The sequence below is a fragment of the Arachis hypogaea genome, chromosome 12, assembly GCF_003086295.3.
Source record: "Arachis hypogaea cultivar Tifrunner chromosome 12, arahy.Tifrunner.gnm2.J5K5, whole genome shotgun sequence".
Classification (NCBI taxonomy): Eukaryota; Viridiplantae; Streptophyta; class Magnoliopsida; order Fabales; family Fabaceae; genus Arachis; species Arachis hypogaea.
In genome coordinates, this window is record NC_092047.1 from 97,709,746 (window position 1) to 97,781,834 (window position 72,089).

At 34.3% G+C, this 72,089-nt stretch overlaps 3 long non-coding RNA genes across 3 annotated transcripts; all 3 read right to left on the reverse strand.

The window, feature by feature from the left end:
• Positions 1 to 45,624: 45,624 nt before the first annotated feature.
• On the reverse strand, positions 45,625 to 50,917 carry LOC112727807 (uncharacterized). The gene is made up of 2 exons (XR_003165996.3): positions 50,464 to 50,917; positions 45,625 to 45,969 (listed from the first exon to the last, which is right to left on the reverse strand). It is a non-coding gene; the product is annotated as an uncharacterized lncRNA (long non-coding RNA).
• Positions 47,373 to 48,982, reverse strand: LOC114924872 (uncharacterized). Its single transcript, XR_003812736.2, has 3 exons — positions 48,046 to 48,982; positions 47,900 to 47,954; positions 47,373 to 47,812 (listed from the first exon to the last, which is right to left on the reverse strand). It is a non-coding gene; the product is annotated as an uncharacterized lncRNA (long non-coding RNA).
• A 1,258-nt stretch (positions 50,918 to 52,175) lies between the features above and the next one.
• LOC112727808 (uncharacterized) lies at positions 52,176 to 52,900 on the reverse strand. Its single transcript, XR_003165997.3, has 2 exons — positions 52,770 to 52,900; positions 52,176 to 52,651 (listed from the first exon to the last, which is right to left on the reverse strand). It is a non-coding gene; the product is annotated as an uncharacterized lncRNA (long non-coding RNA).
• Between the last annotated feature and the right edge of the window lie 19,189 nt (positions 52,901 to 72,089).

The following is a 72,089-nucleotide window of genomic DNA, read 5'->3' on the forward strand; positions in this document are numbered from 1 at the left end:
CATAATAGTGTATTTTATGTAGAGACATCAAAACAAATTGAATTTGCCGGACCAATATACCAAAACAGTTAAAAAAGGTGAATTGAACTGAAATTTTGAATCTGCCGAATAAAAAATCTATAGACCCACTCGTCGAACCTACGAACAATGACAGAGCAAGGCGGGATAGCGCACTATTTTTTAAGGTCTTTTATTTTTATTTTTTTATTAAAAATCTGATAATTGAAATTGGAAACTAGCCACTATTGTTCACGTTCCTCGCTTTCTCTTCTCCAAACGGTAGGACTCAAGTCTTCAACTTCAACCCACACTCTCTTTTCTTCTCTCCAACGGTAAAATTTTTTCCGTCTTCCCTCACCGTTAGTCACCGTCATTGCAAAAATATTGATGAACCTTTACTTCGTTCTGAGTATGGATTTTATAGTAATTGTATAATTATTTTTATTTTTAAAAAAATTAGGAGGATAGTCGACCTGCTCTTAGACACTTTTTAATTTTCTTATGCAATGGAGTTCGAAATGGTATAGAACGGGGATATGAGGTGCATAGGTGCTATACATGAGTGTGGTGTCAGGATCATTGAAATCGGACGGTCCGAGTTTAGGGTAGGTAATTGAACGATCCGATTAGAGGGACACAAATCGGACCATCCGATTTGAGTCTTCAAGATCACGTGTCGAGCATGCATCTAGAACGGGGATATAGGTTGCATGGGTGCTATACATGAGTGTGGTGTCAGGATCATTGAAATCGGACGGTCCGAGTTTAGGGTAGGTAATCGGACGATCCGATTAGAGGGACACAAATCGGACCATCCGATTTGAGTCTTCCAGACCACGTGTCGAGCATGCATCCTCCCCAGTAACGGTTCTCCTCCATAGGTTCAATCCCCACTCTCTCTCCGAAGTCACTATCTGCAACTCACAATACACCATTTTCTCTCTTCTTCATCTTTATTATCATAATTTCTTCTTCTTCTATTGTGAAAAAAAAAATTACAACGCCAAAAAACGAAAATATAAAGATGTTAATTGTCCTTAATTTCATATTATTAATTATCTTTGCTATTCTAATTATGTAAGTTTATTTTTTAATTTTTTTTGTATTTCAAAATTATTATTATTATTTTTAGAAATTTCAAAATATATATTTAAATGATACATATATTTATAGAATTATTGTTATTATTGTTAGAAATATTACAAATTAATTGTTATTATTAGAAATTTAAGAATATATATTTAAGAATAGTTAGAAATATATATATTTAGATTTAGTTAGTTGTAATCAATAATAATGTTTGAATTAGATTAACATGATTGGTTAGTCAAAAATATATGTTTAGAATCTTGTTGTAATAATTTTTAAGATTATATGTTTAGAGTTACGTTATGTATAATTATTTGTAATAATTTTGGGAATTATGGTTAATAATTAGGTTTTGTATAATATATATGATATATATTATTTTGCTACGGTAATAGTTAGTTATTCATTGTTAGATATTTAAATTGATACAAATATATTATTGTAGTTGAGGATTTAATAAGTGAAACATTATTAGTTAAATAAGAATTGAATTTATTTAGTTATTAGTTATTATTAATAGTTAGTTATTAGTAATTATAATTATTGGTTATCTAGGAATTATTATTATCCGTTGAACTATGAATATATAAATAAATAATTATGTAACAAAAATTTGATGAAAATTTACGTAACAGTTGAATTATTAATATGTTGGAGTTAAATTAAATAATTAGTATTATTAATAATTATTAATACTCTGGATGTAAATAGTTGAATTAGCATTATTATAATAAATTAATTAGTTACTACTATTAGGAATTAGTTCGAAATGTTTTTAATAATGATAGTTAAATAATTGGTAAGTTAGTTGTATTTATATGCATGCATGTTAATTACTAAATTAGCATTAGTCTAATAAATTAGTTATTATTATTAGAGAATTATAAACTTTTAGTAGTGAATTAGTAATTATTATTAATTTACTAATAGTTTGTTATATTTTTGTAGAATTCACAAAATTTGACAGAAAATCACCTATTGCCTCCAAATAGATTCATGTTGTAGAGGAGCATTTACGATTTACTGATTTTTATCATGTTTCTAAAATTGGAATAGTTCAATGCCAGAAATCACTGGTAAATACTCTTGTCGAGAGGTGGCATCCAGATACACACATATTTCACTTTTCGGTTGGTGAGCGTGCTGTGAGTGTAATACCCGGTCTAACCGAAATTAATTAAATAATAAGTTAAATAGGAGCGAATATGGTTGGAAGATTTGGCAATTGGAATTTGATAATTTAAATATGATATTTGGATTCAGTGAATTTTTCCCAGTTGGAAAACATAGTTTTCTGCGTAAAAGCATGTAGTGGAATTTTGACCGGCAGTACCGGCTGAGATCTGTCTGGTACTACAACTGAGGAAATTGATTATGAGTAAATGAGATTAAGAAATGAGGACTTATAATTAGGGAAGGTAAAAATATTTAAAATGCGATTTAGAGCGCTAATCTTAAAGGTTTTGGCCCAAAATTGGGCCAACGGACAAAAATAAGTGAACCGGGCCTAAGTGGGCCCAAGACCCAACCTATATAAACATTAGTTATGAGCATTTCAGCTCATTTTACCCTAAAGAGAAGGGTTGGGGCGCTGAAATTGAGAAGAGAGAAGAGAAGAGAGAAAACCTAACTCTCTTTGATCTTCAAACCACCATAACTTGAGCTACGGAACTCCGATTGATGAGCCGTTTGCAGCCACGCATCGCTCTTCTCATCCTCTACAATTCTATCTAAGTTTTGTGGTGAGTATTCCAATCATCTTTGCCCAGTTTTCAAAATTCTCCACTGTTACACGTTTTAGTTAGTGTTGAAATCTTGTGATTTTGGGTATTTAGGGATACTCCAACATGGATTCTAAGTGGGTTCTATCCCTACTTCATATGGACTGAGGTAAGAAGTGCTCAAACCCTTGTGATTTGTCATTTTTATGAGCCCTAGGTTGATGTATGTATGTGATATTGGTTATGTTAGTGTATTTGGTGATGTTGGTGCACAATTGGGAGATTGGTATTGCTTGAGGAGCTTTGGTGAGGTTTGGAGCTAAGTTTGGTGAAGACTTCCATAGAAGAGGCTCAATTGGTTTGGCTACAAGAGGTACGGTTTAAGTTTCATTTAAGTACCGTGTGTTGTGATGAGAATTCCTAGGCTAGATGCCCCTAGGATTAAGTTTGAATTGTGTAAATGGTTGGTGCTAATATGCATAGTTGGTATGTAATGTGAATTAATGATTGGGTTGAGAATTGTGTAGCCTTGTATGTTTGGTGTATTGAGAATTTGATGTACTGGGTAATGAGTACTGATTTGTGGTTTATGCATTTAAATTGTGAAATTGGGCCGGAGGCCGTGAATTTTGGGCCGGAGGCCGGAAGAAGGTAAGAAAGGTAAGTGATGTGTGCATTGTATAATGACACAAGTGATTGGATGAATTTACGATAATGAATATATGAATGATTGGGTTGGTTATTGAATAATAAGGTTTGAGGAGTTGAAGTGTGGAATTTGGTAAATTTGGGTGAAATTATATAGATGAGGTATGTTTGGTTTTGGTTGAGACATATTATGTAGTCATATATGTGATTATGACTATTGATGCCTTGATGGTATGATGATGCATTAGAGATATGTATGTTGTGATATATGCTTGAGGAATGATTAAGGTTGATTTGTGGGTGAAACCACGTGATAGTGAGTATGATATTGATTATGTATAATGATAGTTGATTGGAAATAGTGTTGTTGAAATTTGGCATGAGGAAGAGTATATGATATGTAAATGTGTTTGAGTTTGAGAAAGTGTCAATGTGTGAGTTGAGGAGGCTTGATGTTGATTTTAGTATATTTTGATTGATTTCAAAGAAAGGGACGAAATTGGCATGTTTTGGTTGATTTTGAAAAGAGTTGAAAATGGCTTGTTTTGAAAATGGCACCTTGTGGTTTTGTATGAAAATATGGTTTTTGGGCATACTTTGACGGGACATAACTTGGACTGCGGATTTCCATTTTGTGCCAAACTTATTTAAAAATGAAATTGGATCCGGGATGTCCATGCCGTTCGAAGAACGGGTGAAAAATGATTTAAAATGAGAAAGTTATGACCGTCGGAAGATTGGGAGTTGAATCTGTAAATTCTGCAGCTTTTAACTTAGAAAATTTTTAGCAGAACGACCCTACGCGCGTAGGCGCACTTGGCGCATGCGCGCCGTTCTTCCAGAAAGCACCATCCACGCGTGCGCGTGGTGTGCGCGGGCGCGTCGATGCGCTGCACCATATGCCCAGCTATTTTCCAGAGAGTTGTGCCAGAGTTGTGCCAGTTTTGTGCCTGGGCGCAAGAGCACCCACGCGTACGCGTGGCTGACGCTTGCGCGCCGTTTGGATATTTTTCAACCCACGCGTTCGCGCTTATGACGCTTGCGCGTCGATGAGTTTTTGGCCATCCGCGCGTGCGCGTGGAGTGCGCGTACGCGTGGCCCTGTTTTCATGCCAAAGTTGATTTTTGAGTTTTAAAAGCCAAATCTCTTACTTCTAAGCCTCCGATCTCACCCCTTATGTATTAAATCATTATGATATGCCTAGCAATGAGAAAGGAGCTAGGGGATGTGGTAACTTGCGAGTGAAGCAAGGGGAAAGGTTATGATCAACGATGATCAAAGATGATTATATGAGATATGGAGGATGACGGTGGAAGTACCGTGTATGCCATGAGCCGAAGGGCTATATTTATTGATCAATGGCCGGTTCTTGATTGAACCATGAGCCGAATGGCTGAGTTATTGCCAGGTTACGGCAAAGCCATTATTGTTTATGGCTGAGTATAATGCATATATATATATGATAAATGAATGATTGTGTTAAATGGATAATAATGAAAAATGCTGAAATATGATGTGTGACCCCGGGTAGTAGGCAGTGGCGTTGTCCACTTGCTCCGGATATGAGACGGGAAAGGATGTTTATGATAAATGATTTTAATTGTGGAGTTTTGAATACATGTGTATTTGTGATACCTGGGTAGTAGTAAGGTGGTGGTTCGTCCCGCTTGCTCCAGGTTAATGTTTGAGATTTGATAACAGTGATGATTGCTTCTAAACTGAACGAATGTATGTTTTGAGATCCTGGGTAGTAGCAAGGGTTGTGGTTCGTCCACTTGCTCCAGGACATAGATTGAGACCCTGGGTAGTAGCAAGGGTTGTGGTTCGTCCCACTTGCTCCAGGTCAGAGATTGTGACGCCTGGGTAGTAGCGGCAGTAGTGGTGAATCCACTCGCTCCAGGTTGAGCTTTTAAACACCCGCCTGGGTAGTAGCCGTAGTAGTGGTTATTCCATTGGCTCTGGGTTGAGCGGGTAGTAGCAAGGGGGTTGTAGCTCAAACCTACTTGCTCCGCAATGGGTGTTTCTATCCATGGTTAGCTACCAGGACGTGTCGGGTTGGCTATATAACCGACAGATGATATCATCAGTCATAGGGCAGGCATTCATCATTTGCATATGTTTGAATTGTTTGGGTTTGCCATTTGTTTTGGATTTCTACATCATATATGCCATGTTACCTGACTATATGCTACTTGTTCTATTTGTACCATATTTGTGTATTACTTGTCTGTATTGCTTGTGTTTGTACAACTGAGAGGCCCCTCATGCTGGTGTCGGTGGGTGTTGAGGGCTGTTCTTGATGAGATGATTTGATGATGCGATTGCATGATGATGATGATCATTGAATGAGATAATTGGAGCTCCCTGGGCAGACGCAGTGATGAGGTTTCACTAACTCCAGGCGAGGGTATGATGTATTGATATAGAACTGCTGAGGCAGAACAACTGGTGATGGTTTTGCTTATGATTCTGAGTCTGATTCGTGGAAGAGTCAGCGAGTTGGGAAACATGTGAAACATGAATTGAATTTAGCACTCCCTTATGACAGTTGCCTATTCATGGATTAGCGAGAACCTAGGATGAATAATTGGTGAAGAAGTTTAGGATGCTTAGTGAGTTTTTATTGCGGTGCATTGTATTTATTTGGCACTTTTACTGTACTGGGAACCCATGGGCCCGGGGTTCTCATTCCGTATATATCTCTTGTTTTTCATATACAGGTCCAGGTGCTCAGAAGTGAGTTGTGGGTCGTCTGAGGGACGGCGAAGATCTTTATTTTCTCTACTTTGTGTTTTGCTTAGAATCTCTCCACCTTTATTTTGGAAAGGTTATATTATGTATTGAACTTTTTGAATTTGCCTATAGAGGCTCTCATGTTTCCTTCGGGAGAGATTAGGACATACTGTTGTCAACTACTTTCATATTGTACCCTAGCCGGCCTAAACTTCGCGGGTCGCGACTAGTGGCTATTTACTTATGTTATATATATCTATCTGTTATCTATCTCTTAATCTCCTCTACGCCTTATCCGTATATCGTTTTCGGCTTCATGGTTTATCTTTTGTTGTCAAAACGTGAGTGATACGTCTTTGCGATTTTTATTTCTACTCTTTTCAAGCTTCTCGATTAATACTTCTTTCAAAATTACTTATATTTATTTATTAAAAATCCTCCTGAGAGTTGTACCACCGTAATATCATTGACTTATGACTCGAGCATAAGGATTTGAATATTAGGGTGTTACATTATGGTATCAGAGCAGTTCGTCCTCGTGAGCCTGAGGGATGGAACTGCTTATGCTTCAATACATACTCTGAGTCTGTGCCTGTGCTAGTTAGGGTATCTAACCGATACATCTAGCATGAAGTCCATGAGTGTACCTTTGGTACTTTGAAGCACTATACTTCCGATATTGAGACTGATCAACTTGATATCGATTGTTTGGTGTGTATAGGAACCAGATGGCACCTCGTGGGCCCGGTCGGGGATGTGAAAGAGGTCGTACTAATACGCAGGAACCGGAAATCAACGCGAATATCCCGGTAAACCTTATGGCGGCGTTGGAGATTATGGCTGCTGCTGTGCAGGTCACTGCGGAGGCTCTTGGGCAACAGATAAACAATAATGACAATGGCGGAAGGGAAGCTCAGGGCCCAAAGACACTGGCAACCTTCTTAAAGGTTAATCCACCTAAGTTCAAGGGAACCACCAATCCGACTGAAGCTGATACTTGGTTTCAGGCCATGGAGCGAGCACTGCAAGCGCAGTTGGTGCCTGAAGAGCAGTGTGTTGAATTTGCTACCTATCTGCTCACGAGGGAAGCATCGCATTGGTGGCAAGGGGCTCGACGTCTCCTGCAACAGGGGGATGATCTTATCACTTGGGATGCCTTCCAGGTGGAATTCTATAAGAAGTATTTTCCGAATTCCGCCAGGACAGCCAAGGAATTGGAGTTACTGCAGCTGAAGCAAGGTGCTATGTCCGTATCTGAGTATACAGACAAATTTGAGGAGCTATTCAGGTTTTCCCGCATGTGTCAAGGAGCTCCGGGAGACTTCGAGGGATGGAAATGCATTAAGTATGAAGGAGGCTCCGGAGCGACATCTTAAGTTCAGTGGGACCAATGGAGATCCGAACTTTTTCAGAGTTGGTGAATAAGAGCAGAATTACTGAAGAGTGTGTGAAAAGGAGGGTTGCAGAGAAAGGAAGTCATAGAGAACACAACCAAAGATTCACACCAAGGGGTCGAGAGTTTAAAGAGAGAGGATACGTACAACACTTTCCTCAAGGATAGACTAACTTTGCGACGAGTGAGGAGTCCCAAAGGAATGGTACGGAAAAACGGGCAGCGACTGTTTCTGATGTTTCGAGCTGTCAGAGATGTGGGAGTCATCACCCAAATAGGCCGTGCCGATTGGGGTTAGGTGTATGTTACAAGTGCGGGTTACCAGGGCATGTATCAAGAAATTGCCAACAAGGAGAGAGTCAGGATGCGGGCCGATTGCGACAGTAAGATTGAGGTAATTGCAATAATCAGGCTTAAAGGATAGTGCATGATTTTATAATACCGCCTGTACAGTAAAAACTGGGAATGTTGAGTTTAATATTAGACTGAGGAGCAAACCGGATGGTCCGAGTAAGGATTTGCCTTAATACAAATGGATAAATGCCTGTGATGTAAACAATTTTTTTGTTGAAGATGATGTGTTGTGTTTGTTATGTAGTTGGTTGATTTCTGGATTTTTCGTGAAACGGATTGAACCTGTGACTTTTAGTTCCTTTGATTTAAATAGATAAGGAATGGTCCTAAATGAGGGATTTGGAAACGTTGATTTGAAATGTCAGTTATGCTAAGTTGTGGTTGAGTACTTGAGAAAGTAAGTGATAGAGCTCGTACTAGACGAGAGATCAGAATAAAGCAGCAGAAGCTTGCGGAAGCAGTAACACAGGATAGCTACGAATAGGAGCTGTGAAAGTTTACTATAATATCTTAAGTTCGAATACTAGAAGGGGTAAGTGGGTTACTGCAAGTAATGATCCCCAATAGTTGGAATTGATTGTGGCTGCGAGCTTTGATGGTATGAAAGCGGATGAGGAAATTATCATTGATGCATAATTGGATTTAGATGATGAGAGAGTGCAAGTTGTTGTGTTTGAGCGATGAGTACCATGATGTTTGGTCATAGTGACCTTGGAATTAGATTGAGATCTATAATGATTGGTTTTGAAAGACGAATGTGAGAACCATTAAATTGAAATGCTGATGCGGTACTGAGATTGGTTTGAGGGAACCCGTGACGGGTGGTAAACTCCAATTTTTGGGGAGGTACTGTTGAAAAGTTTTTCCCAAGAATTTGAAAGAGTGTCGGTTATGGTTTTGAGGATGATTTTTTTTATATGAGTAACTTTAACAAAAGAGATGTGTCTCGAATGCTTTTATAGATTATCAAAGGAAAGCGGATTCTTATGATTTTGTTAAATTGTTATTTCAAACTCATTTGCTTTCTAGAAATGAAAGGGGTTTTTGATTGATGAGTCAGAGACTTTATAACAGCAAGTCATGTAGAAATTCGAGGGTTTGAGAATAAGAAAGTAAGTTTGGAGGTTATGCTTGGAGTTGAGCTGTGATTAGTGGTAATTGGCTTGGCAGAGAGAGAGGATAGTGATGGAGTATCATTAAGTTGTGGTGATGATCTTTGATTGATTATAGTGATGTGGGACATTAACGACGATGGTAATATTATTGATGACATGATTTGAGATTTAATAGGGTGTGAGTTGATGAGACGATAAAAGTAAGGAACGTGGCTATTGGTCGGCGTTGGACGAATGACCAAGAACCTCGGACATAGAGAAATCAGAGCGCGGCAACGGAAGCGAACAGAGTAAAAGGACCTTGGAACTGTTATGCGTTGGATACAAAGGCAGACTACACTCGCAATGACGGATGGAATTTTTGAGGGCGAAAATTTCTGTTAGGGGGTAGAATGTAATACCCGGTCTAACCAAAATTAATTAAATAATAAGTTAAATAGGAGAGAATATGGTTGGAAGATTTGGCAATTGGAATTTGATAATTTAAATATGATATTTGGATTCAGTGAATTTTTCCGAGTCGGAAAACATAGTTTTCTGCGTAAAAGCATGTAGTGGAATTTTGACCGGCAGTACCGGCTGAGATCTGTCTGGTACTACAGCTGAGGAAATTGATTATGAGTAAATGAGATTAAGAAATGAGGAATTATAATTAGGGAAAGTAGAAATATTTAAAATGCGATTTAGAGCGCTAATCTTAAAGGTTTTGGCCCAAAATTGGGCCAACGGACAAAAATAAGTGAACCGGGCCTAAGTGGGCCCAAGACCCAACCTATATAAACATTAGTTATGAGCATTTCAGCTCATTTTACCCTAAAGAGAAGGGTTGGGGCGCTGAAATTGAGAAGAGAGAAAACCTAACTCTCTTTGATCTTCAAACCACCATAACTTGAGCTACGGAGCTCCGATTGACGAGCCGTTTGTGGCCACGCATCGCTCTTCTCATCCTCTACAATTATATCTAAGTTTTGTGGTGACTATTCCATTCATCTTTGTCCAGTTTTCGAAATTCTCCATTGTTACACGTTTTTGGGTAGTTAGTGTTGAAATCTTGTGATTTTGGGTATTTAGGGATACTCCAACATGGATTCTAAGTGGGTTCTATCCCTACTTTATATGGGCTGAGGTAAGAAGTGCTCAAACCCTTGTGATTTGTCATTTTTATGAGCCCTAGGTTGATGTATGTATGTGATATTGGTTATGTTAGTGTATTTGGTGATGTTGGTGCACAATTGGGAGATTGGTATTGCTTGAGGAGCTTTGGTGAGGCTTGGAGCTAAGTTTGGTGAAGACTTCCATAGAAGAGGCTCAATTGGTTTGGCTACAAGAGGTACGGTTTAAGTTTCATTTAAGTACCGTGTGTTGTGATGAGAATTCCTAGGCTAGATGCCCCTAGGATTAAGTTTGAATTGTGTAAATGGTTGGTGCTAATATGCATAGTTGGTATGTAATGTGAATTAATGATTGGGTTGAGAATTGTGTAGCCTTGTATGTTTGGTGTATTGAGAATTTGATGTACTGGGTAATGAGTACTGATTTGTGGTTTATGCATTTAAATTGTGAAATTGGGCCGGAGGCCGTGAATTTTGGGCCGGAGGCCGGAAGAAGGTAAGAAAGGTAAGTGATGTGTGCATTGTATAATGACACAAGTGATTGGATGAATTTACGATAATGAATATATGAATGATTGGGTTGGTTATTGAATAATAAGGTTTGAGGAGTTGAAGTGTGGAATTTGGTAAATTTGGGTGAAATTATATAGATGAGGTATGTTTGGTTTTGGTTGAGACATATTATGTAGTCATATATGTGATTATGACTATTGATGCCTTGATGGTATGATGATGCATTAGAGATATGTATGTTGTGATATATGCTTGAGGAATGATTAAGGTTGATTTGTGGGTGAAACCACGTGATAGTGAGTATGATATTGATTATGTATAATGATGGTTGATTGGAAATAGTGTTGTTGAAATTTGGCATGAGGAAGAGTATATGATATGTAAATGTGTTTGAGTTTGAGAAAGTGTCAATGTGTGAGTTGAGGAGGCTTGATGTTGATTTTAGTATATTTTGATTGATTTCAAAGAAAGGGACGAAATTGGCATGTTTTGGTTGATTTTGAAAAGAGTTGAAAATGGCTTGTTTTGAAAATGGCACCTTGTGGTTTTGTATGAAAATATGGTTTTTGGGCATACTTTGACGGGACATAACTTGGACTGCGGATTTCCATTTTGTGCCAAACTTATTCAAAAATGAAATTGGATCCGGGATGTCCATGCCGTTCGAAGAACGGGTGAAAAATGATTTAAAATGAGAAAGTTATGACCGTCGGAAGATTGGGAGTTGAATCTGTAAATTCTGCAGCTTTTAACTTAGAAAATTTTTAGCAGAACGACCCTACGCGCGTAGGCGCACTTGGCGCATGCGCGCCGTTCTTCCAGAAAGCACCATCCACGCGTGCGCGTGGTGTGCGCGGGCGCGTCGATGCGCTGCACCATATGCCCAGCTATTTTCCAGAGAGTTGTGCCAGAGTTGTGCCAGTTTTGTGCCTGGGCGCAAGAGCACCCACGCGTACGCGTGGCTGACGCTTGCGCGCCGTTTGGATATTTTTCAACCCACGCGTTCGCGCTTATGACGCTTGCGCGTCGATGAGTTTTTGGCCATCCGCGCGTGCGCGTGGAGTGCGCGTACGCGTGGCCCTGTTTTCATGCCAAAGTTGATTTTTGAGTTTTAAAAGCCAAATCTCTTACTTCTAAGCCTCCGATCTCACCCCTTATGTATTAAATCATTATGATATGCCTAGCAATGAGAAAGGAGCTAGGGGATGTGGTAACTTGCGAGTGAAGCAAGGGGAAAGGTTATGATCAACGATGATCAAAGATGATTATATGAGATATGGAGGATGACGGTGGAAGTACCGTGTATGCCATGAGCCGAAGGGCTATATTTATTGATCAATGGCCGGTTCTTGATTGAACCATGAGCCGAATGGCTGAGTTATTGCCAGGTTACGGCAAAGCCATTATTGTTTATGGCTGAGTATAATGCATATATGATAAATGAATGATTGTGTTAAATGGATAATAATGAAAAATGCTGAAATATGATGTGTGACCCCGGGTAGTAGGCAGTGGCGTTGTCCACTTGCTCCGGATATGAGACGGGAAAGGATGTTTATGATAAATGATTTTAATTGTGGAGTTTTGAATACATGTGTATTTGTGATACCTGGGTAGTAGTAAGGTGGTGGTTCGTCCCGCTTGCTCCAGGTTAATGTTTGAGATTTGATAACAGTGATGATTGCTTCTAAACTGAACGAATGTATGTTTTGAGATCCTGGGTAGTAGCAAGGGTTGTGGTTCGTCCCACTTGCTCCAGGACATAGATTGAGACCCTGGGTAGTAGCAAGGGTTGTGGTTCGTCCCACTTGCTCCAGGTCAGAGATTGTGATGCCTGGGTAGTAGCGGCAGTAGTGGTGAATCCACTCGCTCCAGGTTGAGCTTTTAAACACCCGCCTGGGTAGTAGCCGTAGTAGTGGTTATTCCATTGGCTCTGGGTTGAGCGGGTAGTAGCAAGGGGGTTGTAGCTCAAACCTACTTGCTCCGCAATGGGTGTTTCTATCCATGGTTAGCTACCAGGACGTGTCGGGTTGGCTATATAACCGACAGATGATATCATCAGTCATAGGGCAGGCATTCATCATTTGCATATGTTTGAATTGTTTGGGTTTGCCATTTGTTTTGGATTTCTACATCATATATGCCATGTTACCTGACTATATGCTACTTGTTCTATTTGTACCATATTTGTGTATTACTTGCCTGTATTGCTTGTGTTTGTACAACTGAGAGGCCCCTCATGCTGGTGTCGGTGGGTGTTGAGGGCTGTTCTTGATGAGATGATTTGATGATGTGATTGCATGATGATGATGATCATTGAATGAGATAATTGGAGCTCCCTGGGTAGACGCAGTGATGAGGTTTCACTAACTCCAGGCGAGGGTATGATGTATTGATATAGAACTGTTGAGGCAGAACAACTGGTGATGGTTTTGCTTATGATTCTGAGTCTGATTCGTGGAAGAGTCAGCGAGTTGGGAAACATGTGAAACATGAATTGAATTTAGCACTCCCTTATGACAGTTGCCTATTCATGGATTAGCGAGAACCTAGGATGAATAATTGGTGAAGAAGTTTAGGATGCTTAGTGAGTTTTTATTGCGGTGCATTGTATTTATTTGGCACTTTTACCGTACTGGGAACCCATGGGCCCGGGGTTCTCATTCCGTATATATCTCTTGTTTTTCATATACAGGTCCAGGTGCTCAGAAGTGAGTTGTGGGTCGTCTGAGGGACGGCGAAGATCTTTATTTTCTCTACTTTGTGTTTTGCTTAGAATCTCTCCACCTTTATTTTGGAAAGGTTATATTATGTATTGAACTTTTTGAATTTGCCTATAGAGGCTCTCATGTTTCCTTCGGGAGAGATTAGGACATACTGTTGTCAACTACTTTCATACTGTACCCTAGCCGGCCTAAACTTCGCGGGTCGCGACTAGTGGCTATTTACTTATGTTATATATATCTATCTGTTATCTATCTCTTAATCTCCTCTACGCCTTATCCGTATATCATTTTCGGCTTCATGGTTTATCTTTTGTTGTCGAAACGTGAGTGATACGTCTTCGCGATTTTTATTTCTACTCTTTTCAGGCTTCTCGATTAATACTCCTTTCAAAATTACTTATATTTATTTATTAAAATCCTCCTGAGAGTTGTACCACCGTAATATCATTGACTTATGACTCGAGCATAAGGATTTGAATATTAGGGTGTTACAGTGAGACTAGAAGATGTGGCTTTGATTCTTGGTCTTTCGACAAACGGTCTGCCAGTGACAGGAGTGATTGTGAGTAGTCAGGAAGCCTTAGAGGCTGAGTGTTTGCACCATTTTGGAGTTGCACTGAGAAAGTCAGACTACTGTACAAGAAGCTTCATAAAATTGGTATGACTTCGGGATTTAAAGGAGCGTTACAGTGCGTTGATAAAGACAGTATTCAGAGGTACATGAAGTGCCACATTATGTTGTTATTTGGTACGATCTTGTTTCGAGACAAGTCTGGGGCACCTGTGCACTGGAAGTTTCTGCCTTTGCTTCGTGATTTTGGCAGTATCGGATAGTATAGTTAGGGATCAGCATGCCTAGCACACATGGAACTCACCACAGTCACATCGGTGTCGACGGAGGTCGACGGCATACTCCATTCCACTTGGCATCTCACGCACTTCAAAGACCTCATTCTGTCTATCGAAACAGTTAACCTGGATGTTTCCTGATGCAAGTTGATTTGCATGCAATTTGGAGGTCACAAGCTCAGAAAAAACATGTCTAGCATTAATCCGAGCCTCCGCCTCGGCTCGTTTTCGGGTGAACAACTCATTAAGCCTGTAGAATGTTGCTTTGACAAGTGCAATGATAGGAAGATTGCGTGCACCCTTCAAGACTGAGTTGATGCATTCCACTAGGTTCGTGGTCATATGACCCATCGGTAACCACCGTCAAATGCCAATGCATACTATTCGCGGGGGATATGGCTTAACCAGTTAGTGTAAGCCTCGCCCCATTCCCGTAAACGTTGGTAACACAACTTGTACTCGCGGACTGTCCTCGAATATCATGCGCAATAAGAAAAAACAAAGAAAAAAATAAATGAGAAACACTGTATGAAGATAACTCTGTTAATTATGAACTTCAAATTACTAGATATTACCTATATTGATGACAAATTTCTGCAGGTACGGTGCCTTAAACTTTCTCAAAAAATTCGACTCTATATGCCTGATGCAAAACATGTGGAAGGCTCTAGGAGGCGATCAAGCTCCGTTACTGCGGGCCACAGCTACATTGATGGATTCGTGTCGGTCAGAGATCAGTCCCACACCATCCCGAGTCACTACATGTTGTCGCAGGTTACTAAGGAAAAAGTGCCATGCATCAGAAGTCTCTCCCTCCACAATAGCATATGCAATTAGGACGATATGGTTGTTACCATCTTGTGAAACTGCAACCAACAGACAACTTTTATACTTTTCGTACATGTGGGTCCCATCTATCTGGACAACTGGTTTACAATGTCTGAATGCTATAATACATGGCTAATAACTCCAGAAGACTCGATGTAACACCCGGTTATCAGTAACCAATTCATCGCCTTAATATGCAGGCATAGTCTCAAAATGGACGACTGCTGATGGCTTCTTATGACACATGGCCTCAAACCATATGGGCAAAGCTTCGTACGATGCTTCCCAACCTCCAAAAATTTTTTTCACTGACTTTTGCTTAGCCAATCATGATTTCCGATAGCTGATGGTGTAATTAAACTTTGACTGTACTTCCGCAATAACTGATTTCACCTTTATCGAGGGGTCAACCTCAACCAACGGCTTTATCACTTCTGCAATTGTGTTTGAATCCAGCTTCGAATGATTCTGAGAAATTGTTGCTCTGGTATAAGTGTGACTACCATTATACCTCCTTATAACCCAATAGTACTTTCTGCTGATCATGCTAACTCTGATAAGTCAATCACAACCTGATCCATACTGCAGACACTTGGCATAAAATGTCAGCGGCTCCGACTCATACACCTTGTAGTCTACACCTCTTCGGATAGTATAATCTTTCATCGCCATAATAACAGCTTCCCTGAAACTAAATTCCATTCCCACGGCAAATTCACCATCTGCGACAATAAAAATTTCTAGTTTTCTACCACGACGATAGCCGTACCATAAATATTTAATAAACAAATATTTAATAACTGAAATTAAAAGTAAAATCTATATATAACTTATAAATCAATCATACCAAAAAATTTGATACTAACATAAATAAATATTCATATGTCAAAGCAATATTTACCGTATTAATTTATAGTTTAATATTAATATAAAAAATCAATACTCACTTCATTATATTAATATAAATAAATTTTACATCAAGTAATTATCTCAATTTTACATCACGTACTTGCATTCATATATTCAGGAAACTCCGGAGCATACATGGCTTCCAAATCCAAAGTTTGCATGAAAGATGGCTCCTCAAACGGATGGTCGTTTTCCAATGCATTTGCCACGTCTGTCACATTTGCCTCCATAGTGCCATCACCTTGAAATTCGTCTCCCTCTGAACCAACAACTTCGTAATTGCTTTCAAACTCTTCTTCACTGTCACTATTGTAATCTTCCCGTTCAATATTTTGGTCGGCCTCAGATTGTTCAAACTCTATATACAACTCAATGAACGGTATCTGAGTGCGACTTTCAATATACATTGAAAACATCTCTTGCATGATATTTTTCTTGACATCTCAGAATCTATCTTCTCACAAATCACACATTTTAGTTCTTCGAATGAGATTGTGAATGGAATAACAATATCTAACGGATTTTTACAGATAAATTTCACTCCTTCAGATGTTTGTAATAAAATCTGACAAAAATAATATATTTTTAACAGGACTCTATCATCCATATTTCTCACTCACATAAATATAAACTCCACTCTCAATTTTTTTTGCACTCAAACGAAACAATGGAGATACAGCTGAGGGAAGAAGAAGAACCGTACGAAGGAGAAGAAGAGATTTACAAACTCGTAACACACACACACATATAAACATAAGGAATCGTATCATCCAATTTCTATTTGTCCGTTGAAATAATATATATTATACTGAAATTGGATAGTCCGATTTACATTTCTCGAAATAAAAAAAAATCTAAATTCTACTGAAATCAGACGGTCCAATTACAATAGTCAAAATTTAAATTTTTTTCTACACACAAATTAGACCGTTCGATTTGTACCCATATCCATAACCAAGCACAACACACACGGTTTCAATATAAAAAAAAAATGAGCCGCTTTTAAATAGGACAATTTAAATATCCTATTCTGTTTAATTTTGGTGAGTTAATTTATCCGGTTTTTAGACGGATAGATAAAACGAACCGACAAAGAGCCCGTTTGGGAACGCACAAAAGTTACTTTTTTGACTTTTGAATTATGAAAAATTATGATAAGCGTATTTGGCACTATTTTTAAGAAGAACTTTTAACTTCCCGAAAAGTTAATTTATAACTTTTGGAAGAAGTAAAAATAGGTGACTTTCTCCTTTTTGATAAGTCATTTTATCACTTCCGTGAAAAAAAATTGATTTCAAAACAAAAAAATTTATTTTCGTTCTTGATTCTGTGGAAAAATGTTTCCTGTTTCTGCTAGAAGCACTGGCCTTCCACCATCATCCTCACGCAATGTTTCATCTACTGGAAGTGTTGGCCTTCCATCACTATTTTTACGTAATGATTCATCTGCTGGAAGTATTGACCATTCACCACCATCTTCTGTTCCATCTGAACCAGCATATATTTCTTCCAGGTATTTTTTTTATCATTTTATCATTCTATTTTTATTATTAAATTTGTATTGAATATTTTGTATGCTATGAAATCTCAGTTTTAATTTTATTTTTTTATATGTGATTTTAATTTTATTTTTTTTATATGTGATTTTATTTTTATATAACTTGCTATTATTTTTATACTTAGTTTTATAATTTTTTTTTTTATGTTCTTCCCCAACAAATTCATGAAAGTGGCAAGTCCGGAAGAAAATTTAAAGCTGATTGGAATGAATTATTGGTGCTTGTATGGCTTTACACAATTTTATTCGACGGAATGACACAAGCGATGAACAATTTGAAGAATTCTATGAAAATTTTGATCTTATGGGTGAAGGTGAAGGTGAAGTAGAAAAACCAGTTTCTAATGATATTACGTGGGAAGAACCGAATGCTGAAAGTACTAGAAAAATGGAACTAATTAGAGAACAAATAAAGAATCAATTGACTGATCGATTGTAATTTTAGTGATTTGATTATGTAAAATTAACCTTCAATAATGGAAAGTATTTGTTATTATCGTTATTTTAATATCCATTCTCTTATGTTAAAAAAATTATATTTTTTGAGTTATTTATCCAAACGCTACAACTTTAAAATAAGTACTTCTATAGTTAAAAATTCAAACACAAAATAACTTATTTATAAGCTACTATTAATAAAAATTCTTATACTTTAAGCTCCTTTTCCAAAAGAACTTATTTAATTTATTTACCCAAACTGGGCCAAAAGTGGGATAAACAACCTACTTTGACCTTCCTAATTCTATGTATGTTTTATTTAAATTATTTGAGCTTTTCTTAAAAAAAAAAAATTATCTTCTCCACTAAAAGTATTTTGTAAGTAATTCTTTATAATGTTAAGGATATGTTTAATTTGTGAGGTAATTAAAAGCATTTTCTTCTCTTTTCCTATGAGAATTTTTTATTAAATATTGGGTAAAATTTTAAAATATATTCTGATCTTTGTGAATTGACCATTATCAAATTTATCTAGACCTTTTTAATATAAAAAGAAGGAAAACGTAGTTAATATGTTTTTTATAGATGTATTTCAACATAATTTTATACGTTAATAAGTGTATCTATAATGCTTCCACTAAATTAAGCTGAAACAATAATAAGTTCAACTTTGTTTTGTTTCAAATAATAAATATTAAATCCGAGATTGAAGAGGCAAATTCAACTTCAAAAATTAACTTATAAATTAAAGTTAGAAATGCTTCCTACTTAATTATAAATACTCTGGAATCTTTATTTTGAGAAATGTCAAAATTATAATATCTTTTATTCACGTTTAACAATGATTATTTAGGACCTAATATTTATAATTAGGTAATCCAACAACATTAAATTAAATTAAAATTGAATAGACCTAATTCAATTTCAAAAAATAATTCATGTTACGTAAAATGTTTTACACTTATAAATTTTGTAAATCCCCTATCGTTAAGAGATATAATCTTGTAATAGTCAAGTCAAGATTTTCTTTAATAGATGTCTTGTACATCTTCAATGGCGATGGCGACATGCATGGATAATTCCACTTCCACGTAGTATACACAGGATGGGAACACGAGAATTCTTAAGGATTATTATTGCAATAGATTTATTCATGTTGTGACATTGGACTAAGAAGTACTAAAAATATTCACGATTTCTCTAAGCTTATTACCAGTAAAATATACAGCACTGGCAGGTTTAAAAACGTTTATAACCATTAATCACACCATTTTAACTTTGAATATTACCATTATACATATTAAATAAAATAACTAAATATAAATGTTTATATATATATATATTTGAGAAAATAACATTCTCATTTCCTACAAAATGTGTAAATAATACTTTTTTATTATAAGATTAAAATAATTTATTTTTAAGTTTATTTGACCAAATTTTTTTTCATTAATCATTATATTTATATATGAGTTAGTAATAATTGTTTGATTGATTTAAATCATAATAAAATAATACAAGATATATCTTTATTATTATTGTCATAAATTTTATTTATTTTTAATATTTTATTTGTTCAACTATATACTATGTGATTATATTTAAAAAAATTTATTAAGTTAATATTAAATATGTATTTATATTATTATTGTAATATGAATCAATTAAGAAATTATTATTATGATATATACATAATTATGATAATTATTAAAAGCTATTTTTATTAAAAAATTAAAAAAATATTTAATCTGAAACTAAAAATATACATTTTATAAATAAAAAATATGCCTATTATTTAAACATCTCATTACTGTACACGTAATTGTCCAAAAACTCCCAACACTCATTTTGCGCTTGATTTCCGATTTCCATTTTTTTTTGTTTATTTTATTGGTTACAATTTCGTGCATGATTGAGTTTTAGTCAAAGGTCGTGTTGACTTATGAGGCCTGTCAACGTAGCGTCTCAAACTCACTATGCCACTTTGAGTTTTCACACTGAATTCATAGGTATATAGTAATGTTTTCATTTTAATTTCTAAGTGTGACGTTGGTTACGTTTCATTTAATATTTTCTCTATCAGTACATTTCTTTTGTTGTGTGTGAAAAAAAGAGTTCAACACTCAGATAGAATATACAACTTATAATTATAAATTATAAAAAATATAAACTAAAATAATTTTTATGTTATTTTTAGCATAGTTATCAATAACATGAATTAATTATCACATCATTCTCTAGTACAATAGAATGATCGAGTAACACAATCAATGAAGTCTGTTATCTTGTTTTAAAAAATGACATCATTTTTACGTAACTAAATATTCAATATAGTTGAGAAAAATTTAATTAACCAATACTTACGTAACTCTTTTGTCAAAGGCATACTCCGCCAACTCTTAAAGTGATCTTTTAAGGTACATGGGATAGTCCACTCTCGTCCAAACTCCTTGATCCATGCACACCACACCTGCCAAGAGTATTCATAAGTAACAAATAAGTGTTGTACAGTTTCAACATCCTTCTTACATAAAACGCACAAATTATCGTCCCATTCAATGATTCCCAATCTATTTAGCCGCTTCTTTGTATTGACCCGGCCTACTAATACAAATTAGGTAAACAACTCAACTCTAGGCGAAACTAATTCTTTCCAAATTTCTTTTGTGAATCTGTAGCTCAAAATATCATCGGCCATAGCCTCTTCTTGCAAAATTTGAACACATGAGTTAGTAGAATAAACGCATTCTCTGTCAAATTTCCACACCACTCTATCTTATACTTCTGCTATCAATCTAACAGATTGCAAGACATGAAGCAGTTCATCCAAGGTATCTACCTCCCGCGGAGTTTTCCACTCCATTGAAAGTTCCAAATCCACTCTATCCCATCCGAAAATCCACAGTCCCCAATTACTGGTCCTTTTTAGTTTGAAATCAAAAAGAGTCTCGGAAATGAATCTTTTAACTTTTCCACTTGGAGGCAAGTATCCTCCTAAAATCTAGTGGATCTACCATCCCCTACCTCCATAACAAGGCCATCAATCATCTTCTGTCAGACCTGTTGGTCCTTTATTTGCAGTTAACATATGTCTCTCCACGGGCCTCCTTTCACTGATAGTGTCTGAGTTAACAGCAACTGATTCGGGTTCAAGCTATTATAGGAGCACACAATTTTCTTCCAAAGCAGATAGTCTTCTTTTGAGAAACACCAACACCATTTAAACAGTAGAGCAGTATTACGAACCACCGTATCTCCCACCCCCAACCCTCCTAGCTAGCTTCTTCGGTGCCTGGACCATCTCTTACTTAACAAGAGCCAGACCAGGTTGTCCATCTTCCTTCCTCCAAATGAATCTCCTCTGCAATGAGATTATTCTTCGTGCAACTGCATTTGGCATCTTATACAAGTTTAAGTAATAAATAGGTAGGTTGTTGATTATTGACTTTATGAGTACCATCTTTCCGGCCTTGCTAAGAACCTTTGCTTTCCACAGGCTAATTTTTCCTTCCACCTTATCTATTACTAGCTTTTAAGTTTTTACTAGCCAGGGATTTGCTCCGAGACTAATAGGAAGGTACCTTACCGGTAGAGTTGTCTACTGGCATCCGAGAAGAAGGCACATCCAACTCACCCACTCCTTACTGCAATTCACTGGAATCAAATTGAACTTGTCAAAATTAATATTCAACCCAGACATCATTTCAAAGCACCTCAAAAGTCTCTGATAATTTTTCACTGTCTCCTCCCCCGGCAGATAGAACAATATAGTGACATCACCAAATTGTAAATGTGATAACTCTATATTATCCCTACTGACTAAACGTGAAGGGATTTGCATGTTTCTTACTGCCTCTCCGATCATCCTGTTAAGCACATCCACCACTAGAGGATCGCCCTAATAAAGCCCCCTCTCCATCTTGAATGGTTTTGATGGTAATCTATTAACCAGAATAGAGATAGATGTCGATCTAATATACTATTTGATTCATTCCCTCCATGTACTACTGAATTCCATCTTTTCTAACACAGTATCAACAAAGCACCATTTAACTCTATCATTTGTCTTTTGGAAATTCAATTTGATTATCGTTGATGCCTTCTTCTTCAGTTTCAACTATTGCACAGTTTCACATGCAATTAAAGTTCCATCATGTATCTTCCTTCCCTTCACAAAGGTACTCTGTGATTCTCCTACTAAACTTGGCATTACACTCCTCATTCTTCTTGTCAACAATTTAGATATAATTTTATAGACACATCCAACCATACTTATAGATCTGAGGTCTTTTATCTCCTTAGTCCCAACAAATTTCAGAGCAAATGCTACCCACGTGACATTATTCTCCGCTGGTAGCTTTGCCGTCTCAAAAAAGTTCATCACATCTACGGTGAAATCCGTTTCAATCTCATGCCAACACATTTTTATAAAATTCATGTCATACTCATCACTTCCTGGAGTCTTAGATGATTCATAGTCCCAAACTGCCTCTTTCATTTTCTCTACCGATGGCATCACCTCAAGGGCTTCAGCTTCCTCCCTTTCTAATCGATTAACTAAACCATCCCTAAAGCTCAAACTTGGAGAAGCTTCCTGATGGTACAGAATTTTATAAAAATTTCTAATTGCAACTTTTATTCTTGCATGATTCCTCACTAGTCTCCCATTAATCACCAATGACTCAATCCAGTTATTCCTTCTTCTCGCCGAAGTAATATTGTGAAAATACCTTGTGTTTCTATCCATCTCCTCAGCATGCTGAGATCTAGACATTTGCTTTCAGTGAATATCCTGCTTAACATACCACTTCTCACAATACCTTATTAACGCCCTTCTCCTTGCCTCTATTGTACTATCATAAAGTCTACTGCTAACCATATCATCCACTTTCTTTATCTCTTCCTCAAACTGCTTTATCTTCTCAGTTATATCCCCAAAATGCTGCTTATGCCATATAACTAGCGGCATTGACAACACTTTCATCTTGTCTAAGAACTGTTCATCTCCTAATTTTCTCTACTCTTCCTTCACCATTCTCAAGAACCCTTTATGTGTGAACCACGAGTCCAAACTACAGAAAGGTCTTGCGCCTTCAAATTTTTCTCTGTTCTCCACTATCAAAGGACAATGATTAGATAAACCTCTTGGTCCTCCACTCATTGGCGTCTCTGGGTACGCATTGAGCCAGCCCAAACTAACCAAGCTCCTATCAATACGACTGCATGATTGTCCCCTAAACCATGTATACTTGCAATCATTAAGCACCAAATCGACCAACCCTAAATCATTTATCCATGTTATGAAATCTTCAACAGACACTGACAAACTAGTCACTCCTTTCCTTTCTTTCAAATGCAAAATTTCATTGAAATCTCTCAAATAACAGAACGGTACTTGACACAACCCTGCAATATAACTCAACTCTTCTCACATAGAAATCTTCTCAGCTCTCACATGTGGTCCATACACCAAATAAATAGCACAATAAAAATTATCTTTTACTATCACCCCTTCTATACACAACCACCTATCCTTTTATAGCAATTAGCCAATTTAAAAATTGATTCATCCCATATTAACAACAACCCTCTAGAAGCCCCAACTGAACTTACAAACTCCTAGCTAGCTCTATCACTTTCCCAAATGCATATTACATTAAATTTAGACGCCACCTCATTTTTTGTCTCTATCAAACCCAACATGTCCAACTTAAACTTACTTTTGTGTGAATAAGCAGAAAATCATGGCATCAAATTAGCAAAAATATAATTTTTTGTCATGCACAATCATAGTTGGAAAGGTCGGCTCCTTAATAGAGCAGGCAGGCTTTGCTTAATTAAATCTGTTGCTTCTTCTCTTCCTATTTATCAGATGCAAGTGACTTTTTTTCCTACTTCAGTTTGTCAAAAGATTGATTCTGTGCTTAGACAATTATTGTGGAAGAGAAAGGTGGGGGAGCGTTGCTTAAATTATGTCAAGTGGAGCAAGTTGTCATTCCAAGAAAATATGGAAGCTTGGGAATTAGAGATACCCAGTGTGTAAATTTTGCTTTATTAGGAAAGCTTGTTTGACAATTACTGCATAATAATGATAAGCTTTGGATAAGAATTATGTTGGCAAAATATTTATCTGGGAGGTCTTGCTTTTCACCCAATTTTTCTAATAATGTTTCAAGCACTTGGCGAGCGATTTATAAGACAATAGAAAAGCTTCGTGATGGTTTTGATTGGTGTACAGGCAGGATGTCTCAATCCTTTTGGTATCATGCTTGGCGACCATGTGGAACGCTAGCTCATTTGGTTCCTTTTGTGCACATCTCTGATTCTCACTTGAAGCTAGAAGATGTCTGGTACCATGGACATTGGCGGTGGGATATTCTTTGCACAATGATTTCGGAAGAAGTTAAACTTGATTTGATGCTCTTTGATCCTATCAAGCAGGCAGGAGATAAAACAGGTTGGTTTTGGACAAACTCAAATACTCTCACCTACTCGACTAAAAGCGGGTATGAATGGCTATTGAAGAAGAAATTTGGCTAGAACGATAATGAAAATTGGCTTTGGCTTTGGCGCTTGAGAATACCGGAGAAGATAAAGTGTCTGCTCTGGCTTTGTCTCAACAACGGAGTTCCCACAGCTAGTTACCAGTTTCAAAGAGGTCTTGCTACTTCTGATTTTTGTCAGCGATGTTATCTTGCTCTAGAGGATATTAACCACTGCTTTAGGACTTGCCAAAAAGCTTGTCAGATTTGGATTAGCTTAAATTTGGGAATGACCGCTGAGGACTCTAGTTTGGATTTTGTGTCTTGGATTCGTTCTAAGCTCAACAAAAATGAGTTTCTCTTTGCAGCGGCCTTTTGGTGGATTTGGAGGGATAGGAACAATGACATCTTCCATCAAGATGATCCATGGAGTAAGGAGAAAATTGTTCACTTAGTTCAACATGCTGCTCCCGATTTCTCTAAGGTTGTTACCAACCAAAAACATATTATTCCTTCCTCTTTGCAATATAACTGGGAACCACCTCCAATGAATGTCTGTAAAGTGAACTGCGATGCAAGCGTTTTTAAAAATGGGCAATTAGCTGGCTTTGGATGTATTATTAGAGACAGCATGGGAATTTGGATGAAATGTTGTTCTGCCAGTATACCTCTTTCTAGTGTTCTCTCTTGTGAGCTTCATGCTATTTGGAGAGGGCTTGTTATGGCTTGGAATTGCGAGTGTAAAGAGGTCATATGTGAAACTGATAATCTTGATGCGTTTCTTCTTGTTTCGCGAGGCACACCCAGCATGATTACGAATGACTCTGATCTGCTTGACAAAACAAAGAGATGCTTCAGCGCAATTGGACAGCTACTTTAGTGCTCATCCAGCGTATAGCAAACAGAGCAGCTAATTTAATGGCTAAGACTGCTGCTTTAAACAAGCAGGTGTACCTAGAGTGGTTATAGCCCCCTAATAATTTAGACATTATTATTAGAGAGGAGTGCTACTCTTTCTCTTAGGTGTTTTTTCTTTGTGTTATGTTCAGTCACCAAAAATACATCTAAAGAACCTCACCTTGAATGCCAATTATTTATTTGCATCCTGAACAAATCTTCATCTGAAGAATTAATATCATCTGGCAATGCAACACAATCTGACCACCTACAAACAATTTGAAGTTACTACTTCTTTCATAATTCAAATGCATCTTAAATCATTTGTACAATTTCAAAGTATGATTTGGTAACTAAAACAAAATAACGAATTTAATTTTCTTAGTAAGAAGTTTTGTAAAAGAGGTAGTCCACCCTCTAAATATTTTGATAAATAATAAAATGGATAGGTTGACAAAGACAAAGAGAAAATTGGTGAAATGTTTCAATTTCAACAACCATGCCACATAAGTAACATAGTACAAATCAAACATATAAAATAAACCTTAAAAACTTGAAACAGAACACTTGGTAGGTGGTTTTGTTACAGTGCGCGGGGGAGGAAGTTGTGATGGCACGACGGGTGTGGGGGCGGCGCAAGGATGAATCCGTGCGGCGCGACAGAGGATGCTGGGCGACGACTAGTGAGAGATGGGAAGTGCGGCTAGGGAGAGAAGGAGGAGGTTTTCTAAAGTAAAATTAGGGTTAATCGGGTTAGTATTTTTTTAATAGTTTATTAATTTTAAAATTAATTTTACTTTTTTAATTTGTTGTTCGCATTGCGTTGTTCCCTTATACTTCTGCTAGGTAGACAATGGAGAATTTGAACAACGTGAATAATGGGCTGGAAATTTGGCCCAATGAAGTTAAAAAAAATACTCCACCCAAATTACCCAACCAAAAAACCTGATTCAGTAATTCAAAAATTTTAACCATCCATTATACCCTAATTTACGATAGCACTAGCTTCTCTCCCAACCCCTCTGTTGTCGCGGCTTGGTCACCAACCAGGGCCCATCGTTGCCGCCAGAATCCTTCTCACCGCCACTGGTTCGTCAACAAGGACCCTCATCGGCTTCGCTTTCCTCCAGACTGAAAACTTACGGTGCCGCTGGACTCCTCCTCGTCGTCGTTTCTTGGCTTGCTACATACTGCACCGGCGTCGCTCACCCCTAGTGAAAATAACCATCCACTTAAAGATAAAAATAATCATTCGCATACTTAGTGATTGAACATTCAGCATATTTTAATTGTATATAATTAAACCCAATTCAATCAAATAACCATCCACATAAGAATTAAAATAACCATCCGCATACCTACTAAAATGACCATCCTGAACTGGCCATTAAAGTACCTTCACTGAAAGGCCGTGGTGAAAACGACACAACGATTAACACTGTTGCTGCTCCTTCAACGGTTCGACAACTACCGGCGGCGGTCACCGGTGAGGAAGAAGGTTCTTCTCCAGTGACTCAAGTAAAAACCACGCAATCACTAACACTGCTGCTGCTCCTTCAACCGATAAGGATAAAGGATTGGACGAAGAAGAAGAAATGACTAAAAGAGTAAAATTGTACAACCTTTGCTGACCTCGCAGGAGGAGAATGAAGAGTGGCGCGAAAACAGCAGCAACAATGGATGAGCAGTGGGTGGGATGCGCGTTGGGTTGAGCGTCGGAGGGGGAGGCACGTCCGGCTAACCGGCGGAGGTGGAGGAGTGTCGGGCTGAGCAGCGGAAGGGAGGACTAGGATGAACGACGGTGTGAGTGCAAGAGCGGAAGAGGGTTGAGATGGAATGAGAACGTGATGTGACGGTATATTAAGAGGAGTTACGTGGCCTAACCCTAATAATTTAAATTCAAAAATGGATTATTTTAATAAATTGAGAATCTAATTTTAATAATTAATTTAACCTTCTTTTTTAAACCGTTGTTCACGTTGTTAAACATTTGCATTGTTTACCTATACTTTCTCTATACCAAAATATATCTTTTATCTCTAAAGTACCGAAATTCTTTAATGATTAATTTAGTTAAATTTTATTTTTAATTTTAAAATAATTTTTTATGGTAGATAATCATTTAAATATTTTATTAATTTTACTCTTAATATAAAATAAATTCTAACTCAAAACTTAACAAATGATTTCAATGTAACACGCAAAGACTTCCTATGTTGTTATATATTAGTCCCAACGATTTTGCAGGCAGCATCTGCAAAATTGTGTGAAACTAACTTTTCTCTACGGCACTAGCATGGACTGCGTTTAAGGACAGCAATGGGTCTCCATGAAGGCAATCCCTTCCCGTTTAGTAAAATTTTTTTGTTCCTGCCCCATTCCCATCACAAATTCTCATTTATTTCTTCTTTTGGGGTGGCGTATTCCTGTGGGTATCCATGGATATTAAGTTTTAAATGATTTAAAGTTACTATCTCTTTCGTAATTCAAATGCATCTTAAATCATTTGTACAATTTCAAAGTATGGTTTGGTAACTATAACAAAATAACAAATTTAATTTTTTTAGTAAGAAGTTTTGTAAAAGATGTAGTCCACTCTCTAAATAGTTTGATAAATCATAAAATGGATAGCTTGACAAAGGCAAAGAGAAAATTGGTGAAATATTTCAATTTCAACAACCATACCATATAAGTAATGTAGTGCAAATCAAACATATAAAATAAACCTTAAAAACTTGAAACAGAACACTTGGTCAATGGTTTTTGCTATGGTGTACGGAGGAGGAAGCTATGATGGCGCGACGGATGTGGAGACGGCGTAAGGATAAATTCCATGCAGCGCGACGGCTAGTAAGAGATGGGAAGTGAGGCTAAGTAGAGAAGGAGAAGATTTTCTAAAGTAAAATTAAGGTTAATTGGGTTAGTATTTTTTTAATAATTTTTTAATTTTAAAATTAATTTTATTTTTTTTTATTTGTTGTTCATATTATTTATTATATATGTTGTTCTCCTATACTTTTTCTATTTCGATTCCTTTATTCATAAGCTGACCATTTACATTATTTAGAAGCAACAATCTCTATTAAATCAAGTTGAAGAGAAAAAGAGATAACAATTTAAATTTATCTTATATCTTCTTTTAATATACGAGATTCAAATTTTTTGGGAAAAAAAAAAAAAAGAAGAGAATTGCTTTAGCAACTTACTCTTTACTATCCGTTATTCTCCTTCAGAAATCTCTCATATATATTTCTATATATAATTTACCTTTTGAAGTTAATATGACCAAAAGCAAAAGAAGTTTATAAGTGCTGCTCATAAAAGATTAATATTTAAAATTGAAAACAAAAATGTGAACTGCTGCTTTTCTTTTAATTTAGTAGTCAAAATAAAAGTATTAAATATCTAAGTTTATATATGTTGTTTATATTCATTTTTACTAATTTTTTGTATATCAGTACAAGTTCATTTATATAAATTTTAGAAATATAAATATATTTTAGTAAACAAGACAAATAAATATAAAATTTTACAGAATACTATTTTGTTAAAAAAAATGACAGTGAAAAAAATAGAATCAGCATTTTTATATTTTTTCCATGTGTCATTTACTATCATTTTTATTTTGAAATATTTACTGAAAGAATACAACTTAAAGTGTATGCATTTAATCTTTTATTTTTTTTAAGAACTAATAAATCATATGCATACTAACAGTGAATAGTTTGAGTAGAAGATACTCATTCTCCTTAACTAGTGATCAATTTTTTTTGGTGACTAACTAGTGATCAATTTGAATCCAGAATAATGTATAAAAAAAAATCTGTTAAGTAACCACGTCTTTTAGAATATCAAATGTTTAAATAATATTGCTTCCAATAGAAAATACTTATAGTTTCAATATATATGTACATAATTTTGCTAGGATTTTCATTTTACACCGTTCTCTTCAAGCATCTATCATGTGTTAGTTACCTGCATAAAAAAAAAAACAAAAACATTTGCCAAGTCGTAAAACATATGAATGCCAATCATAGAAGTGGAGAACCATGGAATGACCTTATAGGAAAGAGCCCAAAAAAAACAAAAAACAAAAAAGATAGCCCAACAACACAGATGAATAAAAGTGAAACAATGAATTCCTTATGAATGGAAACTAATCTAACAAGCATTACAAACATCCCCATGAGCTTAGATAATCCATTTCTTCAGTACAAAAATTATCGATTACGCACAAATGGCTGTTTTTTTTATATGTTTAATTCATTCTTAAGATAAATTTCCGTTCACTAATCAGATATACGTAATACCTTACAACTAGCTGCTACTCTTCATGAAAGAGACATTACTTTAATAGTATAAGTCAAATTCTATGCAATTAGCTTGTCAATCCCTCTTTATTGTATGTTGTCTTCTCCTGCTTCATTTTCAGCAGCGCTATGGTTATCAATTTCATCAGAAGCTTGATCTGTTTGGATAGTACAACCAAATAATCTGAATGCCTGATAAATATATAGTAAATAATAAGCAGCAGCTAATGCCATCTAAATTATATAAATTTTTAAGGTTTAAAAACCTCATCATAATGAATAATAAAAATATTCATCAGAAAAATTGATAAAATATGTCAGTGGTAACTGGTAACTTAGACAACAAATCTAGGCATCAAGAATTTGAAACCCCCATGTTGAATTTTAATATGTATTGGCCAAACAGAATCACACCAAAAATCAAAAGAATAAACTTATTAATTATCTAAACAGAGCGACTCTGTACTAAGAAATAGGCACAGCTGAGTGCTCAATTTTGTGAAAAAACAAGACTTATTTCTTTGTCAAGGAATTTAGTATTTACTTCCTATGAGAAGGGAGTACATATTATTTTATTCAGTTTCATATAATACAGCTGTTAAAGAAGAAGAAATTCATGAATTACTTTTCACTGGTAAAACATTGCTCAACTACATTTCCTTATTTAGAATAGAACGCAACACAATGAATTTGGGAAGGAATGTAATAACTAATAAATACCTATTGAAGAACCCATGTCACCAAATCCTTCTTTGATCAACTTTAATGTAATGGATATGGGAAATTTTCGGCCAAATTTGCGAGTCCTTCTTCTGACAGCGCCTACCCAACAAGGGATATGATTTTCCGAGATAGAGAGTTGTATCAAAGAGATAGGCAGCTTTCCTCCCGCCATATTCTACAACTTGGGACAGTCTGTAATAGTCATTGTCTCCAGACTTGTGAAGCTTGCAAATAAAGAAACTCGAGAGAGGGCAGTAGAAAGACTTGTGAAGACTTGGTAAGGATTTTACACTCTCACATGCGCCTTTGATGTGAAGCAAGGTAAGGCTATGCTACGGAGGCCTGTAACACCCTCACTATCAGAATATCACGCTTCCAGCTGCGCTATTCTGATAGCAAGAAATATTACGACGACTTCATATGTATAATAATAAAATAGGATCCTGACTCGAAACTATATCGCAGTTTTCTTTGAAAAACCGAAAAAATACTTTTATCTTGAAAACAGGCAAGCATATACATATGTACAAAAGTTCTTACATAAGTAGCTTGTGAATATAATATACATATAGAACATAAAATTCCTATCCCTCTTTTAAAATACAATATTGATGGTGAGGGAAAAATACATAACAATTAAACTAATATAACAACAGAATTGTATAAGCAAAATTGCGATTAAACTCTTCGTAAGCCTCTTCATTCGTCTCCTGAGAAGATAAAGCTGCAGGGGATGAGAATCTAACCACACGGTCTTACTACGGAATTTCCGAATTGTCATAAGAAGATATTTAATAAGAAAATCATTGTCAAGCTCAGTGATTACCGTTGTCTTATTATTCCTTTGAAAACCAATGGTTTAACTATAAAAGAATTCAAAACGTTTATAAAAGAAATCAGTTAATTAACCACAAATCCAAACTCCATTTTCAGATAAAAGAATCTTAAAAGTTTCCTAACAGTATGAATGACCAACCTATTCCAAACATAGGTTCATTAAGCCTATATATGCTGAACCAATTTGATATTTCATACTTCACTAAACCTCAGTCAGAAAACAATCACGCAATCAACCAACATTATCATCAATTCAGCACCAAAACTCAATCTCAAAAGTATCACACCAGAACAAACACAAGCAAAACAGACAAGGAAAACACAGGTATAGGTAACAGTTACAGCAAGTAATTCAGATAGCAATTAGAGTCAGTTAAACAGTTAGGCAAACCAAAACAAATGCAAATCCAAACAAGGCACGCAAATGCATATGATGCATGTCTGTCTTATGGCTAATGAGCTCATTTGTCGGTTATATAGCCAAGCCGACATGTCCGGTAGCTAACCCGGGCATCGTCCCCTTGAAAACTGGTGAGCGGTACAGTACCACGATCCTCACCTGGTGGGCGGTAAACCACCTCGATCCCCACCATCTGCGGGCGGTAAATAACCTCGATCCCTACAGACATTTTCAATTGGAAAACAACACACACGTGGGCGATAAATAACCACAATCCCCACAACAATTTCATATCAAATCTGATAGGCGATAAATAACCACGATCCCACAAAATAATTTTCTTTAAAACCTGGTGGGCGGTAAATAACCATGATCCCCACCATCTGCGGGCGGTACACCACCACGATCCCCACAGACATTTTAAATTTCAAATACTTTCTATTTATTAAACATGTTTCATCTCGCTTCAACAATCATAATCAAGTTACTCAAGATATAATACTTTCCGTAATAAATCAAACTCAAGCACAATGCATTATCTTATTAACCAATTCAAAATTAATTAATAATTCTTAAATCCACAATTCTCTAAATAACATTTTAAACCAAGTCTCAGATTTTATAGAAATTTTGGCAACATTTCCTCTAAAATTCGGACTATGCCACCCTTACGAGTCCCATCAAAACCACATTTTCCAACCATTTTTCAACCAGCTTCAATATCAAACATCAAATCCTTTCTAATTTTAAACCAATTTTGATAACACATCAGGTTTGATGTCAAACCATTTCAAAACCAATTTATTTCTCTAATTCAATTTATTTCCAATAAATCAAACTCATTTTCAAATCTCAATCATTTTCTAAAATTCGACCAGTTCTAATATCAAATTATTTTCAAATCGAACTAGCTCCAATATTAAATCATTTATAAAATCAAATTAATTCAAAATCAAACCGCTTCCAAAATCAATCCATTTTCATTATCAAATTAACTCCAAAATCAAGAAAAATCACTTTTCATAATAATCAACTAAATAACTTTACAAACCAATTTCTTATCAACAACTGCACACCAATCAAGCACTCAATAATTCAATCCAGCAAATAACCACATCCACAAGGCAAATAGAATCACAAAAATATATTTTTTACATCAATATCTATTTATAACAACTCTATAATATAAAATAAATTTTAAGAAAAATCCTACCTCAATTGCGATTCAATTTCGGGATAAAACTCCGTTTTTCTCTCGGCCCGCAATGCAGCAGCCACAATCTCTGCTCCAAACCACTTTCGCATCAACCACAATAATTCTAATCGCAACATACAATAACCAAAACTCAATTATATAATAACGCCGCAAAACCTCAGCTAAGATAACAGAACAGCGACAAAAGGACTTTTCGGAACAAAAAGGCTTACCGTAACTAAGAAGGAACCAAACCAAGTAGCGGCAGCTTCAATTGCGACCCGCAATAACCAGAACTCGACCCGTAACAAAGGATTAAAGACTGAACCAAACTGCAGAACCTCCGGCGGTGGTTCCAGCGGCCACAACAACTTCTCCGGCGGCCATACACGATGGGCGACAACCACTGCAGCAACTGGGAGGGCGGCGAGAGCTTCTGACGGCGATAGAAGCTCCGGCGGCTCGCGGCTGGCTTTCCCCCTCTTTCCCGTCGTGTCGTCTCTCTCTCTCTCCTCGGGCTTCTCCGGCAATAGCGGCTACAACGACAGCGACAACCGTGGCTGGGAGCAGCTCCTTCGGTGGCGAGGAACAAGGACCCAACGACGACGGCGACTGGCAGCTTCTTCTCCCCCTTCGAAGCCCCTCAACGTCAACGCGATGGATCTGACAGTGATGGAATCCTCGGTGGCGACAGGAGCTTCTAATGGCGCGGTGTCTGGTTCACGAACGGCAGCAACGACGGAGCATGAACGGCGACGGCTTCTTCCTCCTGCTCGCGCTCCTCCTCTCCGCCTCGGACTTGATGATGGTGACATGTGGAGGCAGCTCCCTCTCTTACACGGTTTGCTCAACGGCATCCCCTTCTCTCCTTTTCGTCAGCGTCGGCGGCTTGGCAGTGGTGACAATGAGGCAGCAAGCTCAGCCGGCGACTTCCTCCCCTCTCTTTTCCTCCACTGGTTCTCTCTCTTTCTCCCTTTCCCTTTCTTTCTTTCTGTTCCACTAACACAGTGTTTGGTTCAAACGAAAATAAGGGAAAGGAAAATACAGGGAAAGGAAAATACAGGGAAAGAAAACGGGTGGAAAGTCAAGTTTTCCATTGTTTGGTTTATCAAAGAAAATGAAGAGGAAAAGAAAAAAGTGGAATGGGGTCCACGAAAAAATTTTCTCTTGGCTGGGAGATGAAAACTAACAAGAAAGAGAAAATAGTGATATAATTACAAATTTACCCTCTATTTAATAAAAAGATCAAAATATTTTATTTTATTTTTTTTTACATTTAAAAATTATCTCTTGTGCTCTTCTTAATTTTACAGCACTATCAAATTTTATTTTTTTTCTTAAATATAATTAAAGAGATTAATAATATAATTTATAAATAATTATTTACTTGTAAAATTATTTACTTGTAAAATTAATAAATTATAATTTATATATAATATAAGTAAGGATATTAATGTAATTTTATTCTAACAAAAGAAAATTTTCTTTCTTCTCACTTTTCTTTCAAACCAAACAAAAGAAAATTTTCTCTCTATTTTCTTTCTATCCATTTTCTCTTAATCCAAACAATATATAAATAACTCTACTTTTCTTTCTATTTTCTTTCCTTTCATTTTTTTTCCTCTTATTTTCTTTCCTTTCATTTTCCTTCTTATATCCAAACAAAGCCTAAATCTGACTGCGGGTGTGGGTTTGTGAATGGCGGCAATAAGGAGGGCAAATGTGAGGGTTTAGGGCTGGGATGAGTGGCGGTGAAGGTTAGGGTAAAATTAGGGTTTTGTTTAGTTAGAGTTAGGGTTGGATTTGAGAATTTCGGATAAAATTAGAGTTTGGTAATTTTAATAAAATTAGAGTATATTGTATTAATTTAAAATTTAATTTAATCTTTTAAAATTATTTTAAAAATATTATTTATTATATTAAATTATTAATTGACTTTTAATAAGTATTTTAATTTAAAATACATAATAATATAATTAATTTATTTTATTAATAAAATTTTAAATTTCAAAATCTCAATTACCTAAATTAAATTATATAAAATTCTTACTATTTTATAACTTACTAAACTTTATAGTTAAAATATAAAAAATTATCTAGTAACTATAAAATTAAATAAAATTTTTACTTTAATTATCGAAACTTAATTTAATTATTTTTAATAAAATAATTTTTTAAAATAAAATCTTTAATAAATAAATAAATTAAAATAGATTTATAATAAGAATTTTTAAAAATTATGAGTCTTACAAGAGCCATGTTACTAGTCACCTAACATATTAACTAAATTCAAAGATATCAAACATCATTTTTTTAACTTTTTCCTCTCTAATTATCAAAAAAATGAAAAATAAAAAACTTTTTTTCTCTATTTTAAAAGATAAGTTATCCTTGTTATATGTCACAAAATTATTGATTAAAATAAGTTAATTTATCATGATTAAATTTAATATTTTATTTAATCTAAATTTTGATAACTCATAATTAATTATAGTATAATTTTTTTTGTAATTTATAAAAAATATTTAAAAAATTTTATTTTGTAATTTATTTTTTTTCAAATCACATATTTATTAATCATTTCTAAAAAATTCAAAAAATAAAAAAACAAATATAACGAAAATTCAAGAGACATTAAAAATTTCTAAAACACTATATCTTGATGATTCTCTCTTGCTTTCTTCATATTTTTTCAAAAAAACTTCTTCATATATAATATATTTGGTAGTTATTAGAAAAAATCCTCCATTACAATAAAATTTATTTTTAATTATAGTTCAATTAAAAGTATTTAGAACGGTATATATTGAATGAACTTATTGAATAAATAAACTGAGATATATAAGCATATAAAATCATAAAAAATTTTAAGATAATAACATATTTTATAAAATAAATCTCCTTAATTTAATCCAATTAAATTTGAATTTTAGATTGCATGTAGATTACATAATTCTTTATCTTCCATTATTTTCTCCTGTTATCAACAACTTCGAATTTAATGATTTTTTATTATAAATTGTCTTTGTTTCTGTACAAAGAATTTCTTGTATGAAAAATGAATATTTTTTTGAAAAATATGAAGGAAGTAAGATAGAATTATCAAGTCATAGCATTATTATGAGAAATTTTTTTTATCTATTCATTTTAGTTTTTGAGATTTTCTTAGTTAAAAATTATTAATAAATATGTGGTTTGAGAAAAAATTATAAAATAGAACTTCTTTAATGATTTTTATAAATTGTAAAAAGAATTATACTATAGTTCATTAGTTAAGTTATCAAAATTTTAAATTAGATGAATGATTAAATTTAATTATGATAAATTAACTTATTTCAATCAATAATACTGTGATATGTAATAAGGAGTAATTTATCCTTTAAAATTGAAAGAGTTAGATAAAATTCACTTTTATATTTTAATTTTATCTTTTTATATAATTTAAATAAAAAATTTATTTTTATTTTATCCCAATAAAATTAAAAGTACTTTTTTATATTTAACATTTTTTAAAAATTTTATTTAAATATAAAATAATTTTTGTATTAAAAATAATCTTTTAAAAAATAAAAAATTTAAATATTATTCTCAAAAATTAATTCAAACTGATCCTTAATAATTTTTATCATTGATCAATCTTTAACCACTAATACATGCTTAGTTTTATTCTTGCAAATGCATAAATTCAAGAATTTAACTATTATCATGCATCTCATCAAGAATATTTTGCAAAATCTATAATTTGCACATTGGAAATTTTTTGTAGCTTTTTCGACAGAAAAAAATTGGCATTTATGAATCATATGAAATTTTCTTGTTTTATTAAACAACAAATCATTACAATTTTAGACTTATGACCTCTTTCATTTATGTAAATAACATTCATATAATTTACATTAGAAACTTCTTCTAATTGACTCCCACCATTATTTTATTTTAAAGTAATAATATCGGGAGAAATCTAAATTTCTATTTTAAAACCTTAAATTTTAAATCACTATTCATTTAATTTTAAGTTCTAAAACCTTTAATTTTAAATCCTAAATTTAATTTTCTATTATTTTAAAAAATATATTCATAATAGAATTAATTGATTGTTTCTCCAACTTTTGCATCAACTTAATAGCAACTCTTAACCTCATTGCTCCATAGAACTCATTGATCAAGGTCAGAAAACTACTGTTACCGAATTAAAATTTCAACATTTTTGCTTGTCATTGAAAGTCACACATCACCAATACAAAATCATTTGAAACAAATGTTCTACCATGCTACTAAACACATGGTTTATCTCGATAATATTGCCCAAGTCTGAAGGATAAGAACACATCTGAACCAAACAGGTGTAACGATTGAACAAAATGCAGAGAGTAACCATAAAACGCACAATTTCCTCGAAGCTGAATTGAGAAACAAGCGAAACAGTAGAGTAATGCTTCATTTAATATCACGTTCTAAGATCTGAGTAAGGAATAAAAATAAAAAACAGTACGTGAATGAAGGTCATGCAAAATCAGCACCAACGAGTGAGAAAGAAAAGTTGGTTATTGAAAATGGACAGCTGTCAAACGATCCTTCAATTCAAGAAATCAGGAGAAGCACGAGGGGGAGGGTCATTAATAGAATCCTGGACGACTTTGCGTGGTAGCTAGGCAGTGATAATCTCATTTCCTTCTGAAATTCCTTCTTTGTTCTCCCTTCTTCTCAAATTCTTCCCTCTCTCTAGTCTAACTTCTCTCTCCTTCTTCTTGTCTAGGTGCTCATTGTGTGGCTAAACCTTGGCGATTTTCATCATTCATCGATATTTCATTTTATGGTTCTTTTCTTTTATTGTATGAGACTCTGTCACTGTTACATTGAATTCGCTTTCTAAATTACCGCTGCACTTCATGTTTAATACTACTCAATAAAACTCCATCAGATTAGTTCAACCTTACATTGGTGCTTTCATTGGCCATGGCAATGGCCGATAACATCCGGATGAAAGGGATGGAAGCAAATATTAAGCGATTGTACCAGATGATTGAGACGGTCTTCGAGGAGAATAGAACGGAGCGAGCTCGAGCTTCCGAGGCAACGGATCTCAAGACTAATTCGATCTAGTCTTCTCTTGCTCAGCTTCTCAACAAGCGTCTTCGTGATCGCTCCCCTTCCCGTGATTCCCGGCATGGTTCGAACTCAGGCTACGATACTTTCACACGCAATGGTCCTCATCTTCGAAGGGTGAACTTTGATCTACCTAAGTTTGATGGTTCCGATGCTCTTAGTTGGATTTTTTTCTCTCAATCAGTATTTTGAGTTCTTTCGAGTCCCAGAAGAGGAACAACTCGCAATTGCTGCAATCCATATGACATGTATGGTCCTTCCATGGTACCAAATGTCGCAACGCTCTGCTCCTTTTCGATCATGGGCATAACTAAAATGCGACATTGAACTTGAGTTTGGTCCTTCCTTGTTTAAATCCCCAAGAGAGTTGTTGTTTAAGTTACACCAACAAGGTTCTGTGGGAGATTATTATGCAGAGTTTGTGGCCTTAGCCAATCGCACCAATCTTGAACCGCATGAGGCCTTGCGGGATTGCTTCGTGAGTGGTCTTCGGCTTGATATTCGCCGGGAGGTGAAGGCACAATGTCTGCCATCTCTAATGCGGGGCGGCACACTCGCTGGCTCTATGAGGACAAATTTGCCACCGTACCTTACACGACCTACGGCCATAACAATTTTCGTGCTTCACAAGCTTCCCAAATCCCCAACACACCGTAATAGCCTTCCTCCACTCTTACCCACCCCTAACCAGCGGCCTTCCACCAGGAATTCCAAGAATCTCGTCAAGCGAATTTCCTCATCCGAAATCCAGAATCGTCGAGAAAAGGGCCTTTGTTTTTGGTGCGACAAAAAAATTTTGGCATCGCATAAATGTGCTAACAAACACTTGTTGTTGCTCCAATTGGAGAGAGAAGATGAACCTGCATTAGACGACCCCAGAGAGCATGCCCAATCCGAGAGTGCCAGTTTAGAGCAATTGGAGCAGGACGTAGTGGCGCATCATCTTTCATACACTGCCATGCATGGCACTAAGGGATCTTCCACCATTCGACTCAAAGCTATGCTAAATGGGTTGGAGGTGCAAGTTCTTATTAATGGGGGTAATGCGGACAACTTCATTCAACCAAGGATTGCAAAGTTTTTAAACCTTCCAGTTAAACCTTGTCCTGGAATCAAAGTTGTTGTAGGGGACTTTGACATTCTCATAATGGAAGGATGCATTTCCAAGATAGATATTCACATACAGGGCTGCAAATTAACAATTTTCGAGGTGTATGTCCTTCATCTAGTGGGTGGTGATATGGTAATTGGCACTACTTGGCTTGAAACCCTCAAGACCCACATTGTTGATTATGACAGTTCTTTTCTGCCAATTCTGCATCAAGGCAAATTTGTCACTATTCGTGGCGCCCATATCCTAGCTCCAACACAAGCACAATTTCACCATATTAGAAGATTTACTCATACTGATTCTATAGTCGAAGCCTTCACTCTTCAAATCCACAAAACCGACAACAAGCCTATCACTTCTTTAGAGCTGTCTAGGAACATGGATCCTGCACTGATGTTATTGCTTCATAAATATGTGACGGTGTTTGATCAACTAATTGGCCTACCCCCACAACAAGCTCAGGATCACAGCAATCCTCTCATCTAGGGAGCTGAACCTGTGAAAGTTCGGTTGTATAGATATCCGCATAGTCCGGTCGTATAGATATCTGCATAGCTAGAAGGAATATATTGAAGTCATGGTCCAGCAAATGCTTCATGAAGGTATTATCCAACTTAGTAAAAGCCCATTTTCCTCCCCTATTTTGTTAGCTAAGAAGAAAGATGGGACTTGGCATTTTTGCACTGATTATAGGGCCTTAAACAAAATTATAGTGAAGGATAGTTTTTCTATTCCGACAGTTGATGAACTACTCGATAAACTATTTAGCGCAACTGTTTTTTCGAAATTAGACCTTCGATCCGAGTATCACAAAATCTTGTTAAATCGGAGGACGGATTTAAGATGGTGTTTCACATGCACCAAGGTCACTATGAATGGCTTGTGATGCCTTTCGACTTGACTAATGCGCCGGCCACCTTCCAAAGCTTGATGAATGATGTATTTCGACCATATTTAAGGAAGTTTGTCCTAGTCTTCTTTGATGATATTCTATTATATAGTCTTTCCTGGCAGCATCACTTGAATTATTTGGAGGTTGTCCTTAAGCTACTGCAACAAGAGACCATATATGCTAAGTTCACTAAGTGCCTTTTTGGTGTGCCCGAGGTTGACTATGTGGGTCACACAATCTTAGCTAATGGTGTCCACATGGATAAAGCAAAGGTTTAGGCTGTGATGGATTGGAAACAACCACAAAACCTCAAGCAGCTTAGGGGTTTTTTGGGCTTGACAGGGTATTATAGGTGGTTTATTGGTGCATGAAATTAGAACTCGCACAACTTCACCAGCAAGTGCACCGGGTCGTCCAAGTAATACCTTAGGTGAATGAGGATTAATCCCACGAGGATTGTTGGATTGAGCAAGTAATAGTTATCTTGCTAGACTTAGTCAGGCAAAAAGCAAAGGGAGTTGTTGTTGTAGGCGCATAAATCAAAAAGTACAGAAAAGAAATTAAAGATCGATGAAGAGATAATATATGGAAGCAGTTAAGGTCTCGGAGATATTTATCTTTCTGAATTAATACTTTATACTAATTATTTTAACAATGAATGATTCATTCCATGGAAAACTGTAAATGATTAACCGTAATCTCTTAGTGATTAATCTCCTCTGATCCTATTAAAATGCCATAGACAAGGTCGATTTCTTTTGAATCAAAGTATGAAGCTCAGTATTCTAGTTTATACCACAAAAGCCCTAATCACCGCAGATCCCAGCTGAACAAATGTTCCCATGTCCCAACGAGTTGTGGATTAGCCGTCTAGGAGGTGTGTTCTCAAGTTGTAGTTCGAATGATCTTTGTCAAGCATCACCAGAACTCATGTAGAAAAAGGGTCATACTTTCATTCCACCCAGTTTCATTAGTATGAAGAACAAGTCACACCTTAGAATGGAATCAAACATATATATTAAAATAAAAAAGTAATAATATTAATCCATAGGACTAAACAGAGCTCCTAACCTTAACCAGGAGGTTTAGTAGCTCATGACTTACAGAGAAAACAGAGAAGAAGATCTGAAGTAATAATAATGTGTTCAAACCTAAGTGATCTCCTCTTTAAATAGTAAATACTAAACCTAAAAGATGTTAATTTAAATTTAAAAGTTACAAGGATAAGATAAAATCAGCTAAGGAGTGCTAAAATCCACTTTGGGGCCCACTTGGTTATGTGCTTCGGTTTTGCCTGGTGTTCAGCGCTGAAATGGTCATTGAATGCCCATTGGGGGGTGAGCTTACTGGTTTCTACTCCTTGGCTGGCGTTGAACGCCAGTTTTGGGCGTTCAGCGCCAAGAGTTCCTCCTTCTTGGGCGCTAAACGCTAGGCTTGGACGTTTAGCACCAGATTTGGCAGTGATTCTGGAAAAAAAGTATAAACTATCATATATTGTTGGAAAGCTCTGAAAGTTATATTTCTAATGCCATTAAGACCGCGTCAATTGGACCTTTGTAGCTGAAGTTATTCTCATTGGAGTGCAAGGAGGTCAGGATTGATAGCATCTTCTATCCTTTCTTTGTCTTTGATCAAGATTCTGCCAAATTTACCCAAAATTTACCTGAAATTATAAAAATAACACAAAAACTCAAAGTAGCATCCAAAGATGAATTTTGCACTAAAATACAGTAAAACTTAAAAACTAGCTAAAAACAACTAGAAAATGCTATGAAAAAGGGTATAAGATGCCCACACATCATTTATTAAAGGGTATGCAGCCATAGCTTCTCCACTCACGGATTTACTATCAAAAGATGCCTTCAATTGGAATGACAAAGCTGAATTGGCTTTCAACCAACTCAAGTCTGCAATCACATCCCAACCTGTGCTTGCCTTGCCTAACTTTGCACTTCCCTTTGAAGTGGAAACGGATGCTTCAGGTATTGGTATAGGAGCAGTTTTAACACAAGGCAGGCACCCCATTGTATATTTTTCTAAGAAATTGGCTCCCGCTATAGTGCGGCAGTTGGCATATATTCGAGAATTTCATGCTATTACTGAAGCCATTGCAAAATTTAGACACTACCTCCTTGGAAAAAAATTCATTATTCGCATTGATCAACAGAGTCTTAAGGCCTTATTGGAGTAGAATCTTCACACGTCAGAGCAGCACAAATGGCTACACAAATTGTTGGGCTATGACTTCAAAATTCAATATCATCGGGAGCTGAAAATGTACTAGCCGATGCCTTGTCCCGATGTTTCATGGCAGCTTGGTCAGGTCCTAAATTAGAATGGGTTCAAACCTTAAAGGGTGATATTGAAAAGGATTCTACATTGAAGGACATCCTATAATGCTGTAGCAACAATACCAATGATGATTTGAACTATACTTGTAGGAATGACTTGCTATTATGGCAAGGGCGTATTGTGATTCTTACGTATAGTACTTTAATTAAACTCATTTTGCATGAATATCATGATAGTAGCGTTGGTGGGCACTTGGGACTCACGAAGATAGTGGAGAGGATTTATTCCCATTTTTATTGGCCTAATATACAGCGGGACATTCGACGCTATGTCCTTTCGTGTGGCACTTACCAACAGGCCAAGATGGAAACAAAATCACCAGCCGATCTCCTGCAACCTCTACCCATTCTGTCTCAGGTATGGGAGGATATATGCATGGACTTTATAACTGCCATGCCTCTAGTTAATGGTTATTCAGTGATCATGGTTGTCATCGACAGACTCACGAAGTTTGCACACTTTATTGCGCTCAAACACGACTTTAACAGCAAATCGGTGGCTGACGCATTTATTAAAAATGTCGTGAAACTTCATGGCTTTCCGAGATCAATTGTCTCTGATAGGGACAAGGTGTTTGTGAGTAAATTTTGGCAACAATTATTCTAGCTACAAGGTACAAACTTGGCCATGAGTTTGGTATACCATCTAGAAACCGATGGTCAAAGTGAGTTGCTTAATAAGACGTTGCCCATAGAAGTATTAAAATGTCTCCTTATAAGACCTTATATGGCAGGGAGTCTCCTTCGCTGGTTAAATATGAATGGTGCCAAGAAGATGAAGCTTCCCTACAAGAGATGTTGATAATAAGGGATCAGCTCTTAGAGCAGCTCAAGGCCAATCTATCCAGATCGCAGCAGTATATGAAGCATTTCACTAATAGAACCAGAAGACATGTGGAGTTTGAGGTCAGCGACTAGGTCTTTGTGAAGTTACAACCTTATCGGCAGCATTTAGTTGCCTTAAGGAAGAACCAGAAACTTGGCATGCGTTATAAAAAAAACTAATTCCACAATGTTTTTCTTATTTTGGACCCTTTAGGATTGACAAAAAACTTAGCGTGGTTGTTTATCGGTTGGCCCTTCTTGCAGAAGCTAAGATCCACAATGTTTTTCATATTTTCACTCTCAAGAAATTTTGCGAGGAGCATGATAAACACTACTTCCCTCTTCCTCTTCAAACCATCGAGTTGGGCCCAATCCTGGAACCATACAAGGTGGTGGGGCAAAGAACTATATTACAAGATGGACAGAAAGTGCCTCAATTATAGGTGCAATAGGGACTGACTTTTGGGGCGGATACGACCTAGAAAAATGCTTACCAGTTTCAGAAGGCTTACCCACATCTCAACCTTGAGCGCAAGGTTGAGTTAATGGGAGGAGTAATGTAAGGAATAAAAATAAAAAACAGTATGTGAATGAAGGTCATGCAGAATTAGCACCAACAAGTGAGAGGAAAAAGTTGGTTATTGGAAATAGACAGCTATCAAACGATCCTTCAATTCAAGAAATCAAGAGAAGCATGAGGGGAAGGGTCTTTAATAGAACCCTGGATGACTTTGCGTGGTAGCTAGGCAATGGTAATCTCATTTCCTTCTAAAATTCCTTATCTGTTCTCCCTTCTTCTCAAATTCTTCCCTTTCTCTAGTCTAACTTCTCTCTCCTTCTTCTTGTCCAGGTGCTCATTTTGTGGCTAAACCTTTGTAATTCTCATAATTCATCAATATTTCATTCTACAGTTCTTTTCTTTCATTGTATGAGACTCTGTCACTGTTACATTGAATTTACGTTCTAAATTACTGTTACACTTCATGTCTAATACTACTCAATAAAACTCACTCAGATTAGTTCAACCTTACAATCTGTAGCACTAACAGCATCATCATATAACCACAAAACCAATAAAGAAGTTTTATTGAAAAACAAGGAAAACAAAAAACGAAGGAGAATTTTAGAACTAAGGTTCGCATACCTTATCTTTGCCTTCAATATCCTGATGTTGATATCATAATATTTTGTACCTTGAACTTGATACAAATTACAAACCCTTGATATAGTTCTAAGGATACTTAGTCTATATTTTTGGTAGAGCGCCGCAGAGGAGAAAAGAGAACTCCAGGACTTGAGTGTTATACTGTTAATTAAAACTCCAATGTACCTAGTACACTTAAAATTCTTCCTCTACTATATGCAAAGGCAACGGACACAGGCTTCAACTTTTTTTTTTATTTTTTTAACCGTAAGTTTCAAATTTTCTTTTTTTTTTTAAATATTTTTGAGAATAAAATAAGTAATTATTAGAATGGAGATGTTTTTATCTAAAAATAATGGTATAAAAATTAATTAATTTTATTAATCTGACAATCAAGGTTCTAAAAACCGAATCAATTATCGAACCATTCTAGTCACTTGTTCATTAGTTTATTGGTCCAACTGTGGTCCAATCAAAAAAATTGTTTTATATTAAAATAAATTATAAATAAACACTCAAAAACATAATTATAGTTTAATATAAACTTTAAAATAATTTTTAAATTTAAAGCATTATATGAAATATCATCAACCAAAATCTTAAGATCTTTAAAAAAAATATAAACATAAAAGTTAAATAACAAAAAATTATCCAAATATAAAATGCTAACATAAAAATTTGACATTGATCATCAAAATATGTAGAAATTTATTACAAATTTACTGTGTTGGGATCATCTTCACCTTCATTTTCATCCTCTTGAGAGAAGAATCAAAAGGTGCAGCAAATTCACAACCCGCAACAGAACTAGTAGCACAGAAATAGAGCATAAAAAGAAAAAAAAGAACAAGTAAATTAATAGGATTCAAATTCACAACCTACAACAGCAGCAAATTAAAAAAAAGAACAGGCAAATTCATTTTCAATAAAATCACAAATTCACAATCCACAAGAAGTAAATTAAAATAACTGAAGGTTCTTTATGGCCTAGAGAATGAGAGTTGAATCTATGACCTTCTTTTAAATTTGATCAATTAATCCTGAAACCAGAAAATGAAACTGTGCTTCTGTTCAGACTGCGAGATTGATTATGTAGGAGACAATTTTATTTTGTCTCATAACGAACGAAAATAGAAATAGAGCAGGGAGGAAAAAAAGGCACAACCATGTATCTTGGTTCAGCTACCTTATGCAATGTAGTGTAACACCCTACCACACAGAACTTTACGCTTAAGCCGTAAAACAGAGGTGATGTGGTATTACGACCTCTAAAATAAAAAAGTGTACATATAGTAGCAGAAATGATATAATAAACTAGGAGTCTTGAAGAACAGAAGAAATAAAAATCGCGAAATAAAAATGCAATGCTCAGAAAACGAGTTAACTTGCTACTAAGAAAACTATAGCTATCAGCTATAAGGTAACAAAAGTAAGAATAGAGGGCCAAAGGTACAAAATAACAAGCTCCTAACTTAGCTCGCGAAGTCAAGGCTGGCCGGAGAATAAGTACACATATATATACATATCCAAAACCCAAATTTACATAAATAAAATCCTGTCTCTCCATAAGCCTCTAAAAGGGTCAAAAGGATCAAGTCATGCGGAAAGAAAACTAAGTACGTATATATACATAACCGTACAACAAAATAACCCGATAACCACTTCGCTTCAGAAGTCCAGACACCTAATGAGGTGCCTCTTGACCTGCATCTGAAAAATAACAACATAGTATGGGGTGAGAACCAGAGGTTCTCAGCATGGTAAATGTGCCACACATATAAGATATATGGTCCTGGGAATATCAGAGACAATCCTAGAACACCGACACTCAGATTACTAAGCTTAAAGTATTAAACAGAAGCCATAAAAGGTGGTTTTCTAAGAGTATCTAAGCCTAACTTAACTTAATCTTAAATCTAGTCTTACCGCCTTTCCTCCATACCTCCATCTCCGACAACATATCACGGACAAATAAGCAGATAAAGGCAAACACAAGAAGGTTACAAGTACTGCAGGTAGCAAATATACATTTAACATAGCAAATACACTTAGGCACACCCAGCTAATGCACAAACAAGTAATTCAAGTAATATACACTTGATGCATGCCTGTCCTATGGCTGATGAGTCTCATCTGTCGGTTATCAAGCCAACCCGACAAGTTCGGTTTGCTAAACCATTGGACTGTCCCCCGACGTGCATCCCCAAGAGTCTATGCATAGCTTTTTCTCAAATAAGCAATATTGCTCAATGGGGATTAACATTCCCGGAAATTTATAAGTGCCCGGTCACCCTTACGTCGTAGGGTCAAAAGAGTATCGAGTTTTCAACTTGGTACACGTGGTGGCAAGCCACGGTACTTTACCCAGGGAATCTCGTATCTCAGATCATTTGATTATTCAAGCCAAGTATCATACGTAATCATTCATAACATTTCATAGTCAATTCATCACCTTTTTCAGCTTTACTTCACCTCCAAGTTATCCACATTTCTTAACTTCACTTAATTATCAAACTTAATACTATTATTTATGACTAGAAGAATGAAAATAGAGGTTTAAAAGTTTGAAATAGGGTTTAAAACTCAGAAAAATCATGTTTGCTGAAATAAGGGCCACACGTACGCGTGGGAGTGTAAAAGGCAGCTCGTGCGCACATCCTCTTGTCATGCGTATGCGTAAGTGAATACTTCATGTCACGCGTATGCGTGGGCTATGTGTACGCGTGGACATGCATGCTGGTCCATTACGCGTACGTATAGGGCTACTCGCATACGCACAGTTAAAAATTTCATGCCACGCGTACGCGTGGACGTATGTTTTTCCAAAAACCTGATTAGGCAGAGAGCTATAGGATTACATAATTTCTAATCAAACTTCCGACGCACATAATTTAATCATTTTAAATTGTTTTTCATCTGTTCTTTGAACGGCATAAACTTCACGAACTCAATTTTCATTTAAAACAAGTTGGAAACAAATTGAGGGTCCGGAAGCCAAGTTATAGCTCGTCGAAGTTTGGCCCAAAACCAAATTTTGCAAAACTTCTTAAACTTTATTTTCATTCAAAATCTCCATTCTATTCATCACCAAACCTGCCAATATCAACACAATATGCCAGCAACAAAACTCTACACCATTTTATCAACCATCATTCATTAACATTACACAATCTCACATTTCAACAACTCCATCATACTCTCATTCAATATGTATGTAATCATGTAATCACCAACTCAACCATGTTCCATACTAACATCAATATAACAACAATATCCATCACATAACCAAATCACATCATAAATATCAATGATACTAAGCATTGTATATTTCCGTGCGTTCCAGCTTATCCTATGGTCATCTAACCTAAGTTTTCACAGAACATTATACATTAAATGCACGAGACCTAAACCATACCTTCGCCAGTTTCCTCGTAGTGATCAAGGCAACTTATTAAAACAAACACAGCCCCAAAAACTTCAACAAAACACTAGTGTTCAGCTTCCTCTAAGTTCCAATATCCACAATTTCAAGCTCTAATTATTTATTCACAACCTAATACACATTCATAACACATATATACCCAATTTAATATCCAAAGCATAAATTCAGTAAATTAAATAGGATTTATAGTATCCTCACCTTACCCAAGCTTCATATAAGCAAGAGTGAACGTTTTCCTCAAGCTAATTGGATCCTAAAATATCAAAGAATAAAGAAATTCAATACCTCCACTTAATTTTTGAAAATTGGGGAAAGAAGTGACTGAGAGTAATAAATGAAGTTACCTATAAAATTGTTCTGGTAGAATCATAGAGCTCGACACGGTGGTCGCGCGGCCGCAAAATGTGCGGCGATCGGAGCTCGGACGGAGGAGATACGTGGGTTTGAAATCAACGTAAGGGTAAATCTTCTTCTCCCCTTCCCTACTGTATTCAGTGTTCTTTGCTGAATGGGGAGGAAGAAGATTAGCTTCGGTTCATTTAAAGGTTGGGCCGGTTGGGCACACGGGTCCGGTTTGGGCTCGGTTCAACCGGTTTAGCCTGTTCGGTCCAATCTTGGGCCGAATTCTTTGAAATTAGTGTCAAAATTCTCGTTTCGATGAGCTCTATCCTAATTTAATATAATATTCACATTTCTAATTTTCTTTATTAAAAATTAATTTATTGACTAATTATTTACTAATGTAACGGGGTTTACATCTAGCCTACATCCAGTCTTAGCTAGAATAGAGATGAAAATTTTCACTATCTTTTAAATTTTACATTCACCAATACCCAAGGATTCAATCTAATCCTATCAGGGACAAAATCTAACTTCTACCTAAACTTGACTTGGCTAGGTTCACTCCCTAAACCCACAACATACTAAGTACTCACCCAACTTAGCAAGGAACACCTCTCAGATATAAGATACAAAATAAAAATGCAATCAAAAGAGATATGACATAAATTTTGGCTTTTCTATCCAAGTTACCTCTCTTTACCTTTTCTCTCAATAGCTTTTTCTTTATGCCTCACATATATGCCTTTTTCATTGAAGTAAAACAAAGAAATTGAATATTCAATGATAAATCATGAAGGAGATGATGTAGAACAGCTCAAAAGCTATAAGTTTAACCCCCGTTTCTGAGTTCTCAAGTGTAGCTTTTCATCTTAGCAGAATGCTCCTTATAGTGTAGGTGCAATGCTTTCAAGACTTCAAACTTTGAGTTGTGAGGATTCTCTGAAATCAGAATTGGGTTCTCTCCTTGAGCAAATTAAAGTTAATTTTTTCTTTTTGTATGGAGTAAGATTGCTAAGGCTAGAGTTTACTGAACTGAGTCAACAAATTGATTATTGAACCAGCTGAAGTTTTCCCCTTCTTTTCTTAAATAAAACCAGAAAATCAGGGACCAAGATCAAAGTTAAGCAACACAGAAGAGAGATGAGCAGTAGCAGCTTCATTAATTTTGGTTCCTCAATGATCAATTTGCGAAATCCAAATCCTAATCTTGTGCTTTGGTCCCAAATTTCAATATCAACAATTGATTTACAACAGAAAAAAGTAGCCTCCACTTTCTTCGTGTTATCCAAAATGCATGTGAAAAGGAAAAGTGAATTCAACAATTAATTGACTTGCATGTTAATGGAGTTCATCTTTGATTTAATCATTTTAATTTTGGCTCCATTGATTTGACATTACCTTCAAAGTTTTGCTTTTCCTTCTTTCTTCTTTGATGTTTGATCAAAAGATGAACTCCCTTTTTTTCTCTGTACTTTACCCGAATTAACAAAGCTCTACCAGCAACAAGATTCTTTTTCTTTCATGAAGGCAATGGGATGGACTATGAGCTAGGTCCAAGTAGTTACGATTCAGACTCTTAGTTCTATTATTTGGGTTGTACAAATGATTTTTGGGCCTGCTATACTAACACATGGATCAAACACAAATTGGACTTTTAACTCAACCAAATATAATATTTGTCATCATCATTTATTTTAGAATCCCGCTAGAAAGACAATGGAGTATTTGTACAATGTGTACAATGGGCTATTTATTTGTCCCAATATGAGTTAAAAAATGAACATCCACGATAAAATACTACTAATTTCTCAAACACAATACAATCATACTATCCAAAATAACCATCTGGATACCAGGAATAATAAATATTTGATATCCTACTGAATCAAACATCCCTAAATCCCATTGTACACATTGTACAGATACTTCCATTGGCTCTCTATACTTCTTCTTTATTTTATTGTTTACTAACTCAACAATAACAAATTCACAACCCACAACAGCAGCAAATTAAAAGAACAAGCAAATTCATTTTCAATAAAATCACAAATTCACAACCCACATTAGCAGCATAGAAACAAAGCAAAAAGGAAAAAAAAAAACGAAGAACAAGTAAATTAAAAGAATCAAATTTACAATGCACAATAGCAGCAAATTAAAAGAAGTACAAACAAATTCGTTTCCAATAAAATCACAAATTCACTATCCATAAGTAAATTAAAATCACAAATTCACAACCCACAACAGTAGCACAAACCTTCAAAATAATCAATAATCAATTATCAAATAATTAATAATCAATAAGCAACAGCAGAATCAGAGCAAATCAATAAATCACAAACCTTCAAAAGACAAAAATAGAGCATAAAAGGAAAAAAACGAAGAACAAGTGAAGAACAAGTGAGCACTGAGCCACTAACCTTCGAAGACGACGCCGACAGACTATTGACCGTGAAGGATGATGCCGACCAGACGACGAGCAGCCGATGACGACGGATGGGCTGAGCTCGCAGAAGAAGAGAGTATGGGTTGGACTTTGGAGACATAGGGGCAATAGCTCGAAGGACGGATGACGGCAGTAGCTTGACAGACAGACGGCAACAGTGGCTTGAAGAGAGGCTAGAGTTGGATAAGGGGGCGTCCGTGTTTCTTCTTGGCTTGAGTGGGAGGAGTGAGTAGTGAAGTGATACAGATTCGAGTAATGACATTCAGGAATCAAAACGACGCCATTTTCTTCAAACTGATCGGTTCCCAATCCAGTCCAATTGGACAGTAAACCGGCTCACCACTAGTTTTCTAATCAGTGATTTTAAAAGGTTAACTGGACCATAATTACTGTGGATTCATGGTTAGACTGGTCAGGCTGACTGGTCCGGTGTGGTTTTCAAAACTATGGTAACAATATATTTTAAATATTTGTATAAAATTTTGTATATTATTAATATATAAAAGTTGATTTTTAAATTAATTAAAATAATATATATTTATATTTTAATTATTATATTTATGTAAATACATTTTCATTTAAATAGGGCAACATAAAATAAAGATGCAAGTATACTATTGCAAAGTAGATTCTCCCATAAAATGTTTAGAATTGTGTAAAATGCAAAATTGAGTCACGTCTAACACACATGTATATATAGGCGAAATTTTTTCCAAAAGAAAATATTTCTTAAAACAAATAATATTTAAGTACACAAATTCATTTTTCGTTTGTAATGAAACGGGACTAACATCCAAAACTAAACAGCATGTGACAAAACAAATTCGGAGTAAAAGTAAGCAACCTTCTATAAATTTGAATACTCTAAATTTTGAATTTTATTTTAGAAAATAATAATAATCTTTTACTAATTATTTCATAGGTAAAATAAAAAAAATATATAAAAAAAATTATTCAAGAATAAAAACTCACATTTTATCATTTCAAATAAAAATCCAAAATTTAGAAAATCAAAATTTTCATTCCACAGTCATCAGATACAATGTGAGCTAGTTCTGTAGGGGTTGGTGTATAAAATGAAATCCATAATGAGCTTTGAGACTCTTCTTAACAAGCCAATCCACACACCTATTTCCTTTACTGTATACATGCCGAAAGGTGAACTTCCATTCTCTTGATATTAACTCTGATATAAGTCTAACCAGGCTGTTTGGATGCATTCGGTAAGATGCTCCTCTGCTTTTTCATGCACGATGCCGCTATGATGCTTCTCTGCTTGTTCATGCATGTTACATTTTTGGAACAACTTTTCGGTTATCTTAAAATGCCTCTGTGAATGAATGCAAATTTTCAACAAAAGATAATAAATTTCATAGACTACTCATATTTTCGAAATATAAGAACTTATTTTACTGTTCCCTTTACACATTAGTCCAAGTCCATTAGGATGTTCCCTTATATATATTTTTTGACAATGAAAATTTAATGATTTCCAAAATAAATGGTAGAGAATTCCACCAATCTTTAACCACTAATCCATGTTTATCTTTATTCTTTTAAATACATAAATTCAAGAATTTGACCATTATCATGCATCTCATCAAGAAAGTTCTGCAAAACCTATTATTTGCACATTGGAAAGCTTTTGGCGTTCTCGGCATAAAAAAAATTTAATATTCATACAAATCATAAAAAATTTATTTATTTTATTAAACAATAAATTCTTACAAAAATATAGGCTTATGACCTCTTTCAACATTGTTAAGAACAATGTTTATACAATTATTGACTCGCACTATTCTCAATGTTTCCATAGAGCCCATTGATCAAGGTCTAGAGCCCATTGATCAAGGTCTAAAACTTGCCATGACAGAGTCGAAATTTCAACTTTATTGCCTGTCATGAAAGTGCAGTGCTTCGTCAAACATCACCGTTAATACAAAATCCTTTCATTCTACCATGGTACTAAACACCGACCCATCTCAATAATCTCGCCCGATTCGGAAGGATAAGAACACATCTGAACCAAACAGGAGTAACAATTGAACAAGATGCAGAGAGTAACCATGGAACGAACAACTTCCTCTAAGCTCAATTGAGAAAGAAGTGAGACAGCAGCAAAATAATACTTCATCTTAACACCACGTCCTAAGATCTTAACACTGGCCATGAAAAAGAAAACAGCATCATCAATATTACCACAAAACCTATGAATAAGCTTTATAGAAAAACAAGGAAAAGAAAAAACGACGGAGAACTTCGGAACTAAGGTTCGCATACCTTCTTATCTTTGCCTTCAACATCTAGTTGTTTATCCCATAGTATCTTGGGCTTTGAATCTGATATAAATTGCAAAACTGCAAACCCTAGATCTGGATCTGAGGAGGCTATGTGCATATTTTTGGAAAAGCGCCTGATTAGGTAGTATATATAGAGAGTAAAGACGGCGGAATCCGGATACACGCTTCATTTTGATTTTTTTAATTATTTTAAACCCTAAGTTTCAATTTTTCATTTTTTTATATTTTTTAGAATAAAATAACTAATTATTTGAATGAAGATGTTTTTATCTAAAATAATAGTAAAAATTATTTAAATAATTTAATTTTAATATATTAATAATATATATATTTATGTATTATTAATTTATTAAATTTATGTATTTAAATAATTTTTTAAAATAAAAAATTTAAAAATTAATTAATTTTATTAATGTGACGATACATGTTAAATGTTTGTATAAAATTTTGTATATTATTAATATATAAAATTTAATTTTTAAATTAATTAAAATAATATATTTATATTTTAATTATTTTTATGAAAATATATTTTTATTTAAACAACGCAACATAAAATAAAAATGCAAATATGCTATTGCAAAGCAAATTCTCACGTGAATTAATGAAATGCAGAGAGTTGTGTAAAACTAAAATTCTAAAAATTGAATTAGTCATCTAACTATTTTAGCTACAAAATAGTTCAATCAATTCCATCGCAATTCAACTATAATAATCGAATTATAATAAAATAGCATATAAAGCTAACAATAACACAAAAATATAAACATAAATAATTAAATTTTATTCTTATCATATAAATTTATAAATATAAATTACGTTTTGTAGATATAAATACATAATTATTTTTAGTCTATTTACCTATTGACTTTATATCCAAAAAAATAAATTTCATGATAAAAATATGATAAAACAAAAACATAATAATATATTAATTAGGGCAATGTACTTAAATAAATTAAATGAAAAAAACATTTACCTGATTGCAACAAATGAAACTTCGTTACATGCATGTCTTGTTTTAATATTATGTAATCCGTGGGAGTTAACCACGGTTTTCTATTTATATATCAACCGTGGCAGCTTGCAACAGTTTATGAAGGAGAAGCTTTAAAGGTAAACCGTGGTAGGTCACCACAGTTTAGAAAGGAAACAATGTGACCTTAAACCCCTATAGCCAACCACGGTTTATGAAGGATTTTTTAAACTCATAAACCCTTGTAGGCTGTTGCGATTTATGAGGAGAGGAATATATATATATATATATATATATGAGCGAGATTGAAGCTGCTCAAGAGATCATTATCACACAATGGCAAGTGAGGAAGAGAGTTTTCTTGTCTTAGTGCATTGCTCTGGTAAAATTAAAAGAAGCAAAAAATATGGTGTGAAGTTCACTGACAAAGAACCATTGAGTGTATTTACGGTTTATGCTTTGAGTAATATAAAATTATGTGAAGAACGAACATAGTTTAAGAAATTAATATACTAATGTTTTTCAACGAACTTTTTTTTTTTTACCAAAGATAGGAGACTCGAACCCGCAACCTCTTAATTGAGTATGGGAAGACTATGTCATTTGAGCTATAACTCATTGGCTTTAAACGAACTTTCTTGCGTCTTATATATATGCCAATCAAATAAATTGGCCAATATTCAAAACAAATAATATTGAAGTAGACAAAATTAATAATTTAATTTAGTTTCAAAGTAAATATTGATGTACTCAAATATCAAATATAATACTCTACATAATCAATATTTTAGAAAATAAAAAAATTATTATAAAGTAATTTAAAAAAAATAAGTTAACAAAATATTTATGGGACCTTTTTCATTCAATCGTTAATAAGTAAAGACATATCAAAAAATAAAAATACATATAAAAAAAATCATTTTTTTTACATCAAATTGATAAGATAAAAAAATATTTTTTTTACATTAAATTGATAAAAAAAAGAGATATAGTACAATTTTTATACGTAAAAGGTTTAGAATAAATTAAAAAGACAGAGGAATTACTGAGAATATAGATTAGATAAGTAAACTAAAGACATAGTACTATTTTTCTAAAATATTGATTATGTAGAGTATTATATTTGAATTTGAGTACATAAATATTTACTTTGAAACTAAATTAAATTATTAATTTTGTCTACTACAATATTATTTGTTTTGAATATTGGCCAATTTATTTGATTGGCATATATATAAGATGCAAGAAAGTTCGTTTAAAAATATTAGTATATTAATTTCCTAAACTATCTAAACTATTAATTATATAGACTATTGAATTTGATATTTAATTATATAGAGTACTTAATTTGACATTTATTAATTTTTTAAATTATATTGCAAAAAATTAATTAATTTAATATTATTCGTTTGTCACATAATTTTATATTACTCTAAGCATAAACCGTGAATACACTCAATGGTTCTATGTCAGCGAACTTCACACCATATTTTTTGCTTCTTTTAATTTTCTCAGAGCAATGCATTAAGAAAAGAAAACTCTCTTCCTCACTTGCCATTGTGTGACAATGATCTCTTGAGCAGCTTCAATGTCGCTCATATATACATAGAATTCCTCTCCTCATAAACCGCGGCAGCCTACAAGGGTTTATGAGTTTAAAAAATCCCTCATAAACCGTGGCTGGCTATAGGAGTTTAAGATCACATTGTTTCCTTCCTAAATCATGGTGACCTACCACGGTTTACCTTTAGAGCTTCTCCTTCATAAACCGTTGCAAGCTGCCACAATTTATATGTAAATAGGAAACCGTGGTTAGCTCCCACGGATTACATAATATTAAAACAAGACATGTACGTAACGAAGTTCCATTTGTTGCAATAAGATAAAGGTTTTCCTCATTTAATTTATTTAAGTACATTGCCTATTAATTATGGGTAAATAAGTTTTTTTTTACACGTTAGCCAATAAGTTATAACTCAAATGGCATAGTCTTCCCATACTCATCTAAGAAGTCGCGAGTTTGAGTCTCCTTATCTTTGGTAAAAAAAATCGCTTGATTGCAAATGAAGGAGCACGGATCATTAGTTATGGTCTCCGAGAAGGACCCTTCTTCTAGTCTATCTCAAAAAGATACCCTACTTCTTTAAACGATGTATAAGAGCGAGCTGAAAAATACATCAACATAACTGATTGGTTTAGTTAGACGAACAAAAAAACTGATTGTGTGGGTTTTAAGAGAATTAAACAATAAATAAAGTTGAAAATGGTTGCAAAGCAATGGATAAAAACTTGGACGATCCTGTAGTTATATCACTATTAGTTGGCAAGCCATTGGTGAAAAAATTTCTTATAGACCCAGTCAGCAGCACCGACCTACTGTTTTATTCCACATACCAAAAAATAAAGCTAAATGACAAAGCTCTCCAACCATCTACTGGGGAACTGGTAGGTTTCTCAGGTGAGCATGTTCTGTAATGCCCTTACTTTTAACACCTCATTATCGTACTAAAAGTTCAGGCGTTACTTACCTCTCCAATTTATTAACGTGTGCGTACGCATGTAACAACAGACCTTCCCATGTTTGTGCGTACGTATCTTAGTGTGCATACACACACTTGCAAAATCCTCGGGGTGTGCGTACACACACCCCGGCCCTCCCAGATGTTGACATTATGTCGCAAGATTTGGCCGGACACTTAGACCTTTTTAGATATTATTCCTCCTTGAAGTGTGAAATTTCTCTTAGTAGATGCCCGCACGCAGGGACTGTCCAGGGTTCACTATTGGACATGTCGGGTTGGTTGTATAATCGACAGATGAGCTCACAGCACGCTTTTTCTTCGAACGTATGTGTATACGTGTTGTCGCTTCTTCTTCTTCTTATTTTTCTTCTTCTTTATATTCCTTCATTATTATTCGTCGACATCGTCATCATCGTCTTCTTTTTCTTCTTCTTCTTCTTCAACAGTCATCATCATCGTGGTTGTCTTCTTCTTTACAAAAATTTTTATACACAGCATAAAAAATTTTGATGCACATCACAGAAATCTTTAAAAAATCACAATTCCAGAACATTGACATCTAATCAACAAAATATACATACCACGAAAATTTTAGTATACAGCATAAAAATATTTGGTACACAGTACAAAAATTTTGGTGTACAGTATAAATTTTTTAAGGACTACACATGTCTCAGACATTAACATCCAACCAACAAAATACATACATCACAAAAATTCTGGTGCATAGTACAGAAATTTTTGACGCACAATATAGAAATATTTTATTCACGGCACAAAATTTTTTAAAGGATCACGTGTCCAAATCATTGACTCTTCCAACCAACAAATTACATTCGTAACAAAAATTTATGTTATGTACAAAAATTTGTGTTGTATCGATAAGTTTGTGCTTTCTACAAAAATTTTTGTGCTATGTCAATAAGTTTTTGTGCTCTCCAGAAAAAATTGCTAAAAAGGCAAAGAGAACGAGAAGCGGTGACACATGCACGCATGTTTTTTATTAGACTTATACTAACTTGGTTGAATTTAGTTATAGAAAAATTTGTATGTATAGCATCATCGAATCATAAAATAGATAGATAATCATATAGGATAAGTAGAGAGTAAAGTATTAAAATTGACCATAAAAGATTATTGTGCTGACAAATTTAATCATAAAAGAATTAAAATTAACTTGTAACCATAAAAAGTAGACTTTTGTAGACAAAACTACTCAACCCTAAAACATATTAAAAATTCCTAAGTTACCACTCTAACTTAACCACACTCCCAAATTCTAACCTATCTCATCTCCAATTTTCAATAATCTTTACGGCCACCACTACCATCCCCAAACTCCGAATTCCTCTCCTAGACTCTTTCCTCTCTCGTCTACTCCACCCCTCTCGCACAAATCACTCCTCTTTTTGTTTCTTTGTTAGTGCCATTTCTTGTTTCTTTTAATTTTGTAATAACTTTGCCTCTATCTTTTGCTGGATCAAGTGTTCTTACCTTTAGTTTATATTTAATATTATAAAAGATTAAAAAAAAAGGACGAAGTAAGCGATTAAAATGTTTGGTGTGCATTAGCTCTGAAATGAAGTAACGATGTTAGGAAGAAAAAAATTATGAACACATGAATCAAAGAGTTGTTGTGATGTCATTCTTACTCTTTAGTCTTCAATCTTAAAAATTTTTGTGCTCTATAGGCTATGCGCTATTATCTTACATTGACTAAAAGCATTCGTTTTGCTTCGTGAAAAATATTTGCAAATTACAATCCATATATCTCTCCTTTTCTATTATTTTTTTTGGTAAGAGTACTTAAACATCTTGAAATGTTGCATTGGTAAGTTTATCATAGTAACGAGAATAAAATCAAAAGCCTGATCAGATGGCAATATTACTGAAAGATCGTCTCCCTAAAGATAAAGAAGAAGAAGGGGATGGTTTGTGTGAGAAGGGGTGGAGTCGACGAGGAAGAGGAGAATTTGGGAAAGAAATTGGAGTTTGGAAAAGAAGTTGGTGAAAAAGAATATTAGAGAATCAAAATGAATGAGATTGGAATTTGAGAATGATTAAGTTAGAGAGATAGTTTTTCTAATAATTTATTTAGGAATTGAGTATTTTTTCCATCAAAATTCATTTTTATTATTACAAATTAGTTTTAATTTTTTTAAAGATTAAATTTATTAACGTTATAATTTTTCATAATCAATTTTGATACTTTACACTTTAAATAAAAATAAAAGACATATAATAAATTCTAAATCAAAAAGAAAAAGACAAAAAGATATATCATGGGCCCAATGGAAATAGGGCTGGCAATTCATACCCTACCCGTGGGTACCTAACCCGATCCAACCTGTTCGGTTAGGGTAGGCTACCCGATTTGCTGCGGGTAGGGTAGAGTCCGGTCCGAGTATTCATGCGGATAGGGTATAGGACGCCTGTCCTGTACCCTAACCTACTCTACCCTACCCGCACCTCATATATAACACATATTTTTTAAAAATTAGGTATATAGTGAAGGAAGTGAGAGTTGAACCCATAACCTCCTTTATGTAATGACTTACAATAAGTGAACAACCACTAAACTAGTTAGTTAATTTAGTAATTTAGAGCATTAGTTTTTTATTTTTTATGTTATTAATATGTATAAAATTCGAAATGATTGAATTTTATATTTACTTTAAAAAAATTTGATATTTCTGCGGGTAGGGTAGGGTAGGGTTTAGAATTTTAGGGTGCGGGTAGGATTAGGGTTGAGAGATTCTCAACCCGCAGATAGAATAGGATAGAGTTTTAATAAAATTTTCAACCCGCGGGTAGGGTTAAGATAGGGTCCAAACCCTACCCTACCCTACCCATTGCCAGCCCTAAATGGAAACTAGCCCGTATCCTAATCCTAGTATTATCTAGAGAAGACATACAGTCACAGGAAGAAGAGGATATGCTAGAGTAACTACTACCAATATTCCACTATGTTCTACTCCTCTTTTTTCTTTAAATTTAATACCATATTTTTTTTATTTTTCCACCTCATCTCTCGTTTTGCTAACTTTTTCAACAATTTTTATGATTTTTTTCCTTTTCATTTTACCAAAAATTGTCTGAAAGTTAAGAAAGTGATAGAAGACTCACCTAAAAAAATCGAAGAGCTCACATTTTTGTTGAATTTTTTTTCTTTTTTTTTTGGATCGTTACTTTCTTCCACTCTAACCAACATATGGTTGAGATTTCATAAAATAAAATAAAATAAAAATTGACAGTTTTTAGTTCGGTTGGTTCATGAGTTTTCCACCAGTTTTTTTAGTTCAAATTCTGTTTTAAAAGTTTTGAATTTTACATATGATCAAGCAGCATTAAGCTTTGGTTCATGGTTAAATTAGTTCGACCAATTGATTCGGTTCGATTTTCAAAACACCATATAAAAGTATAAAACATAAAATTGAGTTATGTCTAATACAAACATATTGGTTTACTTAAAAATAAATTAATAAAGAAAAAATAAATATAAAATAAAAAAGTATAAATAAAGAATTCTAGTATTAATATTCACTAATATTATATATTGCAGTATACATAGAGAAAGAGAGATTTGATACTGATTTTGTGTGTGTCCTTTGTCTTATACCATATTTTTATTTATATACATACAAAAATTATACTTTTAAACTCCATTAACTTCATTCAAACTTGAGAAACTGAACTTCATTATTGAAAAAGTTAGCCGTCCAAGTCATTAAATTGGCATCTATCTATATCAGAATAATTTCCTTTAGATGTCCATTTAAAATTATGTCTCGTTAAAATTTTACTAAAGAAAAATACAATGAAAAAAAATTTTAATAAAAAAAAGATTACAATATCCTTTTGGATGTCCATTTAGGATTATGTCTTGTTAAAGCCTTACTATAAACAAATTCAATGGAAAAGAAATTTTAGTGAAAAAAAAAAGAGTACAATATCCTTTGTGACGAGGACTGCCTCATTAAAAACCTTGTCTAGAAAAATCTAATAGGGACAAAAATCTTATTAAGGAAAAAAAGAATACAGCCTCCACCTCTTGTCAACATTATTTAATATATCAAAATCGGCGCATCCCAATTTGATGTACCAATCTTTCAAAAAAGGATTTTGGAAGTGACTTTGTAAATAAATCTGCCAGATTATCACTTGAACGGATTTGTTGGACATCAATGGCTCCTTGATTTTGATGGTCATGAGTGAAGAAGAATTTTGGAGAAATATAATTTGTTCTATCACCTTTGATATATCCACCCTTAAGTTGAGCATTGCATGTTGTATTATCTTCAAACAAAATAGTTGGAGCTATTTTCCTATCAGTCAATCTACATGATGATAGAATATATTGGATCAAATTTTTGAGCCAAAAATACTCGCAACTTGCTTCATATATCACTACTATTTCAGCATGATTAGAGGATATTGCTGCTATCGTCTGTTTTATAGACCTCCATGATATAGCTGTATCACCATATATGAATAGGTATCCTGTTGGAGATCTTCCTTTATGTGGATCAGACAAATATCCTACATATGCATAGCCAACTAATTGTGATTTAGATTCATATAGATAAAACAATCCCATATCAACTATTCTATGAAGATATCGAAAGATTTGTTTGATTCCATTCCAACGCCTTCTTGTTAGAGAGGAACTATACCTTGCTAGTAAATTCACAACAAATAATATATCAGGTCATGCGTTATTATCAAGATACATTAGTGCTCCAATGGCACTAAGATATGGTACTTCAGAACCAAAGATATCTTCATTCTCTTCTTTAGGATGAAATTGATCCTTTTCCACATTCAAAAATCTTAGGATCATTGGGGTACTTAATGGATGTGACTAATATATCCATATAAAATATGTTCAAAATCTTTTCTGTGTATGTTGTTTGATGAATAAAAATATCATTTTTTGTATGCTCGATCTGCAGGCCGAGACAAATTTTAGTCTTTCCAAGATCTTTCATCTCAAACTCTTCTTTTAGAGCTTTTATAATTATTGTAATCTCTTCAAGAGTTCCAATAATATTTAAATCATCAACATACATAGCAATTATAATGAATCCAAATGCAAATTTCTTTATGAAAATACATGGACAGATATCATCATTCTTGAATCCATTTTTGGCCAAATACTCAGTAAGACAATTATACCACATTCGTCCATATTACTTTAGACCATATAAAGATCTTTACAATTTGACTGAGTACAACCCTTGCAAATATTCATTGGATGCTTTAGATATCTTTAGTCCCTCAGGAATTTTTATATAGATATCATGATCTAATGATCCGTATAAATAAATTGTCACCACATCCATTAGATGCATATGTAGTTTATAGTATGCGGATAAACTGATCGAATAACACAATGTTATTGCATACCACATGAGAATATGTTTCTTCATAATCTATACAGGGACTTTGTGAAAAATCTTGTGCCACAAGTCGAGCTTTGTAGTGTACAACTTCATTTTTCTCATTTCGTTTTTTCACAAATACACATCTGTATCCAACAGGTTTTACATATTTTGGTGTACGGACTATAAGTCCAAAGACTTCATGTTTTGCAAGTGAGTCTAACTCAGTCTTCATAACTTCTTCCCATTTTGCCTAATCATTTCTTTGTCGATATTCTTTAGTTGTTCTTGGCTCAAGATCCTTATTTTAATACATGATGCGTAATTCCACATTATGTACAAGTATTTCATTGACAATTATTTTATTTCGGTTCTATTTTTCTCTTGTAAAGATATAATTTATCGAGATGTCATTATTTTCATAATTTTCAGAATTTTTAAGTACCTAAACATCTTCTGGCGTCAAAACTATATCAGAATTTTGGATAATTGCAGGTGTTTTTACTATGTCTTTATCTTTTTTCAATAGGAATAGTATTTACCTCTCTTTTTTTTCGAGGATTTTTGTCTTTCGAACCAACAGGCCTACCACGCTTCTGACGTGAATTTGTTTTGGTGGTGATTTGTTTGACTGGGACATCAATTCGAACTGGGGCATTTTTAATTGGTATATAGGATTTAGTTATCCTTTTCATATCAGAAAATATATCAGGTAATTCATTTGCTATTCTTTACAAATGTATAATCTTTTGAACTTTTAGTTCAAATTGCCCTTATTGAGGATCTAAATGTATCAAGGATGATTCATTCTAATTAAGTTTCTTTCCAAGAAGCTTATTCTCTCCCCCTAATATTAGAAATTTTGATTCATCAAAATGAAAATCTGTAAAGCGGACTTTAAATACATTTCCAGTTTATATCTCAAGATACTTCACTATAGAGAGAGAATCATATCTAACATATATCCCCAATTTTCTTTGGAATCCCATTCTGGTGCGAGAAGGTGGGATAATTGGAACATATATCGCACACCCAAATATTCTCAAATGGGAAACATTTGGTTGCTGGGCGAAAGCTAATTACAGAGGAGAGAATTGGTGATAACTTGTTGGCCTCAAACGAATAAGTGCTGCAACATGTAAAATCGTGTCCCAAAAAGAAATAGGGAGATTTGTTCTAAAATATAAGGGTCTAACAATTAATTGGAGGCGTTTGATAAGTGATTCTGCTAACTCATTTTATGTATGAACATGAGCTACTGAATGTTCAACACTTATTCTGTTAGCCATACAATAAACATCAAAGGCTTGGAAAGTGAATTCACCAGCATTATCAAGTCAAATTGCTTTGATTAGATTTTCTGAAAAATGTGCTTTTAATCGAATAATTTGAACAAGTAGTCTTGCAAATGCTAGATTGCGAGAAGACAATAAACACACATATGATAATCTTGAAGATGCATCTAATAGGACCATAAAATATCTAAAAGATCTATATGGTGGATGAATAGGTCCACATATATCGCCTTGAATTTTTTCTAGGAATTTAGGAGACTCAAATCCAATATTCACTGGTGATGGCCTTAAAATTAGCTTTCCATGAGAAAAATATATATTACTTTTAAGATGAGTAAAATACATTCTTCTTTTGGTACAAGATGAGTAAAATATATATTATTTTTAAGAATGGTATGCGAACGTGCACTATCCCGCAAGGCAAATATCTTCATTATATATCATTGCTATTTTTTTCAAAGACAAATAATAAAAGATAATAACATAAAATAAGTAAAGGTACATGCTTAATAAAATTGTATTCCTGATTGGAACTCCTGATTAGAACTGTTTGTCACTGTATATAAAAATAGTATCATATACTAAAAATTTTACTATTATTATTATTATTATTATTATTATTATTATTATTATTATTATTTTAGAACTTGACTTATTTAGTGATTTTAAAATTCTTAAATATAAACAATAACATAATATATTTTATTAAACATTATTTATATACATCATATTTGAAATTCAAATGCATAGGAGATAAAACTTAATAAAATATTTCTTACATTATTTATTAACATTAATACTTAACAAACCTAAATATTAAACTTTTTCATTATTGATTAAATGACCAATATTTCCTTCAAGATTCTTAAACAAATCAGATACCTCATAATAAGTGGTATAATTTTCAACAACATAATTTGAAACAAAATTTGTCTTTTCTCTTTTGTCATAATTTTTCAAGGATACTTGATAAAAATCAACTAAGTGTCTTGAGATACGACATGTACGTGGCCAATGGCCCTTTCCACCACAATGAAAATATTTATCTTCTGTTGATTTATTTTGCGCATTATTTCTTTCTTTATTTCACTTCTGGTGAGATTCTTTCTTGTGAAAATAATTTTTCTTTCTTTCATAATTTATCTTCTTACCAAAGCCTTGTCATTTACCACTTTTAGGGTTATAATTTGCTGCATTTGCTTCAAGAAATGTGGCGGCACCAGCTGGACGCACTTCATGATTTCTTAAAAGAAATTCATTGTTACGTTCAGCAACAAGAAGGTAAGAAAATTAGCTCAAAATATTTTAAAATTCTTTTTTGATACTGCTACTGCAGGAGCACATTCGAGGCATGGAAGGACGAAAAAGTTTTTCTAACATATCATTAGCAGTTATCTTTTTCCCACATAATTTCATTCGTGGGGTAATTCGGAACAATATTGAACTGTATTCATTTATGGATTTAAAATCCTGTAGACACAAGTATGTCCACTCATATCATACTTGAGGAAGTATCACTGTCTTTTGATGATTATACTTTTCTCCAAGGTTTTTCCACAAATTTGTAGGATCTTTTAGTGTGAGATATTCATTTTCAATCTTTCGTCAAGATGACGACGAAAAAAACATGGCTTTTGTTTTATCCTTCTGGGATGCTTTATTTTCAGTCTTAATGGTATCTCTAACATTTATTGAATCAACATAAATTTCAGCATTTAATATCCATGATAAGTAGTTGTTTTCAGATATATCAAGAACATTAAATATAAGATAAGAGACCTTTCACATAATAAAAATTTATTACCTGTGTCTTCCTAAATTGTGATCAAAGTTTCGTGCTGATAACGTGTTGTAAAATAAATAAATAAGAATGAAGAAATAAATATAAAATAAAAAAGTGTAAATAGAGAACTCTAGTATTAATATTCACTAATATTATTATCTCAATATAATAGAGATGATTCATATATATATTTACTAATATTATATATTGCAGTGTACATCAATATATATAGAGAGAGGGGAATTCGATATTGATTTTGTGAGTCCTTTGCCTCGTATCATGCTTCTATTTATATACGTACAAAAGTTATACTTTCAAACTTCATTAACTTTATTTTGACTTGAGAAACTGAACTTGACTATTTAAAATGTTAGCCACCTAAGTCATTAAATGGGCATCCATCCATATTACAATACAGTTAACATTATAGGATAATAGTCAAATTCGTTTCTAAAAGATCATTTATTCTCTAAATTAGTCTCCAAAATATTTTTTTAATCAAATTCGACCTTCAAAAATTTTAAATTAATCGCGTTAGTCCTTCTGTCATTTTCTTTGTTGACTGTGCAAAAAATTATTAATATGACATGTTAGGTGAACTATAACACACACATAGAAGTCTTAATTTACTATTAATATGATAATTTTATGAAATTAGATCAAATCAAAATCTAATTGAAGGAAGAACTTGTGGCATTGGAATTCCTCAATATGGGATTGATTTGATCTAATTTCATAAATTTATTATGTTAGCCGCTAATTAGGACTACTAGGTATGTGTTGTGGTGTACTTTAATGTGTCACATCAATAAATTTTGATGCCGTTAGCAATGGAAGTGATCGAAAAACTAAAAGTGACTAACTTAAAACTTTTGAAGGAAGAATTTGATTAAAATATTTTTTTGAGAACTAATTTAGAGATTGAATAAATTTTCAAAAATTAATTTAATTATTTATAAATAATATTTAGGGACTATTTTAGCCAATTATAAAAGTCCAATTCGATTTTTCAGGCTTTGTTATTCTTTTAAGGACTGTAATTATAAATTAAAATTTAACATCGATATAAATATTAAAATAAATTGAGGTTAGAATATAAATACAAATTCAATTAAAAAACAGATAAATTCTTAGTTGAAAAATACAGAATGTTTTTAACTATACAAATTTTTTAGTTGAATGACATAGAAAATAACACAAATTTTTTTTAGAAACAAAACAATTTAAATTGAATAATATAGAAATATAAGTTGAATAACATATAACTTATTTTGAATTGCATAAATCTTTTAGTTGAATAACACAAAAAAAAAATAAATAAAATTTTAGTTGAATATATAGAAATTTAACTTGAATAATAAAAAAATTATTTGTGGTTATTGTAAAAAAAAATTATATGTTTACTTTTTATGTTTCTTTTAAAAAAAATTGTATGTTTATTTTCTGTTTTGAAGTGTTTTATCCTAACAATTGCTGGGATTAGGCTTGAAAGGATGATGGTCCAAAGCTCTTGAATACTCTCTTGTGAGCTATTAAAATAGCCATTGGACATATCAGTAAAGAACTCTGATACTAAAGTTAGCAAATATTTTGATAGAGTAAGTGTAACTTGGAATAAAAATTTATCGAAAATATCGAGAGGTATTTATAGAGATCATGCAGTAATTGATTGTGTCAAGTCTTGAGTTACGTTGTAGATTGTATAACAGTTATCTCTTTCATTAGATTATAATTTTGCATGCTGGGATGGTGAGCGGTTGCTCCTCCTTCATGTGTAGGATCTGCATGAGTGGAAAGCTTATTATCTTGTTCTCCATATGATTAAGTCAGATAATAAGTTTAAGAAATCTGTTCTAGAATTTAATTGTTACTGTAAAAAATATTTTAAACCATTAGATTTACCGTCAAAACTTTCAAAGATAACAAGTTAATTGTAAAATTACAAAATATTACTATGTGATTTATAAAGTCGAAAATAAATCCAATACAATATATGATGTGAGCTAGTGTTTAATTTAGTAGACTCATTGTCGAATTTTGTGTTAAGTAATCCGATTGTAATAGCAAGAAAAAAAATGACTTTATGGTAAATATATAAGTGGATCCAAATGTAGTGACTCAAGATTTTTGACAAGTGATACAAGAACCACATTTATGATAAATTTTTTTTTGCCAATACTATTCGCTCAGACCATTTGAGAGTCCTCTACATCAACCACGCACCAATGCACCTCTACCTTCTCAACAGACCATTTTGGAATTGCATGAGCGAGTAAACAGCCTCAGAAGTCTACATTATTAGGGTTAGCACCTACATGAGGTTGGAAAATGGATTTAAGTACTCCTTGCTCACCTAGAGAAGGACAGACAAGCTATCACAATTAAGAGTGACAAAACGAGTTGGACAGGCGCCAAATTCACTAAAAAGATAGGCCAGGCTAAACTTTGGGACTCTCCAAATAAAAAAAAACTATTGATTTTGGTGAGACAGGACCAGCTGGTCCGTGTAGGCCAAGGTTTTTTTTTATGAAAGAGTAATTATTATTACAAAAATTAACAAATATATAATTCCAAACACATTTCTTTCACTTCTTTCTTTTCTATTTTTTTGGTTATTAATTTATTCATTTTATTTTACATTCTCCTATACGTGCTTAAGTTACACGATTCATTTATTAAAATAAAGATGATTTTATTGATGCATACTATTGTGAACAATTTTATTGAAGTTAAAAATTAAAAAAATAATAAAAAAACCTGTGTTATAATTTGTCTATTTTGTGTTTTTAAATTTTTTAATTATCACTTAAATTAATTTTAATTAATGTTATTATTTTTTATTAAAAATTTAGGCGAACTAGCCCGCCAACCTGTTCCTCGTCAACTAGTCGTAAAGTAAGACGGGTTAGTATTTCTCTATTTTATTTTGGCGGGCGGGAGCCGACTATTCACTTTGTCCTCTTAATTGCAGCGGTTCCTGTTAATAATATATATCTTTTGAGATAGGAATCATACCCACAAAATGAGAGAGATATTATGATCTATTACAAAATGATCCGTGCTAATAGCAATATTGCTGGAACTTGGAGAGTCCTTATCTGTACCAGTTTTGCTGACACAAAAAGAGAGATAACCAAAAAGACAATGCAATTGATTATGAAGAACTTTAAAATTTTTTAATTATCACTTAGATTAATTTTAATTAACGTTACTATTTTTTATTAAAAATTTAGGCGAACTAGCTCGCCAACCTGTCCCTCGTCAACCAGTCGTAAAGTAAGACGGGTTAGTATTTCTCTGTTTTATTTTGGCGGGCGGGAGCAGACTATTCACTTTGTCCTCCTAATTGTAGCGGTCCGTGCTAATAATATATATCTTTTGAGATAGAGATCATACCCACAAAATGAGAGAGATATTATGATCTATTACAAATGATCAGTGCTAATAGCAATATTGCTGGAACTTGGAGAGTCCTTATCTGTACCAGTTTTGCTGACGCAAAAAGAGAGATAACCAAAAAGACAATGCAATTGATTATGAAGACCTTTAAAATTTTTTCTTTTGTATCATTTTCATTATGTAGGAAGTAGGAACACCTAGCCTTCAAAAAAAAATCATGTATTTACCATCATAACATTTTTGGGTTTATTATAAAAAAATTTGTGTTTGCTTCTTATGTTTTTTGAAAAAAAAAATGTGCTTATCTTAAAAAAATTTATGTGTTTATCATAAGAAATTATCTATTTTTTGCATTTTTTGTATTTTTTTCATATATTTTTCTTGATGAGTTTGGAAAACTCCAAATTAATATGATGATGATCAAATATTATTAATATTATTTAAAAAATTATTAATTTGATTTTAGCTTCAAATTAATTGATTAATAATTTCTATTTTTGTAAGCAGAATTTTGGTCATTGGGTTTAAGCAACAAAAAGCCCAATATAATGATAATATTCAGCTTTGTCCAAATTTGCTATATAATATGAGGCTGAATTATTTTATTAACATGAATTGGGCCAAGAAAGTTTGGTGTAGCCCAAAATTATTGTGATTAAAAGACCAACATTATGGTCCAAATTAAAAGAAGGAAGAAAATAAATACTGCATGCTTCCTACGGACACCAACTCACTCCATGGTTGGAATTCAAATTTTGAATTAAATGGATTTAATGAATGCCTTGGTATATGGAAAGAGAAAATCTGATTTGATGGCATTTAATGAGTTATGCACGTTACAAGGCAAAAGCATGGGAAGTGGGTTCTAATTCATTTTAATTGATTTTAATCAATATCACTCATTACTTCCATAGCTTTTCTTTTTACTACTCTCTCTTCTCTCTCTCTTTATATTCGGTCACCTCACTGTCAGAGAAGAAGATGGTAGAAGCAAGTAACCAGAAGAAAGAAGCAGAGGCTAGGAATGGGTAATGTAAACTTAACTTATTTTTATTTTCTTCTTTAATTACATTGCAAGCTTTTCTCTGTTCTCTCTCCTCTTTCTTTCGATCTTGTCTAGCAGGAAAGGAGGGATGAAGCAAGCAATAAGTAAAAATCATAGAGAAGCTAGTTGCAAGCAAGAAGTCATTGTGATGATGGCATCAAGAAAAAGAAAATCTGAAGTATGGAGTGGCTGAGATCTTTGCCACAAAAGGCAAGATGTTGTGAAGTAATCTTAAGCTTTCCATACCAAAAATGGTAGAGATCCATTCGGTCAAAGGAAGAAGATCCTTGGAGGGATGGCTCGTTTCTGCTTTTGCTCAACCACTACAGGACGTAGCTACTGTAGCTACGTGGAGGATGAGGCAGAGGTTAGAGCAGATGGAGCTGTCATCATCAAGAACTCATCAAGGGCTATGAATCCTTCTTGGAGTGCAAGTCAAGATGGAAGGCCCGAATTAATGAAGCTTGGTGTAAAGGGAAAACACAGAGGTAATTTCATGTTGGGTTTTACATTCGGTTTCCTCTCCTCTCTCTCTGGCCGAACTGGTTTTGGTTTGAAGAAAAGAAGTTTAGCTTGGTTCAACAGTTTCAACCGTGGAGACTTCCCCTTCTATAAATAAGGGAGAACAGCCAGAGCTTGAGGTAAGGAGTTAAGAGTGCAAAGCACAGAATTCTCAAAGCTACCTATGCTAACAGAGGTTCTTCTCCTTCAATGTTCTTCATTTTGTAATTTTTCTGTTTAGTTTTGTCTGTCTTGAGTCTCATGGAAAAAGACAAACAGTGAGGTTTGTATGAAAAAGCCATAGAGCGGAAAAAGGCAGAGTATACGAAATTAAAAGAAAAAGCCATAGATGTCCTTAGAGGTCCTTTGTACATTTGTGTTGTGTTTCATGATTCTGTGGGAATCTCCTTGCAAGTTGGGTTAGCACTTAGCAGTTGAAAGCTTGGCAGTGACCAAGTCAAGTTCAGGATTGGGGTTTAGATTCTGGACTTGTCCCGGATAGGAAGGGTAGTTCCTAGGGAGAATTAGTGTATGTAATCATGATGATTATAGTGAAATTCCATCATTGTTGTGATGGAGACTAGATGTAGGCTGCATTGCACTTGGCAGCTGAACTAGGATACTTCGTGGTGTGATTTTCTTTCTCTCTTCTACTCCATTTCTGTTTCTGCTGCATAGGAGATAAAACTTAAAAATATCTCTTGCCTGGTTACGAGATAAAAAGAAAAAGTCTCGTGGCTAGGTATGAGACAAAAAGCAAAAAGTCTCCAGAAGTTATTTCAAAGGCCAGCAAGTGTTATTAAGTAAAAAAGGAGCTAAGATTCAACCCCCCTTCTCTTAGCCACTGATAAACCATCAATTGGTATCAGAGCTTGGTCTCAAAGAGATCAAGCTTTGCAGCTTAGAAAAAAGATCCAGATGGCAGAGAACAGTGGCTCAAACTTAGTGTCCTATAATCTGACAGAAGGACAGTCAAGCAACAGACCTCCTCTTTTCAATGGGAAGAACTACACCTATTGGAAGGAGAGAATGAAGATTTTTGTGCAAGCAGTAGATTACAGATTATGGAAGATTATCCTGGAGGGTCCTCAATATCCAACCACCACAAGTGCTGAAGGAATAGTCTCCCTTAAACCCGAAGCCAGTTGGACCAAAGAAGACAGAAAGAAGGTGGAGCTCAATGCCAAGGCTATCAACTTGCTCAACTGTGCAATCAGGTTTGAGGAATACCGACGGTATCGCGATGCACAACGACAAAGAAAATCAGGGACAAACTTCAAGTCACTCATGAAGGAACCACCATAGTAAAGAAGACCAGGATAGACATGCTGAACAGAGAATATGAAATATTCTCAATGAAGGACGGAAAATTAATAGATGAAATGTTTGAAAGATTCAACATCATCATTGTTGGCTTTGATGCTATGGGAATTAAGTGTCCTGAATCTGTGCTTGTGAGAAGAGTCTTGAGATGTCTCACAAAAGAGTGGGAAACAAAGGCATTGATAATATCTGAGAGTAGTGGTCTTGATTCCATGACATATGATGATTTGAGAGAAAATTTACTTGCATTTGAAAATACATATTTGAAAAAAGATACAAAAAAGAAAGGAATAGCTCTCACATCTGTTACTAACCCCCTGGATGATGAATCCAGTGATTATTCTTCTGAAAATAAATTTGTTTTGTTTGCCAAAAAATTCAGGAAAATGGTGAAACTCAAGGAAAGAAGCAAAGGAAGCAACTCTAGAAAACAAAAGAAAGATTTCAGTAAGGTGATCTGTTACAACTGCAAAGAGACTGGGCATTTCAAATCAAATTGTCCTAAGTTGAAGAAGAAAAAGAAGCCAAAGAAGGGAAGGAAGAAAGGACTGATGGCTTCTTGGGAGGACTTGGAAAACGACTCAGATGATGATGAAGAATCTGAAACCAAGTCCCAACCATGTCTCATGGCAGATTACGTTGAACAGGTAGTCTCTCATAACCTTGACACTGAAGATCTTTATCTCATGATAGACCACCTTTCTAAAAAAATTAGATGCTTTTTGCTTGATAACCAAGATCTTGAATCACAAATCACCATTCTTAAAGCTGAAAATAGTTTTCTCAAAGATAAATTAAGGGAGGCTGAAACTGCTGTTGAACTTGTTGAAGAAAACAAGCAGTTAAAAGCTCAACTTAAAAGTTGTGAAAGTAATCATTCTATAGTAGCATATGTAAACTGTTTTAAAGAAAATGAAGAGTTGCTTAAAGAAGTCAAAAAGCTTAAAGAAGACTTAGCCAAGTTCACTCAAAGTTCTGAAAATCTAAATCAAATCTTGGCTAGTCAAAAACCTCTTTATGATAAAGCTAGTTTGGGTTTTCACAAAACTTTCAAATCTGTTGAAGAACCCTCTTT